This window comes from Odontesthes bonariensis, chromosome 10 (assembly GCF_027942865.1).
Source record: "Odontesthes bonariensis isolate fOdoBon6 chromosome 10, fOdoBon6.hap1, whole genome shotgun sequence".
NCBI classification, from domain to species: Eukaryota; Metazoa; Chordata; class Actinopteri; order Atheriniformes; family Atherinopsidae; genus Odontesthes; species Odontesthes bonariensis.
The window spans coordinates 31,300,062-31,372,150 of NC_134515.1; the positions used below are offsets into that span (position 1 = coordinate 31,300,062).

Below are 72,089 nucleotides of genomic sequence, written 5' to 3' on the forward strand. Positions count from 1 at the left end.
TGTGGTCCTTTACCTGCCGGTAATCACTCTTCAGCTTGTCTCGGCACTGCTGAAAATTCCGGTGATAGCCATGGTTAGCCATCAGCTTGGCTATATCCTGGAACACCTTCTCATTTTGTGTCGCTCCGTCCAGTTCCTTCTGTATGCGGTCCTCAACCACCACACACAGAAAGGTCTGCACCTCGCTCATCGTCCATGGGTTGGCTTTCCTTCTCTGGTCTTCCATCTTCACAATTCTGTTTATTCTCTGTTGCTCTCACAGGTGTGTTTTCATACATGGCGGGTGATTATTTAAAGCTCCTCGAGCTTCGTTGCGTGTATGACGTAATTTCACCTGACCAATCAGTGGACAACACTGATCACGTGATGTTTTAGTATCGGCTAGTACCGACTAGACCCACCTCTGAAGCAGGTACTAGCCGGTACTAAAAAACGTAACGGGTCCCACCTTCAACCCGCGATGGAAAAGCTCCCAATCAGGGTAGAGTCGTACCGTGTAGAGCTGTACCGGTACAAAAATGTTCGGTGGAAAAGGGGCATTAGTGGCCAGATTGCAGAGTCCTTGCTTGTATATTTAGATGACATCATAGTGTACTCTCCAAATTTCAGCACATACCTTCAACATCTGGAAGAAGTTTTTGCTAGACTGCATAAACATGGACTGAAGTTGAAACCAGACAAATGCAATTTACTACAACAACAAGTGAAGTTTCTTGGTCATGTAGTAGATAAGCATGGGGTTCGTCCAGACCCCTCAAAGATTTCTGCTGTGGTTGACTGGCCCACACCAACCACTGTCAGAGAGGTGTCCGAGAGGTGTCAGAGAGGTGTCAGAGAGCGTTCCTTGGGTTAGCTGGGTATTATAGACGTTTTGTCCCAAATTTTGAAAAGGGGACTGGACAGAAGAATGCCAATCTTCCTTTGATCATCTAAAAACTGTACCAACCCAGTCTTCGCTATTAGCAAATGCAGATTTTACTTTGCCATTCATTGTCTATACTGACGCTAGCAACCATGGACTCGGGGCTGAGCTGGCTCAAAAGCAAGACGGACGTGAACGTGTTGTAGCTTATGCTAGCCATGCCCTGCATCCCACTGAACAGAATGATGTTAATTATAGCTCCTTTAAGCTGGAACTTTTGGAATTGAAGTGGGCGTTCACAGACAAATTTAAAGACTATCTTACTGGGACCAAGTTCATTGTCAACAATCCTGTTGCCCATCTACAGACAGCCAAGTTGGGTGCCACTGAGCAGAGGTGGGTTGCACAGTTAAGGCTCTAGCATGGTTGCCGCGTCTGCTAGCGCAAGCGGTGTTGATGACATTACGATATCATGCCCGCCATGTATAGTGGCGCAAGTCGATGCGCCAGTAGTTGCAATTTTCTCCGTCACAGAGGTGGCACTTCTACGTGACGGTTACCTCTACTCTACAACCACGAAAGTGGAGAAGAAAACAATGCCGCTGTCAAGAGCAGGAACACTGTAATTAATGATACTGCTGCAGTTTTCGGATCATTTTAAGTTTTTAATTCAGTTAATAGAGGTGAAGGTTTGAAGCCCCCGGCATCAAGAGAGTCTCTGCCCTCTTCTTTGCCTTCACGTATCTGTCCCGTAGCTTCTTCCACACATTCTTACAGAACTCTCCCTCTTTCACCAAAGTTCTGCCAATCTCTGTGCACGAGTTTTGGGAGTTTACGTGGTCCCTGTGCTGTTTCACTGCAGTTTCGTACAGCTGCCTGTACAAACGCACCTCCTGACTGAGCCGGTCTCACATCGGTCCATCCGGTTTTTCGTTGGTGGCGCCACCAAGTTACAAAAATCGATTGGTGCACGACAACGCGCTGCGCCGTCTGTTCAAGGGAAGCACCATGCCTGAAATGTCATTTTGACGTCACGGTGCGACACTGCCGTGACAGACGCGGCAACCATGCTAGCGCCTTTAGCCTCTTTTGACTTTGAGGTGAAGTATCATACGGGAAATCACCCAGATTTCAACGACATCCGGCCCGCCTAAACAATTGGAGTGGCCCACTTAACAATCCCTCTAAACATGGCCTATTTTTTAAAATGGTATTTTCCTATTATAAAATATCCACACTTAATTATTAAGGTTGGCATTCCAATTAAGATTTACCTTATTTACGAATTTACCACACACACACACAATGGTATATTCTAACTTGACTTTGCTTGTGATCAACGGTCAAGTGCGCGTGGGCGAGCTAACGAAAGAAAAGCAGAAAACAAAATGTCGAAACGGAAAATAGATTCGAAGTGTAGAGTTTTTAAACAGTATCCTAGCTTGCAGGGTCAAGTGAGGAGAGACATGGTGGCTAAGCTAAAAAGTGGATTAGCTGCCCAGCAGAGTACAATGCTATGCCAAACACAGATGAACCTGTCATCCGTTCGGGCCAGCTTCAAGGTAGCTAAACTGATAGCAAGCTGTGGAAAGTCGTTCAGTGATGGGGAGTTCATTAAGAAGTGTTTGAATGCTGTCGCGGAGGAGGAGGTCTGTCCGCATCTAAAGTAACCAGGCGAATAGAAGAAATAGGACATAATGTCAAGCTAAAAGAAAAAACTAAAGATTTTGTGTGTTTTGCATTGGCAATGGATGAGAGCAATGACGTGCAGGACATAGCACAACTGCTGATTTTTATTTGGGGAGTTAATTCAAATTTTGAAGTGTCCGAGGAGCTGGCAGCTCTACAAAGTCTCACAGATACTATGACAGGAGAAGATATTTTTGTAAAGTACGTCAAACGATGGAAGAGTTGGGTTTAGGCTGGTCTACGCTGGATAGCATCACAACGGACGGTGCTCCGAGTATGATTGGTGCGTCGAGGGGGCTAATGGGGCGCATAAAAAGCGAAATGCAGCGACGAGGTCTCACCCCCCCACTACAAGTCCACTGTGTGATTCTGTCACACGGTGAGGTCAGGTTGGGGTTTTTGTCTTGTCTCCATGTTTTGTCATTTTATTTTGAAAAGTAACTCTCCTCTTGTTTCAGGTCACTTGCCCTTCCTCATGTGTCACTTGTTGGAGTGTCTTCCCTGATTCCTGATTGTGTCCACCTGTTTCCCATTACCCTCATTTGTCTCATAGTCTGCGTCTCCCTTTGTCTTGTGCCTGAGTGTTTCATCTTTTCGTTCACCCAAGCCTGCCATAGCCACAGAGATTCCTGCCTTGTTCGTGCGTTTTCCTAGCCTCGATTTCAAGCCTCCTTCCGAGTGATTTTTTTGTTCATAAGTTTGATAATTTAGTCTAAGTTTTTCATAGCCTTTTGATAGCCTCCTTGCGAGTGATTTTTTGTTCATCAAGTTTGATAATCTAGTCTAAGTTTTTCATAGCCTTTTGATTGCCTCCTTGTGAGTGATTTTTTTGTTCATTAAGTTTAATAATCTAGTCTAAGTTTTTCATAGCCTATTGATAGCCTCCTATAGGAGTGATTTTTTTGTTATAGATTACGTTTCTCGATTTTGTTGAGTGCATTTAGTTGTTTTTGTTTTCCTCTTTTATTTTATAAGTTTTATATATCTATATATATATCTATATATATATATATAGAAGTGTATTTTCATAGCTTTTATTTTATCACGTCGTAGTGGTGGTTGAAACATCCTAAATAAACCCTGCCTTATTTGGATTTTCTGCATCTGAGTCCTCCTTTCCAGCCCCGTTCTGACAGATTCACCAGCAAGCACTGTGCTGTAAAGTCCTGAAGTGGGAATCTGTCATGAAGGTAGTTGTGTCCTGCATAAACTTCATCAGAGCAAACGGACTTAAACACAGGCAGTTCCAAGCTTTTCTCTCCGAGCTGGAGTCTACCCATGGAGACTTGCTTTACCACACTGATGTCAGAGTTTTGAAGCGTTTTTACGACTTACTGCCCAAAATCAACGCCTTTGTCCTGACAAAGGGAAAAAACTGTCCCAGAGCTGATCGACGCAGGATGGAAATGGGACCTCGTCTTTTTAACAGATGTGACAGAAAATTTAAACGGCCTCAATTTACAGCTGCAGGGCAAGGGCAAATTAATCTGTGACATGTACTCCCACATCAAAGCATTTGAGGTTAAACTGGTGCTGCTTGTTGGACAAGTGCAAAAACAAGACTTCACCAATCTCTCTGCTACTTGAAGCCTCTCAGCTGAGAAACTAGCGGTTCCGTTCCCAACCGAGAAGTGCAAGGACGCACTGGAAACGCTGAGGGCGGAGTTCAGTGTGCGGTTCCGTGAGCTTCATGACCACGTTTAAGAAATTTGTGTATTCCAGAACCCTTTTGCTGCCGACATTAAAGAAACCCTGCCTTCTCTTCAATTTGAACTGGCTGAGTTGCAGACCTGGGATGTGCTGAAAGACGCATTCAACCCTAGCTGTCTCATAGAGTACTATGCTTCCCTCCCAAACGAGACTCCGGTGTAGGACACCAGTGTATCTTTCAGCAGTCCGTTTACTATATAACCTGTAGCGCACATTACACACACACATAACATCCTGCGAGCAAGGCATGCTGGGACCTGTAGTCCTACTACTACTACAGCTCCCCCTTATTGACCCATCCCACGTGACGTCACAACAAAAGCGTCAGCCATTTTGGACGTGAAAACAAGTAGTCTACCACAGCCAACAACGGAGGAGCGAGGAACATTCAAAGGAAAATATCGATTAGATCAGTAAGGTTTACATCATGCCGGCATATTGTTGCGCGCCTGGGTGTACCAACAGTCAGCAGACGAGGAAAGATTTGTCTTTTTACCGGATCCCCACTGATCTTGAGCGACGGAGAAGATGAGTCGCGGCGATCAATAGGAAAGACTGGCAACCTTCAGTATACCAGCGGTTGTGTAGTGACCACTTTGTTGGAGGTAAGTGTCGAATAAAGATATATAACATATACATATACATGCAAAATAAAGATAAAGCCTGAGAGGGATTTTCCACTGTACACCAGATGATCTCTCACGGCACACTAGTGTTCCCCCGTGCCATTTCAGGGTTGCCTTTCTACTAGATAAAACATAACACAGCGCCTTTAGTAAAGCACTACGACTTGGTCATTGCAATTCTCGTAATAGCAAGATTATAACACTGTGTCAACGGGTTTACATGTCGTTTATCCTGGTGAACAACGTTAAATGAAAAATGTAAACAAACCTTAGCTGTAAAAAGATGGCGCCCACCGGCTCCAGGGACGATCCACTGGTAAAAGGCAGGTCACATAGTCCGACACAAAATATTTGTAGGCATCCAAACTCTTGTATGCCTTTAGATCCTTTCCCGTGTATGGCGATGGGTTTTTTACAACATAAATATAAAGGTCGTGGGGGCCGAAGTTGGGTAAAGACGAGGCGGTGGCATGCTGTCGGACGTCTGTAAACAGCCCTGGTGGAAGCAAGTACACGTCGTTTTCTAAACCTCCAATTTTCAGCTTCTCCAAATACCTCTCCCTCTGCTGGCCCACTAAATGCCCCACCTCGCTGGATAGTGGAGTTTTTTTCTGCATCTTGTTCTTTCTTCTTTTATTCAATTTTCAGTCTGTCTTTATCGTTACTGTTACTATCGTTACTCGCAAATCGTTGTCTTCTATACGTCCAAAATGGCGGTTGCTTTACGAAAGTCACGTGACTGGGAAGGGTCAATAGCTAAGTCTTCCCACATTCAAATAACCTGTTGTGCACCTTCTCTGTGCTTTCTTTGTGAACTAACAATGAAACAAAACTGTAACACAGTATCCTTTTATCACCTTTAACCTTAGCATACTTTTGTGTTTAACTCCAGAACTGTAACATAGACTTATGGATTATAACATCCCAAATCACTTTTCTTTTCCTGGGAACATAACCTTCCATTTTATTCACAGGCGTAGTCTGTCCGGCGGCTTTGTCACCCGACCAACTCTCGTAACAGTCCCTATAGGTCGGAGGTGACTTCTGTTTCTCCTCAGGAGACCTCTATCAGTCTCTACCATATATGACCTTGGAGTGTTGGCTGATCTGACGACTGCTCCTGTAGTCCCTCTCCGTGGTGACCCAGACCTTTTGACCAGCAGACAGCCGAAGTGCTTTTGAGCTGTGCTATCTCAATGTATCTTGAGAAATAGTCTATAATCAACAGATAATCACTCTTGGACCACTCAAATAGATCCATACCCACTTTCTGCCACGGGCGGTCTGGAAGTGGAGTGGACAGCAGTGGTTCTTTGAGCTGTGTTCTGTGTTTTTGACACTGTTCACACCTTTCCACCATTTGACCTATCTGGGTGGAAATGCCAGAAATGCTCTGGCTCTGCATTTTGAGATCCCCTGATGTCCTTCATGCAGTAGCTGTAGCACATCTGTTCTTAAGGAGGGCTGAATGACCAGTCTCTCCCCTTTCATAAGCAGGTCGTGAGTGGTGTGGAGATCAGTTCTGTCCCGCCAGTATGGGCTGATTTGCGGGTTAGCCTCACAGCTCTGTGGCCACCCTTTGAGGCAGTGCTCTATTACTTTTGTGCACACATCATCTTCCTTCTGTGCCTTTTTTATCTCCTCCAGCCTCTTCCCCTTAGCTGGGAGAGAAGACATAATACAGTCCACAAAAACCTCAACTTCCTTCTCCAGCTGTAGATCACCTGCTGTATGTGGACCCTCCAGGGGAGCTCTGGAGAGGGCATCTGCTGTGATGAGTTTCTTCCCTGGAACATGTACAATTGTGTAGGAGAATCGCAGCAGCCACAGACGAAACTTCAGGATCCGTGGCGGGAGGTCGTCTAACACTCATGTGCTCAGCAGTAGAACCAATGGCTTATGATCTGTCTGCAGTGTGAAGTGCAGACCTAAAAGGTATGATGTGAGTCTCTCACATGCCCATGTGGCCGCCAAAGCCTCCTTTTCTATTTGTGCGTAGCGCTTCTCGGTGTCTGTTAATCTTCTAGAAATGTATGACACTGGTCGCCAGGAGCCGTCAGTCTGTTGCTGGGTGAGTTTGGCACCCAGGCCGTATGGCGACGCATCAGCTGCAACCTTTGTCTCAGCAGTGTTGGAATACTGGGCTAGCACCTCTGGAGAGCTCAATATCTCCTTCAACCTTCGAAAAGCTGTTTCCTGGGGCTCTGCCCATATCCATTCGTTCCTCTCCTTCTGCAGATCTTTTAGTGGCATGGTTAGTGTAGCCAGTTGGGGCAGGAATTTGGCAAGGTAATTTGCCATACCCATAAGACGCTGCACGTCCTCCATGCACGTGGGCTGTGGCAGCTGCTGGATAGCCTTGACTTTATTCGGGTCAGGCTCAATGCCTTTTGCAGATACCCTGTGGCTGACAAATGTGACTTCATCTCTTGCAAATTCGCATTTCTCATTCAGAGTGAGACCTTCCTGCCGTATCTTCTGAAGCACACGGTGCAATCTTTGGTCATGCTCCTGCCTGTCCCTGCCATACACAAGAATGTCATCAGCATGACAGAGCAGTCCATCGTAACCCTCCAACATCTGTGAGGCAGTGCCTCAAAAAGGTCAACCCTCGCAAGGCCCCGGGCCCCGATGGCATTTCAGGTAGGGCCCTCTGGGGGTGCGCTGACCAGCTTGCATGGGTCTTCAGTGATATCTTAAACCTCTCCCTCAGCCTATCCGTACTCCCCACCTGCTTCAAGAGGACCACCATCGTCCCTGTGCCTAAGAACACTTAAGCCACCAGCATGAATGACTATCGCCTGATAGCATTGACCTCTGTCATCATGAAGTGCTTCGAGCGGCTGGTCAAATCATTCATCTGCTCCTCACTGCCTCGCACCCTGGACCCGATGCAGTTTGCATACCGGTCCAACAGGTCTACAGATGACGCCATCGCCCTGACAGTGCACACCGCTCTCTCCCGACTGGAAAAGAGGGATTCGTATGTGAGGATGCTGTTCATTGATTACAGCTCAGCGTTCAACACCATCATCCCCTCCAGACTTGTCTCCAAGCTTGCAGACCTGGGACTAAACACCTCCCTCTGCAAATGGATCTATAGCTTCCTGACGGGGAGGCCACAGGTGGTGAGACTCGGTGACCGCACTTCAGCTACAGTGGTCACAAACACTGGCACCCCCCAGGGTTGTGTGCTCAGCCCCCTCCTGTTCTCCTTGTTCACACATGACTGTGCGTCAACGCACAGTTCCAACCTCATCGTGAAGTTTGCTGATGACACAACCATCGTGGGCCTCATCACTAACATTGACGAGTCAGCCTACAGAGAGGAGGTTGACACCCTAACAACATGGTGTCAGGAGAACCCCCTCTCTCTCAACATCAGCAAAACTAAGGAGATGATTGTGGACTTTAGGAGGCGGCAGGGGGTGGAGCATGCACCCCTGCACATTAACGGATCTGAAGTAGAAAAGGTCAGCTGCTTCAAGTTCCTTGGGGTTAACATCAGCCATGATCTCACCTGGTCTGCCCACACAGACAAGGTGGTCAAAGCTGCCCGGAAACGCCTCTTCTTCCTGAGGAGACTCAAGAAGCTTGGCATGAACACAGTCATCCTCACCAACTTTTATAGGTGCTCTATAGAAAGCATCCTGAGTGGTTCGGGAGCTGCACAGCCATGGACCGTAAGGCCCTACGCAGTGTGGTCCGATCTGCTGAGTGTATCATTGGTAGGAAACTCCCAACCCTTCAGGACATCTACCAAACAAGATGTCTTTGTAGAGCTGGCAGAATCCTAAAAGACTGCCATCACCCATCCTTCAGACTGTTCACCATGCTGCCTTCTGGTAGGCGGTACAGAAGCATCCGGTCTCGCATCCGCAGAATGGAGAACAGTTTCTATCCTAAGGCCATCAGACTCCTAAATGGACTATAATGCACTCTCATCACTTACGCACTCGACACTTACACTTATACTTTACACACTTTATACTTTACACATGCCTACCTCCGCTGCTGTTTGCACTGCAACTTGCAATATTGCACAATATTGTATTTTTTATTTTACCTTATGTTATAGGTTAGTATAGGTCTTAGATTAGCATAGGCTATTATGTGTATTATATGTTCAGTACAGCTCTTGTAATTAGCGTTAAAATGTATATTGTAGTATCCACATTGCCTATTTATTGTTACTGTCTTTGTTAGAGTACTGATGACATGACATGTTACGGCATGTTATGTCTTGTTATGGTAGCTGCTGTACGGTGTCCTGTCCTAAGAATTTCAGTGCCCAGTCCGACTCTGTTGTTCTGTGTATCTGACAATAAAAGACTTGACTTGACTTGACTGGTTTGAGTTTCCCTCATTTCAGGGTTAATAAACTCAATAAACCTTCTTTGTGAAACAGACCCCAGGTCTGACCTGACAGGGCTGAGATTTCTGGCTTTGTTTGTGGTTTTTAACATTACAGAATGAACCTGAGCACAGATGATTAACTGTTCTTGTCCAGCTTTAAAGACTGGCCTTTTTTTTGTCTTTGTTTAACGAAAGAAAATTCTGGATGAACCAGTTTTTTTTGTTTGTTTAAGGTGATAATAAGTGTTTGTTAGGGAAAATATACCTCAGGTGATATGGTGATGTAGATTTGTAATATTATTATTTTTTTTTATGTGTTTTTTTTTTTAATGTGTTGATAGTTGTTTTTTTTGGTTTGTTTTTTTATGGTACTGCACTGCTGCCGGAGCCTTAATTTCTCTTTCGACACTGTACATTTACTGATAAATAAAACCACAAACTGTTTTTGCATTATATTCTACTTTGATTGGCGTAACCTGCAATCCAGCCGCTCAGATGCCGCCTTGTCAAAAATGCAGCAAAGAGATCCTGTAAAATGAAGAAAAAAACAAAGCCGCAATATCCAGAATTCAGAGTGAATTCAGATTTGGTTAGTGACATTCACACTAACCAAAACTGATTTAAAACTGATTAATCGAACAGGCCTAGTTTTCAGCGCCACAATCTTCTCAATTCAGTTTCAATTATCAAATCAAAATATGCAGAAGGAGCAGGCTTTCAAAATATGTATGCAGACTTTTGATGTAGTCTTCATATTGTCCGCATATAGCTTCTACTTAGCTTTAGCTAAATGCTACGTTGTATAAATGGCAGCATGCATGCAGCCCCTAAAATGACTGTTATGTCAAAGCAAATTCATCCAGGTCTAAAATTATATATTATACATATTGGTGATTTGCTAATGTATAAAATCATGTGAATCACTTGTGAATCAAATTCAGATTAGACTTTTAGAATTTCTAAGATAGCCTGTTTTTTCCAAAATGGTGGCAATGGGGCAAAGTGAGCCAAAGGCTATGGGTTAAATTGAGCCAATGGTTCAACTTACCCCACCATAAGGCACTGAAATTCAGTTAAGTCTCTGACATATAAAATGGTATTTCAGCTGATTATACACAACTGGTTTATGACTGTTTGTCATACGTGAACCATTGTAGAAAAGGTATCATGTCAAGAACCTACAAGAGAAAAACAAGCTGGGGCTCAACACCCCTTGAAGAGATGGACAGAGCAGCCAATGATGTGAAGGGTGGAAAGTCCATCAGATCAGTGGCAAAAGAGAGAAATATTGACAGGTTAACATTGTGGAGGTACATGAAAAAGAGGGAGGCAAAAGAAGTAAAAACAGTAGGGTACGGGGGAACAGCAGAAGCAAAGAGAGTCTTCTCAGAGGAGTTGGAGAAGGAGTTGGAAGACCAAGCTCATGGAGCAGTTCCATGGCCTTACTCCAAAGAAATGCCGTGAACTGGCATTGGAATTGGCAGAAAGAAACAATATTCCTACCCCCAGCAACTGGAGAGAGAAAGGTTTAGCTGGTAGGATATGCAAGAAATAACATAACTCAGTAGGTTGGCATAGACTCATTTATTTTGTGTAGTTCAATACAGTACAAATACCTTTTTTAGGTAAAGATTGGTTCAAGAATTTTATGGCACGCCACCATCTCTCCTGCCATATGCCTGAAGCGACATCTTTGGGAAGAGCTACAGCCTTGCATAAAACTATAGTTGGGGAGTTCTTTGACAATCTTGCTAACGTGATGGACAGGTTACAGAATTCATATATAAAAAAAACAAAAAAAACTATTTATGACAACTACACACTTAAGTAAATGTACAACAGACTGACATATGTTTACTTACCAGCTATAATTACCATTGCATATTAAGGAATGTGTACTTGCAAATATGTTTTGTATTCCTGAAGGTTTAACTATTCTGATTATCATCATTGCTCTTTTCTTTGTTTTACATTCATAAATTCCCTCCAAACATGATTTATAATGTTGATCAACAGTACAGACACCAAAGCAGGTAGTGACAGAAAAAGGAAAGAAGCAAGTGGGTGCTATCACATCCGCTGAAAAAGGCGAACTTGTCACTGTGGCCTGTGCAGTCAATGCAACTGGTAATGCAGTCCCTCCCATGTTTATCTTCCCAAGGGTTAGATACAAACACCACTTCATTACAGGAGTACCTCCAGGATCAATTGATACCTCCACCAGATCAGGCTGGATCAGTGAAGACACCTTCGTTGAGTTCCTTGAACATCTCGTTCAGCAGAACAAGTGCTCCCCTGACCTGCCACTGCTGCTAATCTTGAAGCACACATTCCACAGAAGGCTTTGGACATAGAAAAAGCAAATGGTATTGTTATGCTCACAATTCCACCCCACACATCCCATCGCTTGCAGCCTCTGGATAAGAGTGTGTATGGCCCATTTAAGTCCTATTACAACAGAGCTCTTGATGGTTGGATGAGATCCAACCCAGGCAAAACAGCCAACATATACCAAATCCCTGGCTGTGTGAATGATACTTTCATGTCAGCAATGACGCCACAGAATATCTTCTCTGGATTCAGATCTACTGGGATTTTCCCTTACAAGAGAGATGTCTTCTGCGATGCAGAGTTTGAGCCACCCATGGTGTCAGAAAGGGCCAACCTGGAGCAGCAGCCTGCAGCTGCAGGTGATGCACCCGTTTCAACCTCCCTTTCTGCTGAGCTACGTTCACCAGACTCTGCACATGCATGTGCTTCACCAAGTGACACAGCTTCACACCCCAGCAATGCCTATGTGTCTCCTACTGAGACAAAACGGAAAGAACCATCAAAGAGCAAGGAAAGCTGAAGAGGAAACAAACCCAAACAAAAATCACAGTGGAAAGCAGCTCTGAGGAGAGGGATGTTGCCATTGATGACACTTCTGAGCATGAGAGCTCCAGCAATGAAAAAAGTGAACCAGATTCATCCATCCATCCATCCATTATCTTCCGCTGGTCCGGGGATCGGGTCGCGGGGACAGCAGCTTGAGCAAAGAGACCCAGACGTCCCTGTCCCCAGCCACTTCCTCCAGCTCTTCTGGGGGGACCCCGAGGCGTTCCCAGGCCAGCCGAGAAACATAGTCTCTCCAACGTGTCCTGGGTCTACCCCGGGGCCTCTTCCCAGTGGGACGGGCCCGGAACACTCACCGGGGAGGCGTCCAGGAGGGATCCTAACCAGATGCCCGAGCCACCTCATCTGACTCCTCTCGATGCGGAGGAGCAGCGGTTCTACTCCGAGCCCCTCCCGGATGACCGAGCTTCTCACCCTATCTCTAAGGGAGAGCCCAGATACCCTGCGGAGGAAACTCATTTCGGCCGCTTGTATTCGCGATCTCGTTCTTTCGGTCACTACCCACAGCTCGTGACCATAGGTGAGGATAGGAACATAGATTGACCGGTAAATCGAGAGCTTCGCCTTTTGGCTCAGCTCCTTCTTCACCACGACGAGCCGGTGCAGAGCCCGCATCACTGCAGACGCCGCACCGATCCGTCTGTCAATCTCCTGCTCCATTCGTCCCTCACTCGTGAACAAGACCCCGAGATACTTGAACTCCTCCACTTGGGGAAGGATCTCATTCCCGACCCGGAGAGAGCATTCCACCCTTTTCCGGCTGAAGACCATGGTCTCGAATTTGGAGGTGCTGATTCTCATCCCAGCTGCTTCACACTCGGCTGCGAACCGCTCCAGTGAGAGCTGAAGGTCACGGCCCGACGACGCCAACAGAACCACATTGTCCGCAAAAAGCAGAGACCCGATTCTGAGGTCGCCAAACCGGACACCCTCAACGCCCTGGCTGCGCCTAGAAATTCTGTCCATAAAAATTATGAACAGAATCGGTGACAAAGGGCAGCCCTGACGGAGTCCAACCCTCACAGGAAACATGTCCGACTTACTGCCGGCAATGCGGACCAAACTCTGACACCGGTCATACAGAGAGCGAACAGCCCATATCAAGGAGTCCGGCACTCCATACTCCCGGAGCACCCCCCACAAGAGTCCCCGAGGGACACGGTCGAACGCCTTCTCCAAGTCCACAAAAAACATGTAGACCGGTTGGGCGAACTCCCATGCACCCTCCAGGATCCTGCGGAAGGTACAGAGCTGGTCCACTGTTCCACGGCCAGGACGAAAACCACACTGCACCTCCTGAATCCGAGATTCGACTATCCGGCGGATCCTCCTCTCCAGTACCCCCGAAAAGACCTTACCAGGGAGGCTGAGGAGTGTGATCCCCCTATAGTTGGAACACACCCTCAGGTCCCCCTTTTTAAAGAGGGGGACCACCACCCCGATCTGCCAGTCCAGAGGTACTGCCCTCGATGTCCACGCGATGCTGCAGAGGCGTGTCAACCAAGACAGCCCTACAACATCCAGAGCTTTGAGGAACTCAGGACAGACCTCATCCACCCCCGGGGCCTTGCCACCGAGGAGTTTTTTAACCACCTCGGCAACCTCAGCCCCAGAAATGGGAGGCCCCACATCCGAGCTCCCCAACTCTGCTTCCTCATCGGAAGGTGTGTCGGTAGGACTGAGGAGGCCCTCGAAGTATTCCCCCCACCAACTCACGACATCCCTAGTTGAAGTCAGCAAAGCCCCGCCCTCACCATACACGGTGTTGACGGTGCACCGCTTTCCCCCCCTGAGCCGCCGGATGGTGGACCAGAAACTCCTCGAGGCCATCCGGAAATCAGTCTCCATGGCCTCCCCGAACTCTTCCCAAGCCCGAGTTTTTGCCTCAGCAACCGCCGAGGCTGCGTTCCGCTTGGCCTGTCGGTACCCATCAGCTGCTTCCAGAGTCCCACTGGCCAAAAAGGCCCAATAGGACTCCTTCTTCAGCTTGACGGCTTCCCTCACCACTGGGGTCCACCAGCGGGTTCGGGGATTGCCGCCACTAGCACCGACCACCTTACGGCCACAGCTCCGCTCGGCCGCCTCAACAATGGAGGCACGGAACATGGCCCATTCCGGCTCAATGTCCCCCACCTCCCCCGGGACATGGTTGAAGCTCTGTCGGAGGTGGGAGTTGAAACTCCTCCTTACAGGGGATTCCGCCAGCCGTTCCCAACAGACCCTCACAATACGTTTGGGCCTGCCAGGTCTGACTGGCTTCCTCCCCCACCAGCGGAGCCAGCTCACTACCAGGTGGTGATCAGTTGACAGCTCCGCCCCTCTCTTCACCCGAGTGTCCAGGACATACGGACGCAACAATACAACCACAAGGTCGATCATCGAGCTGCGGCCTAGGGTGTCCTGGTGCCAAGTGCACATATGGACACCCTTATGCCTGAACATGGTGTTCGTTATAGACAGTCCGTGCGGAGCACAGAAGTCCAACAACAAAACACCACTCTGATTCAGATCGGGGGGGCCGTTCCTCCCAATCACGCCCCTCCAGGTCTCACTGTCATTGCCCACGTGAGCATTGAAGTCCCCCAGCAGGACGAGGGAGTCTCCCGGAGGAGCACTCTCTAGTGCCTCCTCCAGGGACTCCAAAAAGGGTGGGTACTCTGAACTGCCGTTCGGTGCATAAGCATAAACAACAGTCAGGACCCGTCCCCCCACCCTAAGGCGGAGGGAGGCTACCCTCTCGCTCACCGGGGTAAACCCCAATGTACAGGCGCACAGCCGGGGGGCAATAAGTATGTCCACACCTGCTCTACGCCTCTCACCACGGGCAACTCCAGAGTGGAAGAGAGTCCAACCCCTCTCGAGGAGGCTGGTTCCGGAGCCCAAGCCATGTGTCGAGGTGAGTCCGACTATATCTAGCCGGAACCGCTCAACGTTGCGCACCAGCTCAGGCTCCTTCCCCAGCAGAGAGGTGACGTTCCACGTCCCAAGAGCCAGCTTCAGTAGCCGAGGATCAGACCGCCAAGGTCTCCGCCTTCAGCTGCCACCCAGCTCACAATGCACCCGACCCCCTTGGCCCCTCCCACGGGTGGTGAGCCTGTCGGAAGGGGGACCCGCAGGGTCGGACTGGGAAAAGAAATAGGCCCTGGCATTTTCCCTCTGGACCAGCCCCCTATTGGCCCGACGAATCCACCCCCAAACACGCAGTCACCCGTCCATACCGAACACCAAATGAACAAATACTATACACCTAAACACCATGAACACACACCTAAACACACACTTTCACTGGCATTACATCTTGATCATAGTACAAAACAGAAGTAAAAGTACACAGACGGAAAAAAAGCTTTTGTGTCTCCAAAATGTGTGTGTGTGTGTGTGTGTGTGTTTACTTTATCTTACCTTACAGGAGACAGTCTCAGGGATGGCCATGCACATGTTAGGCGATGAGAAGGCGTCTCATTAGGCTGCTCTTTTCGGCCACCAAGTCAACAACTTTGTCTGTGTCCAAGGACATCAAAATGTCTTTTTCACATGACATTAGCATGAATGCCTCCAGGTGGTCCTGGCCTGTGGTGCTCCGTAATCGGTTTTTAATGAATTTCAGTGTGGAGAAGCTCCGTTCTATGGAAGCAAATCGTAATCAAAATTCAAATTCAAATGCATTATCAGAAATGCTTTTTCATTTTAAGAATGTGGCTGCATTATTTGACTCATAAATAAAATTACTAATCAATCATCCTATTTGCATTTCAATTTTCTTCTTCAAGACTGCTCATTCTTTCACTTAATTCAAATGAAAAGGACAAAGACATTTGAAATTTAATTTTCAAAATATGCCTCAGCAAATAGATACCAAAATTCAATTTGAAATGTAAAAGTTGAAAATTCAAATGCATTATCAGAAATGCTTTTTCATTTTAAGAATGTGGCTGCATTATTTGACTCATAAATAAAATTACTAATCAATCATCCTATTGCATTTCAATTTTCTATGCCATAATCAAAAAGAAAACAAAGCGGACATTGCTTTTTCGTTTTCGTGGTCTGCATGCAAAATATTGCCCACAATTCGATAATGAAAAAGCAATCTGAGCGGCGCAGGAGAGTGACGTCACGCCTGCTGACCGTGCTACCCATCATGTAGGCTACGGAAGGGGGCGGTGTGCATATTTGCTGTACAGTTTAGCTGCCCAGGTGGAGTCAAACAATATATCCGATTCTGATGCCCGTGACCGGGTTGAACGGGTCACAGAGAGCTTGGCTGCATACTCTGCCGTCACAGATTCAGAGGTTAGTGCAGCAAGGGCTAGCGCGTCGCGGCTACGACCGGCCATGATTTTCTGGCCGCAGCCATTAATGAGGCTGAGACAGACGTTGCAAACAGGAGTCGGGGGAATACCTTTCACAGGTAGGATTCAACATTATTATTGGTTGTATTTTGTCAATAGAATATTATTGTACTGTATTTGTGTCTGCCGGCGAAATCGTAGCCAGCAAACGTTAAACTAGGATATGTTTATAGCCGGTGTTATGCCGAGAAGTGCACCCCCTGCTGGTCGTACTTTAAGGAGAGTCTGTGATGGAATGATATGATATAACTACATCATAATTTGTTTACCTAATTGAATTAACGGATGCAAATCTCAATAAGTCCAAATTTGTATATAAAATTAAAATAACCAAATTTCATAGTTTCAGGTTCATTTTTATATCATTTCATCTGGGCTATAATGAGTTGAGATTGTTAATAGAAAATGTATCCAACCTTCTTTCGTGTTGACTACAAAAGTATTAGTCACGGCCCTTACTTTTGAATATATGTCCAATAATATAAAAATAGTTAGGAATAGGAATACTCTAAACTCTACAATTGTCGGATTATCATAATTGTACACGTATTATTAATTTACATGAAGAGATGTGAAAAAAAGATGCACGAATGAAACACCATTGTCAGCTCAATATTATTTTTTTTGGATAAATGTAATAATCCACACCTGAAACGGTTTACGCGCGCTCCGTGAATGGGAATGCACTTCTCGGCAGAACACCTCTGTTTACACGGCTATTAGGCCAACGGAGACTTCATAAATCATATATTCCATAACACAGGCTTAGATTACAACTAACACAAGAATGCTACTTTTGAAATAATGCAAATATTACTGTTATAACATTGACCATCAGATTTTACTCAGGTTTATTAATGACGTTTATTATGCCTGTATTATTCACATGTAATTCTTTCATCCTAACAAAAGTATTTACCTCATGTCTCATACCCACCCCTCAGATTGTCCGACTGAGAGTTGGTGTTATTCCCTCCATCTTGGGCTTACAGGTTCACCTAATAAGAGTAGGTGTATCATCATAAGGCTATTAGCATTCATAAATTGAAATATTATCAATAACAGGGCGGAGTGAAATACTTATCCCAGTGTGTGTGTATTTTTATATATTTTAATATTATGTTTCTTCATTTTAGCCAGAAAAGGGCAGGACAACATGTTCTTCCAGAAAAGCTGAAGAGAGCCTGTCTGTGGCCACTCAGGATGACCCAGAAGCTTCAACCTCAAACTCACTAACTCAGCCTAATGATTTGAGTATTTCTTTTTTAAACATCATATCAAAATTACCGTTCTAAATATGTTAAATAGCTACTTCTCGGGCTGCACGGTGGTGTGGTGGTTAGCACCGTCGCCTCACAGCAAGAAGGTTCCAGGTTCAACACCCAGCTGGGGCCTTTCTGTGTGGAGTTTGCATGTTCTCCCCGTGTATGCGTGGGTTCTCTCCGGGTACTCCGGCTTCCTCCCACTGTCCAAAAATCATGCATGTTAGGTTGATTGGCATCTCTAAATTGTCCTTAGGAGTGAGTGTGAGCGTGCATGGTTGTTTGTCCCGTTTGTCTCTATGTGGCCCTGCGATGGACTGGCGGCCTGTCCAGGGTGTACCCCGCCTCTCGCCCATTGACTGCTGGGATAGGCTCCAGCCCGCCCGCGACCCGATCGACGGATTCAGCGGTATAGATAATGGATGGATGGATAGCTACTTCTCAATATTTATACTGGTGGATGTTGTGGACAATGCTTTGTACTACATCGCATGGTTTGTAGTCCTCCAGATTCTGCAAAAGCTGTCCTGTGGTGTGTGCCATGCAAGCTTGGTCAGAGATGCTGTACCTTCATCATTTCATGATAGCTACCACTTTCTAGCCCTGAAAAACAACGGTGTATTAGTGATTCCATCATGTGGCACAGTGAAGGTGCTGAGAGCTGCAGAGTGGGTGATTCGCCAAGCTTCAGCAAAGCTGTAAAGACGACGACAGTCACGTACATCATCCGGGAGGAGAACGGAGGATGTTTTTCAGCTTGGGGAACACATTGAGGAGACAAAGTTTGGCATCAACAACCATTATTCCAACTTGTTGTCATTGTTTGTGTCTGTGTTTCTGAAAATAAGGCTCCACCACATTGGCAAACTGACCTCTCTTGACCTGCATAAAAGGGAGCATGAGACAGAAGCTCTGCAAAACACTCCTCTTTCAGGGCTTTTAGCTCATTTTGTTTTGCTTTAGGTTGATACCATTCAAAATATTAAAACTTGTGTATATACAACTACCTTCTTGTACAGTGTTTTTTATATTCTTTATATTTTATTATAGTATTTCAATTTATGAATGCTAATAGCCTTATGATGATACACCTACTCTTATTAGGTGAACCTGTAAGCCCAAGATGGAGGGAATAACACCAACTCTCAGTCGGACAATCTGAGGGGTGGGTATGAGACATGAGGTAAATACTTTTGTTAGGATGAAAGAATTACATGTGAATAATACAGGCATAATAAACGTCATTAATAAACCTGAGTAAAATCTGATGGTCAATGTTATAACAGTAATATTTGCATTATTTCAAAAGTAGCATTCTTGTGTTAGTTGTAATCTAAGCCTGTGTTATGGAATATATGATTTATGAAGTCTCCGTTGGCCTAATAGCCGTGTAAACAGAGGTGTTCTGCCGAGAAGTGCATTCCCATTCACGGAGCGCGCGTAAACCGTTTCAGGTGTGGATTATTACATTTATCCAAAAAAAATAATATTGAGCTGACAATGGTGTTTCATTCGTGCATCTTTTTTTCACATCTCTTCATGTAAATTAATAATACGTGTACAATTATGATAATCCGACAATTGTAGAGTTTAGAGTATTCCTATTCCTAACTATTTTTATATTATTGGACATATATTCAAAAGTAAGGGCCGTGACTAATACTTTTGTAGTCAACACGAAAGAAGGTTGGATACATTTTCTATTAACAATCTCAACTCATTATAGCCCAGATGAAATGATATAAAAATGAACCTGAAACTATGAAATTTGGTTATTTTAATTTTATATACAAATTTGGACTTATTGAGATTTGCATCCGTTAATTCAATTAGGTAAACAAATTATGATGTAGTTATATCATATCATTCCATCACAGACTCTCCTTAAAGGTCCCATGGCATGAAAATTTCCATTTCAGAGGTTTTTGAGCCTTAAAATGAGTTTCTCTAGCCTCCTTAAGTCACCCCAGTGAGTAGAAATTGCGAAATGTATTCACAGAGCAGTACAGCATTTCCTCCGTGTTTTGAACAGAGCGCCTCGAATTGTCTCGTTGACTCAAGGCTCCTGGCATGACATCATGCCCAGAGTGGTGTAAAAAGAGAGTGGCGACACTCCCATAGACTTCTATTGAAAGAAAGGAATGCGGAAGTCACGTGGGTCACGGAGACGCCACAGTTCCAAACAACGGACGCAGCTCCGTTAACCTCAATTGCTCGTCAAGAACAATTACTGGTAAGTTAATAAAATAACAGCATTTTAAACGTTTTTTTACATTTTTAAGCATTATCTATCAGAAGTATACTCTTAGACATCGTTATTTTTACATTTGGTTAGCATGAAATGTCGATGTTGATGTTAAAAATGGAATGGATTTAGGGACCTAGCTTAAAGCTTGGTAACGGAGGCTAACGTGAGGTAATTAACGTGATCATTTCACTAAAGTCCGTTAACTTTTTATTGTCAGGTGACATTGTGTAAAGTTGTTTTGATTGTTAGGTTTTAAAACATTACCAAAATACTATATATTTAATACATTTTTGGTATTTCTGACGTATTTTCTCCGGTAAATTGATTAAATTACAACATTTTTGGCATAGTGAGGCATTAGCTGACTGTTCTTTAATTAAGTAAGTTTTTTTCAGCATGACTTTGCAGCTGTGATAATAAATTTATTAATTTCTCTGTTGTTGTCAGGGAGGTCAGCAGATGTGGTGCTCGCTGCTGCCATGGATCAACCCTTAGGACTTCAGAACTTTTCTACAATGTCCAAACCCTTGAATTTGATCAAATACAGTTCATTGTTGCAGATTAATCTACCCAACAGTAGAGATAGCAGTAAAATAACTTCTTTATTAAGGCTTGTTTTACATGTTCTATGATGACATTTTATAATAAAATGTTTGGTTTAAATCTGTTTTGTTTATTTTTTTCACAACTGACACATTTATTTTGTCATTAATATGGTTTTAACCAGAAAAATTAAATTCATATTTTAATCCATCCATTCATTATACCCGCTGAATCCGTCGATCGGGTCGCGGGAGGGGGGGGCTCATTGTCCATCTGACACCAGAGAGAACAGACAGACTGAATGACATCTTCTACAGATAGAGTGTTTGGGACAACAGGAGTAAATCCTGGGAACAGACAGTAACATCATGCTCTGTTGAAGGATGTAGATCTGAAGGTAAGCTGGACCTCTGGCATGATTCAGTATAAAGGAGGACGAGGTAGCTGCCCCCTGCTAGCATGCAGGGGTACCCTCTACGATTTAAAATGGTGATAAATGTGTCTCTGTGCTCCAAAAAAGAAAAACGTTGATTAAAATACATAGTCGGTGAAGTGATCAATGCACATTATGGGTCAATATTTACCGAAAATTGCGTCGTAAATGTTAAAGTTATCGTTTTTGTGCTCCGTCCCGCTAAAACCCGTTCAAACTGACTGACAGCGCTGTGATGTTTGGAACTCCGGAGGCTCACATGAACCACGTGACAGCCCTAGCGGCGACTTCAAAGCGTGTCGCAACTCTGTATTACTCTATAGCTCTGATCATGCCAGGATAGAGCTCATCAAAATTTCCCACCCCCTCTCTCCGCCACGCCCTCTGTCTCCACCCACTGCTGGTAAACTACCTGTATCTTACCCGCCCAACTCATGTGGAGTAGACCGAGACTCGCCACGACTGAAGACAGTCACAGAAGATACAGCAATGGCTTCCAAACGACTTTACCATGCGAAATGTACAGTGCCAGGATGTGAAGATGAAGAGAAGAATATGTTTCCGCTTCCATCCTCTGTCCCTTTGAAAACGGAATGGCTAATTTCATTTAGAGGGACAGGTGCCCATGCATGTTCCAAAGAGCGTCAGTGTTTGCGCGACACATTTCAGAGGAATGCTTTCACAACCCTACACCTGAAGTTGAAGCCTGGATCAGTGCCAAGCCTTGCCGGTCCATCAGCTACCCACACCGATCAAGTAAGTCATAATTATTTGCTAGCCGCTAGCTACTTTATGGGTACCAGCTAACTAGCCAACATTAGCTGTGGAGGTATTTATCCATGAAACCTACACTGCGCTGCAAAACCAATACTCTGTTAAACTGGTTAGATTTGGAAAATTGGTTGTAAAACAAGACATTTGTCTTTTGACCAAGTATCTTACGTGTAGGGGACTACATACAGCATGAATACTTAGGTAAGCAAGTCTAGTTATGTTCTGCGGCTAGACGTCTGTTACACGGAAAATGACGCCCGACGATAACAATTCATATTTTGTAAGCCTTTCTTTAGATTGGTGACTTTATATTTTGTAAGCATTTGTTACGGTTTGGTGACTTTTTTTTAACGTCGAGTCGTTTCTGCTATTTCATGTGTGATATGCGATCGGGTGTTGTGGCTAGGTGAAGGGTGTTTAGCAAACGTTTGCTGACTACCCTCGAACATACACCATTACGTATCTGTCAATTCGAACACAGTTTTGACTTCAAATCTGTCGTGACACGTCAGTTTATCACGAGTGTAATGCTCGGCTTTCGAACCATGAGATGTGTGCTCTCTGTCTGCATCAGGTTCACTCTTCACTGGCCAGCACATCAAGTGCTCACGTCCAGACATCCCGGAGCAGGGATGCTGCCTGCCAGACTGACCCCATTGTCAATAGGACTGCAGCCACACCGAAGAATGTTGTCTTTCTCTATACTGGAATGCTTTGCAGGTGAGATGTTTTACCTTGTAGTTGTTGAAAGTTTTTTTTGTCTGAAATGTCATAATTGAGCCGGGTTTCTCCCGCACTATAAGGCACAAAACACCTAGACCAGGTCCCCTGAAAAGATTGTCTTGTGAATGTAATTTATATTTGATTTACCAAAAAATGTATACTTTTAGGGGGTTTTCAGATCATAGTTCCTATGAAACTTCACAATATATGAAAAGCTTTTTCCAAAATGTTTTATACCTACTTTCAAAAATATTGTTTTTTTTTGTTACTACCATTAAAAGCAGCATTTAAATGTTTCAAATGCTATCTCAGCTGATATCACTTTCCTGATGCTTGAAATCAGATTTTTTAAAAAAAGTAATAAGAACAGCTTCTATAGCATTTTGGAAAAGAGCTTTTCATATGCTCTCCCATGATGATGCATGTGTCTCTACCAGCTAACCCCCACCACCATGACAAATGAAAATTCTGTGAGAAACACCGTTTACACATTGTTTCTTGTTCTTTCAGACTGTACTTGGCGGCGATCCACTTTAATGAAAATGCGAACCGACCACAGGCCCAGACAGCAGACGGTGTACCTCTCTTCAAAATCTCCTTTCCCAAATCCAAGAAGGGGGAGTGCACAGTCAAACGTCAAAAGACTAAGCCAACCTTTGGTAAGACCTCAAAAGTTCAAGAATTCAAGTCCAACTACTTTTGCCTTTATCAAATTTACTGAGGTTAATTCCAACAAATAGGAATACAAAAAATGTGAGAAATAGAAATCTAAACAAACATAAATATATATATATAGAACAAATATAAATATATAAATAAACATTGAAATGTACAAATGACTCACTGAAATATACAAATGTTGTGTGTGTACAGTGTGTATGAATGTTCTGTGTGAAAAGGGTATGTGGATGTCCTGATGGACCTAATTTTTCACACGCGAGGCAGTCTAAACCCGGTGCAGTGTCCTTCATCATCGGGGTACTCGGCACGGATACGCAGGACCACACAGGCAGGAATGACCACTCTGATCCGGCGACCCAAAAAGCCCCAGCACCACGCCACGAACTGCCTGTAGGCCAAATACCTGAAGCGCCTGGAAGAACAGATAGAAAAAATTACACTTGAAGAGAATGTTGTTGTTCTTCTGTTATTGCTATGTTGTACATATTTACATATTCCTATGGATTATTCTTCATTGTGTTTTAATAATGTCTTGTAAATAAATATACAAACACTCTTCATACTGTCTGCATAGTTGGATTATCAGGCTCTGTTGGGTGGGTGTACTGTAAACTCTTATGTATGTGGCTATGAGTGATTATTTTACAACGCTTACCGATGGGTTCTTCTCAGGCGTAAACTGCCAAACAGGTAGATCCAAATGTTTACAGTGTTACCTGAGGGATCTCCATGCAGCATCTATTCTCCCTTTCTGTGGGCATTATCTCGCAAATTCCACATTGACACCTATTATTTAAAAAAAAAAAGGCAGTGTAATGATATTCTGTTTTCAGGTAATGCCGGCAAATATAACAATGAAACATCTTTAGTGGCAAGTAAATGAGTTAACATGTGAGCATGGAGAATAATTACATGCTGGTCATAATACTATCATGTTTTTTGCATGCCATATTCTACTGTATAACTACATGGGCAACGAACAGCTGGCTGTTCCCAGTGAAGACAGGCTACTAAAAAAGGTGTACACAGAAATATGTGGCATAAGTTTCATTCCGTGTAGTTACACTTTGGATCCAGCACTTGGTCAGGATATGATGAGGTATGTTTTTTTTTTTTGTATATTACAGCATGTAAACCTTTTTGTCTAGCAAACTTGGTCCCCTTATGTCAACACTGGGTGGAGAATCATTTGCATGTTGGCAATGTGTACTATGGGAAATACTTTGGCAGTGTTACTGTTGTACAATGCAAGGCGACATTGAGAAAGTTACTTGGTGTAGAGACTGGAGATGCCAGCAGCCATACTCACTAATGTTAGCACTGCAAATACGTGCCCACATTACAAAATAAGTTGGGAACTTATACGTTTTGTAAGCAAAAATAATATTTTAGGTAGTCCTGATGTAGTGACTACAATTTCTGCTCTAATTAGGCTACCGTAGGCTAAGCCACTGCTAGTATCTGCGCACCTCAGTGGTTCGAACCGACCCAACTATAAACGTTTCCAGACATAACATTTCAAACTCACCATTCTGAGACGTTTTGCTGAAGGCGCTGCTGATCTGCAGTTTGTTGCTGAACTGCCTGCGCCTCGCTTCAGGGTCCGATTCCGGGTCGAAGGCGAACAGTACGATGGTTTGCTCACCTGCCATTTCTATTTTTTTTTCCTACTAGCAGGCAGCTAACATGCGCGGAGCCAAAACAGAGAATCAGACACGCCCCCATTCAGCCATGACACACCCCTCGCGCTCCTCCTTGCTTCTCATTAGGAAAACAGGGCACTGGAGAGAGCTCTGAAATGCGGCTTTCTTCTAAGTGGCCAAATCTGCGTTTTTCGGGTGAATTTTGAGAACGCCTGGGGGTATAACATCCTGAAGCCTCCGAAAGCCCATTTAAAGTGCCGCTACTATACCATGCCATGGGAACTTTAAAGTACGACCAGCAGGGGGTGCACTTCTCGGCATAACACCGGCTATAAACATATCCTAGTTTAACGTTTGCTGGCTACGATTTCGCCGGCAGACACAAATACAGTACAATAATATTCTATTGACAAAATGCAACCAATAATAATGTTGAATCCTACCTGTGAAAGGTATTCCCCCGACTCCTGTTTGCAACGTCTGTCTCAGCCTCATTAATGGCTGCGGCCAGAAAGTCATGGCCGGTCGTAGCCGCGACGCGCTAGCCCTTGCTGCACTAACCTCTGAATCTGTGACGGCAGAGTATGCAGCCAAGCTCTCTGTGACCCGTTCAACCCGGTCACGGGCATCAGAATCGGATATATTGTTTGACTCCACCTGGGCAGCTAAACTGTACAGCAAATATGCACACCGCCCCCTACCGTAGCCTACATGATGGGTAGCACGGTCAGCAGGCGTGACGTCACTCTCCTGCGCCGCTCAGATTGCTTTTTCATTATCGAATTGTGGGCAGTATTTTGCATGCAGACCACGAAAACGAAAAAGCAATGTCCGCTTTGTTTTCTTTTTGATTATGGCATAGAATGTGCAGTCTTGAAGAAGAAAATTGAAATGCAATAGGATGATTGATTAGTAATTTTATTTATGAGTCAAATAATGCAGCCACATTCTTAAATTGAAAAAGCATTTCTGATAATGCATTTGAATGTTCAACTTTTACATTTCAAATTGAATTTTGGTATCTATTTGCTGAGGCATATTTTGAAAATTAAATTTCAAATGTCTTTGTCCTTTTCATTTGAATTAAGTGAAAGAATGAGCAGTCTTGAAGAAGAAAATTGAAATGCAAATAGGATGATTGATTAGTAATTTTATTTATGAGTCAAATAATGCAGCCACATTCTTAAAATGAAAAAGCATTTCTGATAATGCATTTGAATTTGAATTTTGATTACGATTTGCTTCCATACCGTTCACATGCCACTTGGGTAACAGACAGGGTGAGAAGGAATTTATATCCCAGTCCAATAAGGTGGTAGGCATCCGTTAACAAATTGTAACGAGAGAGGATGTGGTGGCAGCACACTGGACAGTTTTTGCATGATGTGCAGGCCTTAGTCAACACTTCAAATTCCCCTTCAGATTTGTCCTGTCCATAGTCATCATCATTCTCAGTGCTGGTTCTCACCATATATTCCTCAGAAACAGACAACTTCAGTCTGTCCCAATGAGAAGCCAGACTTTCCAGCTCCACCTTGAGGGCATCTGCTGTAGCACAGCTGTCATATCTGAGAAGTTGTTTACTCAGCTCCTGGAGCTGAGATGCCTGCACACCTTTACTCTGTATTTCAGCAAAGGAGCGTGGGTCAAGAAGGCACAATTCAGCATAAAGTTTACCATTTTTTCAAAACGCCGGCTAATGCTCTCAGTTACGGTGTCCAGGATGACATTATGGACTTTGTTTTGGTAGTTTGTGTTGCTGTCAGTAGTGGTCTCATCCTCAGCCCTCTCATCAAACATCCTCTTCTTCTTTCTTGGTCTTTTCCATGGCAGTGCATTTTCAACCTCCACTTCACAGTCCTCCTCATTTTGCAGCTTGTCATTTGCCCATGCAACGAAGGCATCTGCTGACCTCTGAACAGATTCAAAATCCCTTGCATACTTTCTGAGGTTCTCCTGGGTGCCAGTGACGAGGCGATGAGCTGTGACTAGATTCATTCTGTAGGTATTTCGACAAAGCAGATGTCTGTTCAAAGATGCGTAGGAAGATGTGAGCTGTCAATATTGTTTCATATTTCAGCAAACTCTCCACATAGCCTTTTGCCTTTGTGCGCACAGTGGATGCCATGTGGGTGTTGTCTCTGATGGCAGTGAGAGTTAACACAACACTGACATGCACAATTATCAGGGACACCATACGCTCCAAATATTTTGGTTAGGGCAACGTCCTTGGCCCACCACCTTGTCTGCCCGATGACTGTGAGGCGCTTCAGGTGAGTATTAGCTACCTCTTCCCAAACACCCATTCTTTGGTGGGATTCTCTGAGGAACACTGCAATTTCATTTAATAGAGAGAACAGGGAAGCACTCTCTATGACCACACCTGTTGTGTCTGCAAGCACCAGGTTCAGTATAAGGGCATAGCACCAAACGTGCACTTGCCCTGGGGCATGAGATGAAAGCAGAGTTGAAAATCCTCTATATTCCCCTTGCATATTTGCTGCCCCATCTGTCGCGTTACCTGCACACAGCTTCAGGTCAATGCCCATTTGGCCGAGGAGATTTTGGATTAATTCAACGAAGTACTGACCAGTGGATGCCTTGCAATTAATCACACCTATCAGTCTCTCATGAATAGCATCAGTTACATATCTGATGACGACAGAGCACTGGTCATGTGAGGATATGTCCTGTGTTGTGTCAATCTGAATGGAAAACATCTCTGCTTGTCTGACCTCAGCAGCAACCTTATCTTGAATGAGGCGGCCAATAACCTCTATCACTGTGTTGACAGTTGACTTGGACAGGAAAGTGACCTGTGACCCTCTACCCCTCACAGTACTGCCTGAGCCATGTAGCTTTTTGCTTGCCTCAATGCATTCATGTACATGTTTATGCAAACAGGGGTCAAACTTACTCAGCAACAGTACAAGTTCCAGAAACGTTCCGTGATCCATTGTGGCATCGTCAAGGCTGTATGCTGCCTCGGATATCGCTCCTCCTCGAAAGCTGAGCCCACGCTTCCCAATGACTTTGACAATCTCAACGACTCGTTCCATCACTTGTCGGCGCTGTTTCACTTGCTCACGCCTTGTGGACATCTGCTGCTCACACAACAAGGATGCGATGTCCTTCTTACTGGCCCATAGAAGATACGCATCAGCGCATTCTCGGTGCTGCTCACTTCTCTCATGCTCCTCGATGCGCTGTTTTATATGACGCCAGTCCTCCATACCTTTTGTGAACGAATTCTCGTGAGAAGAAAAGGCTAAGCAGAGTGAACAAAATGCAGTCCGTGTGATGTCGTTATAAGTTAGCCACGAACGTTCAGTACCATTCCTGCAACACAACCACTTATTCAGGGTCTTTTTTGTGTTCGGTGTTGGGTGTTTTTCAAAAAATAAAGACTGCTCGTTTCGGCCAGGGCGGGTGAAATAATCCATAGCAGGCTCGGCCTCGGACGTATCTGACGGGACGTTGACAGTAGAAGCACTACTACTAGCGTGATGGAATTCAGGTTCTGTGCATCCTTTCCCATGACCTGCTCTCTGGACACGGAATCCTCCGATTCCAAGTCAACATGGACATCAATTGGCTTTGAACCTGGACTAACCTCTCCAGTAAAGTTGTCCTCATTTTCGCTCGTAGTCGTAGAAGTTGCATTTTCGCCCGTTGTAGAAGGCACTTTGGGAGCACTAGCAGCAACGGTAGACGGAGCACTGCCGGAGATAAACAAATTATCTATTTTAAAACACCCGGACGCGTTAGCTTGTAGAGCTTTCTGCTTTTTGTCCCGAATCTTCTCCGCTCCCCCCTTCTTCCTCTTTTTGCCAGCTCTTTCCATGATTTATCCAGTGAAAATATAAACGCAGCAACATGCATCCTAGTTCCCATGGACCAGCGCACCACATTAGCAAGGTCAGACTCATTTCAAGCGATGCCATTGGTTACCAGATGCATACCCCCATCATACACGGCAACACATTTTTTCGCTAAATATTCATTATAAATTCGCCAAACACAATAGGAACATCGTAGTTTGGTTTAAACAAAGTATTTTTTATTATAATGTAGTTTGTTGCACTTTCAAGGATGTAAGGCTACAGTTTTAATAAAAAGAAAATTATACCATCTGCCAACCGTCAGGAAGATGTGTACTACAACAAGATATATACCCATGAAAGCGACATGGACTGAATTTTATTTAAAAGTTAAAGTTGAATTTCTCCTATCGCTTTTTGAGTCATCACTAGTGACGCTCATTCGCCTCATAAATGGGGCCGGTGTAAACTTGATATGATCGGCCCTCGCACGGCCCACCGGGCAAATGCCCGAAATCACAGATTACCAGTCCGAGCCTGGGGACCCGTGTCGTTTCTTCGGGCTGTGCCCGACCGAGCCCCACGGGCACAGACCCGGCCACCAGGCGCTCGCCGGCGGGCCCCACCCCTGGGCCTGGCTCCAGGGGGAGGCCCCGGTAACCCACGCCCGGGCGAAGGAACACTGTGTCCAATAGTTTCATCCATCATAGAGGGTCTTGTGAGCTGTTCTTTGTCTGGTCCCTCATGTAGGATCTGTTTGCCATGGGTGACCCTACCAGGGGCTTAAAGCCCCAGACAACATAGCTCCCAGACTCATTGGGGCACACAACCCCCCCCACCAGGGTAAGGTGACAGCTCATGTGGGGGAACCAGATTCAATTCAATTCAATTCATTTTTATTTATATACCGCCAAATACAACAAATGTCATCTCAAGGCACTTAGATAATAAAGTCCAATTCAAACCAATTGGAATTCAATTAATTGTAATCATAAATATTCATAAAATAATCCAATTCGTTTATATAGAGCCGATTCAAAAACAATTTCCTAGCTAAGGAAACCAACAGATTGCACTGAAACTTTTTTTTTTTCGGTCCAATCTCCCGTCCTGAGCGTGCCTGAGGCGACTGTGGAGACAAACGACTCCCTTTTAACAGGAAGAAAGGAAGAAAGAAGTGACTTTGTCATTGTAAAATTTGTGCAGGAGCCACCATTACATTGACTTGGTTGCCGGCGAGTGCCAGAAAAATCCGAGGGATCACTGGCAGTAAGAAAGCCACCTTTGCCTTCGAGGAAAAGGATGAGGCATCTTTCCCACGGAGTGATGTGCTGAAGAAGCTACCTCAACCTCAAAAGGCTGGAGGAACTGCAAGGAGGGAGCAACAGTTCATATTCCCCTGCAACTTTGACAGTTGGAATATTGAATAGTTGTTTTGATTAAATGGTAATGTGGTTTTGAAACTAACTGGTGGTTTGTCCTCACAAGTTCAAAACTGTTAAAACGGTTTGTTAGCACAATATGCTCAGGTTTACATTTTAAAACTCAGATGGACACTTTACCCCCAGATGTCTCAACTTACACACTGACTTGATTCAAGTTACCCCTAACCCGGGGCAAGTTGAGCCTCAGGAGCACTTTTTTTTGAGAAGTCATTATTTTGGGCAGCTTTGTCAGAGACACATTCTGATCATTTCATTTGATAGGAGACATCCTGAAATAAATGTATATGTTATATGTATATGTAAAAAGTGTCTGATCTTACCCCACTCTCCCCTACTGCAAAAATCCTATAGTGGTTGAGTCAGATTTTTAGCAGGTTTTGTCTCAAACTAGAGTATATCAAGATGGACTATTTAGAAATTTTTTTCAGTACCACTCATTGTTAACCCTAACCCTACACAATAAATCTAAATACCCATGGTGACATTCATGCTGCTTGACTGTAGAACTGTCGCATGTGTTTTGCTTCTGAGACTGAGCTGTGATGTAACTTGATGTGACTCTGGTTAGTAACCAAATAATTTCAAACTATTAACATTCACATCAATTTCAGTCGAACTCCACTATTTAGCAAACCATAAGGTATCATAGTAATATGCCAAATCAAGGTCCAGAAACACAGCACTGTCAAGAAATCCACTGTGCCCTGCTTATTGTGTGAATGCTGTCAGAAGTCACACTATTGTTTTCCTCCATGCATACACGTTTGACATTTGTTTCTTCTGTATGTTTTTTGAAAGCCTACTCTTTTTGCATAGTTTATGCTATTTAGACCAGACATCAAAATGTTCAGTCAATTCCAGGGACTTATGCTATGACTTTTGGTATTACTGCCATTTGCACTGCGAGTGAGTATATATGCAGTGACATCCAGACTAAATACATTTACTGCGATAGAAAATTTGATTCAGGAGCTAAGCGTAGCCTAACTGACATATATGGTGCCCCACGTGCAGGGATTAAAGATCCTCCATGCAGTGCGTTCTTTTTTCAGTCCCGGCTTGGACCCTTTACAGCATTCTTGTAAAAGGTAGAAATTTCAAAAGTCATAGCACATATCTCTACTATGAGCTTAATGGTTTGATATTTAAATAATCAAAATTAATTATGCCAAAGGAGCAGACTTTCAAATAATGTATAGAATAAACCAGAAAAGCAAATTCCTGTTTAACAATGAATAAAGCATTGTTTTTACTGTGAATGTCACCAACATGCATGAATACTCATGGTGCAACAAAGTCTCTGCCCACAATACATTCCCCCCCCCCAATCAATTTACTGCTTTGTACATGCATGTCTAGTGGCCTTCACAGTAAGCACAATGTTTGTTGTTGAAAAGCAAATTAAAAAAACTTTAAGAACTTGAAACACTTCTCAGCAGATTTAAGTGCATTTATTCAGCAATCACACTGCTGTTTCACAAGATCGGCATCTTCTTGTGTTAACATTTGCCTTAATATACACCTTGGTATCCTTTACCAGAACCTCCAGCTGTCATGGTTTTACCAGTTTGTCCGGCCCACATGCAGATACTCTCAGGGAAGTTTTAAAAGGTTTAATTTACAGGTTGGAGTGAAAATATGACAAGATAATAGTCCCGGAACTCGGGTTGGGGTTCCACACAGGAACGGGTCCTTTGGAGAGAGCACAGAACAGGGTGAGTTTGGAGATGGTTAATCAGATCCAGTATTTCTTTGAAGTGCGGCTTACTGGGAGTTTTAGGGTGATCCTCCAAGGGGGCTGCTGGGGTTTCTTTTTCCGGTGGTCCGTGGATTCTTAGGTGGTGTTGCGCCATACTTGGGAGCACGGTGGAGAGCGGACAGGATTCAATCTTGACCAAGAAGCGAGGAAAGGGAGTCTGAAGCTGCCAGTCAGGAACTTGGGCTGGGGGTTGACGGGACCTTGGAGGTTAGGTTTCAGAACTCTGTGAACCAGGCAGGAACTACGCATGGAACTGAGGCAACCTTGGAAAACAAGCACAAAGGTAAGAATTTGCAAGAGACTCTCAAGACAAATGTAGGTGCTTGAAGTTACCAGATATGGCAAACACTCGGGCACTGGAGGTCTGGCAGCATGCTCCTTAAATGCTCCTTCCTGATGAGGTGTAATAGATCGCAGGTGTGCCTAGTTGGAAGGAAAAACTCACCGATTCCCTGGCGCCATCTGCTGGATAAAGAAACCACAACACCTTCCGGAGAACCCCCAACACAAGCTGCACTTGATTTGATGTGTTTAGGATATTTGCAACATTTGTATGTATGATTTGATTGTTTTTTTCTTGTTTATATGATTTGTAAACTGGTGAAATTATTTAAACATTTCACTAAATAGCCATTCCATTTTAATCCAATATATTGAAATAGTGATGGTACTATTTGTCAATATGCATGAATGAATAGAAATATTAATAGAAATGATCATGATTTAATTTCACAGTTTACAGAAGAGTAACTGTGTGGTGTATATAATCATCTGGAAGCATTGAAGATGAGCTAATCGGGACTTTTTAAACAGTTGCTCTGATCAAAGTACAAAATGTGTAATGTTTTATGAGATGAGCAAAAAAATGTCTTCATGATCAATCTGCCTTACAACTAATTCACATGTGTGGAGGCAAGACGGTATCTCTACTATTTATGTAGTGACACAAGTATCTTAAAAATGCACTTAAGTACATTATTTGAGTAAATACGCTTAAAAAAAACTGTCATTTTGTAATATTTTGGCATAAAACCACTTGAAAAATAATCTCATGAAGATTTATTAGTAAAAGGTTTTTGTTGTCTCAAAAGGAACACAGTCCACAATACATTTTATAGTAATAAATGTTTCATTATTCTCCATTTTTCATAATCATTATATTTCTTTATTTTCATACTTGCAAATGTCTTACAGGTCCTTGCCGCATGGACCTATTGCTATGGCACACACATTGGCACAACAAGATTGGTCAGAAATTGATAAATTTTGTCATTATTTCATTAGCACAAGATTTTATGATATTTGCAAGGACTCAGGAGAGAAATACCATAACAATAACTAACTGAATCTTCTTTTTCCTTAATTAAGAAACAATTTTAAACTAGTATATGACAAAATAAAACATAATTGAGCATGGAATTTCTGAACCATGAAATAAACAAAGCAGAAATAAAAAGGAAACAAAAACATGAGCTATAGCTATTACATGTACAGCAGTTGAATGGCGGTCTCATGAATATGATTAGTTTTGCCATAAAGGTGCCTTTGCAGCACAACACTTCCCCTATCATGAAATAAAATAATCTCTGTCTTTAAATAAGAAACTGCTGGCAATATAAAAATACATGACATTGTACAGTAGTTCATTAAATAAACCAACAATTTATATATAAAATATCATACTGACATGTACAAAAATAGGCCTTTTTTTTTAAAAGGTTAATAGCCACAAGCTTTTTGTCTGCCACACCAGAACAGTTGATCACAAAATTTCAATACATGTACAAACAATCAACTGATAAGCAGTTAGAAAGCAATTTCGATAAATGAAATTAAAAGAGGCATCATAGATCATACTTACATCTATCTATCTATCTATCTATCTATCTATCTATCTATCTATCTATCTATCTATCTATCTATCTATCTATCTATAAATATACAGATAGATATATATATCAATATATAGATAGATAGATCTATATCTATCTATCTATCTATATATATATACATATATATGTATATGCATATGCACATATAATGATACTGTGAGATTTAAGCAGTACTTGATGGAAATCATACAAAATAAATTAATAGAAAATACATTTTCTGTCAATCTCTAATGGTGATATCAGTATATCTTTGGAGAGAGGGAGAGAGGACGGTGAGGGGGACACTTTTTTCAAACTTTTGTGTCACATCACCTGCGTAACAGTATTTCAGCCCACTGAGATTAGAACAAACACAGGCAGTGTTAGCTATCCTAAAATGAAAAAGAAAAGAGAATCTACGAGAAATACCAATACCAGAAAGCCAAGACAAGAGCCAGGGAATAAATAAATCATTTGGAGTAACACTGCTTGGATCACAGAGGCAGTTCATGGAGTATTAATGTGAGCACACACCATGTCAATAGACAACGCAGAGACAGCTGCTGCAACTGTTGAACATTCAGGCAGATGTTATTGTTGCTGATGCTGAACTGTAAGAGTGTGTGTCTTACTTCTAGAGAGGACATGAGTGTTAACCTTGTGTGTCTGTTCCATGGAAGTGGTTTATCCCTGCAACCTCCTGTCCAGGCAGTGTCTAGCACATGCTAAAGCCACCCCCTCTCCCTGTGCTCCTTCTCCTCCAACACCTCCTCCTCTTTCTCCTGGTCTGGGCTCAGAGCTGTAGGACAGATTCATGCCTTACTCTCCATCACATGGTAAAGAACCATCTTCGCTGGCATGTGAAAGCAAGGGTGCACCAAGCTCATCTACGCACCAACAATGGCCACGCTGCATGCCCTTGGAGGAGTGACACTGTGAATTGAAAGAGAAAAGGATTTTGAAAGGGAAAGAAAATGGAGATCAATAGTAAGAAAGGTCAAGAGAAAAGAGGAGTGAAAGAATTATATTCATCACAGTGCAATACTGACTCTCTGTGACCACAGCTGAGAAGCTCAGAGATGGGTGTCAGTTACTCTCAGCACCTGTGGTCATAGAAGAATCTCTGGATGCACCAAACGGAAAGCTCAAGTTCCACATCATGTTTCGAGTTGACTAAAGTTAATATTCTACCTGCTTTTTCCTGTAAAAGCCACGGGTGTCACAGTTGGGTATATAGATGTCGCGATCGGACTGAAAGATTGTTGGCTCGAGACCCCTCAGGACACTATTGAGCAGCTTACGACAGGGAGCCTGAAACCAGCAATTCAGAGTATGACTTCGAACATCATCAGAAACAAAGACAGAGAACCTGAGTTGCAGTGGCAAGCTGGTATCTCCACTCAAATAACAGATGACAATGTTGATGTGAATCCTTAAGGATTTGTTAAAGCAATGCAGCATACAGTGGCATATATCATGTATGTATCATGTATGTATGTATGTACGTACGTACATACATATGTACGTACAAAATTTAAAAGAATATATATATATACATATATATGTATATAAACAGACTGGATTGAGATGACTTTCATTTTGTGAAATTAGATTGTGTCGTCTTGGTAATTTAAGTGACTATTGTTGTAACCACAGTAGCATACAAGCTAATTTTAACAATACAGCCCAATCACCTTTTGGAGAGAAAAATCTCCTGCTGCAGTGGCTGACTCAAAACTTTCCTGATTCACATCATGCTCAATTACTTCTGCCGCATAGCAGCACACACATCATGCACCATAATGCATAGATTCAGAGCGGTGTGTCTACATGCCACTGCAACACCCCAAACAGCAGATCTGTGTTAACAGCAGTCTGTAGTGCAGAGCAGTGCAATATAAAACCCTTTACATCTTCTACAGGATTACACCATTGATCTTTTTTAAATTCATCTAAGGATTTATTGTTTTAATTCATTAAAGACTGTTAAATGAGAGCTTGAACTTACTTTTTCAATGTCATCACTGTGTGAAGGATGAGGACCTGAGAAAAAGATAAATTCTGTCATGAGAATGTAAAAATGAAGTATTTAAGCCAATAAACAACATCCAGTGTCAAATTATACAATACAAACTGAAAATAATATGGCTACACTGTGTTATACATACTGTTTGCACAAGAAATTACCAAGAAGGTGACCAGAAGACATCTTTCCATGGCTGGTCATTCAATGAGAGACCTAATTTCCATCAGTACTTTTCCTTTTCATACATTTAATCGCAGTATCTAAGTTTGAACAGTAGATGGAGATCACTGCATAGAACCTCCTGATCAGAATGTAGGTGTTACTGTTATAATTTCACATTCATTCTAATTTCTCCACTGAGAGGCTGATTTGCAAGACAGGTCATTGTCACGCGTCCTGTCATTGAAATCAATGAAATGCATTACTGCACAATTCATGAAAATGCAGGGCGACTAATGCAAAAGGCTAAACAAAGAGGGTTGTTGAATACAATTCTGAACCATAATTTCTGCTTAACAGCAGTACTATAAAGACATTTTTTAGAATCTATAGTAACTCCAGAGGTGCTCCAGGGCAGTACTGAATTTTGGAGATTAGCAAATTTCTGCTCTATCTATCTACATACACACGCATATTCATTACAGACTGTAAAATAAGACATATGTATATTAAATATATATATGTATATATATATATATATATATATATATATATATACATAATATATATACATTAGATAGATAGATAGATAGATAGATAGATAGATAGATAGATAGATAGATAGATAGATAGATAGATGCATACTTACATATGGTGTAGCATCTTACCTGTAGGGTGGGGCCTCTCAGCGGGACTACTCTTGCTGTGCTTGGCGCATATGCCCCTTCCCTGCAACAGAGCCTGCAGGGGGCTATGCTCCCTGGGAGGGGGGACGCAGCGGAATCCCTTGGCACAGCTCAGGGTGTACACACCACATGGCTCTCCTTGGGCCAACACTGATGTGCTGCTGGCATCATTATGGTCCCTTGGGGGCCGATCTGCCCCCAGTGGATCCTTACAGGAGGGACAGACTTTAAAGGGGCCCAAACGTTGTGCACTGGTCCTTGATCCGCAGTGAGTGATCAGCAACAAAACAATAGCTGTTAAGTTAGAAAGGATTAGCATTTTCAATTCAGGTCTCAGGTTCTGCACAATCTCACTCTCTATCAGCTAAATGTAGCTGATGCTATTTCTAGATGTATATAACTCTCTCCCTTTCTCTACCGTTTGCTCAGTCCTCTTCCTGCTCCTTTACAGTAGCTTTCCTTGGTGCTTTGCCGGTTGAGTCCCCTGCAGTGCCTGAGGACACAAATGGAGATTGAGAGAGACACAGCAAAGCACCAGCTTTTAAAGGTCTGGAAGGCAGTGAGTGAGAGAGGGAGAGAGAGCACAGCTATGACACCTTCAGGGGCTGGGACTCAGTGAGACACACATGGAGAGAGAGAGAGAGAGAGAGAAAGAGAGAGAGGTGGCAGGGAGGGGTTGAGCAAGTGGGGGTGGATTATGTTCTCAGAAATTATCAAAATCTCTCCACCCATTCCTGTTCCATTTTCCCCATCTTTTTCTACTTACACTCAACATTGCATGTACATAGACAATTGTAATCATTTTCAACTAATACTCTTTCTTTCAAAGACCTTTACCATGGTAACAAATACAAGTACAGTATATGTGCTTCCATCAGCGTCACCATTGCAATGCTATTTGCTATAGAAAATGCACAGCTGTGTGTCTCCTTCTTGAATCCTGCAAGAGATTATGACTATTATGAATATTTCCTGTTCAAACATGTAACCCTGAAGCTCGGTTCCACACCTAAAACAGTCTACCTTCATTTCATTCATATTAAACTTAACTAAATGAGCTATATGCAGAAGTAATCCATCATGAAACATACTGGCATAAGTTAAGTGAAACTAAACTTGGATCACCTTGATAAAATGATAGTTGGGTGAGGTAGAGCACTAAATTTCATATAATCCATTCTCAACAGGCTAGTTAACTTCTGGATTACAAAAATAGCTTGTGAGCAACTGTCATTTTATTTTGTGGTGGCTGCAATTCTGACTGAGCAAAACTATTTCACTAACTTTTTTGCTTTTACCAAAGATGCTCCTCTATCAATACTACACGTTACTGTGTTAAGAATATTTAAGACAATGCTTATCTCAAGAGAAAGTGAGAGTAAAAGGTCTGTACAAAAAGATCACTGGTAGAGGTTAGGCAAGTTCTGTGTAGTGTGCCACTCCCAGCCCTGTACACAGATGCAACTTAAAAGTTTAGACGATTTAAACTGCCAAATTACATCTGACTACCTTTAAAATAGCTTTGTGTCAAGTACAAAAGGAAAAATGGAGCCTGGCACTTGGTCCCCAGCTCCTGCAATAGTAGTATAGACTCTACAGACATAGCCAGACATACCACTGGCCTGTACTTACTGGAATTCAGGGTTACTTGAGGCTAAAATCGGCTTTGTCATCAGCCACCTGTTGTTCTGATTAATCTTGGCAAAGGAGTGCAGAAATCACCTACCGTTTTGTGTTCCCATCACCTGGCAAGCTATAGCGTTTGTCTGTTTCCACATATCAAGAGAATGTTCCAAGACACTTGCCAGACCAACAGGGGCTTTGTCACTTTTCCACACTGCCCTGAATTATTCGGAGTTCTTCCATCAGTTTCACTTTCCTCTCTGCATCTCTGCTACCCGCCTCCAGCTCCTTGCCTTTTTTTTAAGTTCTTCCAACAGACCTCTTGTTATAATGACCTGCTAATTCACGACTTTGACTAAGTCAATACAATCAAGGATAATAAAACACTCAGCTATTGAGTAAAAATTTAAAGTTGTAATGTGATACTTAGCAGAGTCACTGTCAGTGAAACAGTTTGGTACATACAGAATTTGTTGAATGATTCCTGAGTACAACCCCATGATGAATTATGAGACATTTTTATGAACTGAAATGGGTAAAAGTTAACGGCCTCTAACAGATCAGGAAGACAAGGTTGGACACTTGTCACCATTTGTTACACCATACTTTTGTTGCCAATTAAATGAACAGAATTGTGATGTCAATGGGTAGTGCCGAACTCTACTTTCCAAAGTTCTGTGTAAAGCTATGGAGAGAGAATCGCAAAAAAGTAAGTGTCATTCCTATTAACTGCTCAGGTAACTGATTAAATAATCAATAAACATTCTTATAATGGAGCAAAGTACTACTCTCTGGTATAGCACATAATCATTTGTGGTGTTGACCCTTGTTTTGCAGCAGACCTTAAGCAACTATAACATTTGCCACTAACATTGTTAACCCAGGTTTAGCTTCCTGATTAAGTCTCCCCCTTGTCTATAAGTGTGTGCAAATAGTTATTATCAAAAGGTGTTATCAAATAAATACAAACCTATTAGCCTACTTTTGTTAAAAAAGCTGTCCATAAATGTTTGAATAGAAATGTCTCACTGTCATGGTAGCTAGTAGTGAATGTTAGTTTGAAATGAATAAGATTACAATCAACTAAAAAGTATTTTATCCCAAAAAGGATTTTCTCTCATTTTTTTCATTTAAAATTTTCTTTTTCAATCATTACAAGCTTTCATTTATACTGTACTGTTATTGTTGCTGGCAGGAGTGATCTTCTGTATCTCTGTGTTACATCGTAGGTGAAGCCTCATTCTGATCACTCTCTGTTGTTTCAATATTATGTTATTTAGAGGGTGGTCAACGTTGTTCTTTATGTTCATCAGAGCAGTAATCAGCACACACACACACACACACCACGTCTTTATTAGTTTGCTAAGTTTCTATGAGTCTCTGGTTCTGATGCTGCTGCCCAAACGGCTGGCAGGGAAACAAATTGAGCTCTCCATCACAGACTTGTAGAAGGTATGCAACATTATAGTGCAGAGATTTAAGGACCAAAGGCTCCTTAAGAAATACAGTCTATTGTGTCCTTTCTTGAAGACAGCCTCAGAGTTGCATTTCCGTTCCAGTCTGCTGTCTCACAGGTATCTGTATTCCTCAACCATTCTCACCTCTTCATCTCAGATAGAGACCATGTCTGGCTTACTCCTGGTCCTAAATTCCACTCTGATCTATTTTATTTTTATTTTTTTGTCCAAGGTCAGGTGATTGGTCCCACATCATGCCATCAAGTGATTGATAAGTTCCCTGCACTCAGCCTCTTGGTCTTCACTGATACAACCAGCCACTGCAGAGTCATCTGAGTATTTTTTGAAGATAACAGGTCTCTGAGTTGTACTGGAAGTCTGGGATGTACGGAGTGAAAAGAAGCAATGAGAGTACAGTCCCCTGTGGTGTGCTGCTGACCACTTTCTTTGACACACAACCCTTCAGTCTCACAAATTGTGTGCTCTGTTTTTCAAGTACTCAATAATCCAGGATGATAAGCCAACTGTAGTGGGCCTTGAAAGGTGTTCACTTGCTTGTTTGGGTGAGCCAGTAACAGTCTTACCAGGACTTTCATGGTCCTTCAAGACAAGATGTTCAGATAACTTGTCTGTAGTCATTGAGGGCAGTTGCAGGAGACTTTTTAGGTCTTGGAACAAGACAGGATGTCTTCCACAGTACTGGAACTTTCTCTTGACTCAGGCTAAGGTTGAATAGGTGCTGTAGAATCCTACGTAGCTGTTTTGCAAAAATCCTCAGGAACCTGGGGCTGACACCATCTGTACCTGCAGTCTTGCTTTGGTTCCGTTTCTCAAGCTGCCTCTTCACCTGACTGCTGGAGACACACAGACCAGAGAAGGTAGCAGAGGAGGTTTCAGAGTGTCCTCTTAGGAGAGAGATGTTGGTCAGGCTGTGCTAAGATCCATGACTGACGTGGAGGATGATATAATGGAGGTGTACATGCTCATAGCTGATCTGAGCTCAACTTATTGAAACACATGTTAAGCTCATTGGCACTGTCTTTTACCTTAAAAGCCTGTGATCTTTTTCACCCCTGACCACACATCTCTCATGTTGTATTGCCCGTTTTATACTTTACAACACCAAAGTACATTGATCCCACTTCCACATTTTCACTACTGACTCGCTGCTTACTGCTTTACATGCTTAATAATGTCATACACAGTTTATATTTTTGTAAAATAAATTTGCGTCTCCTTACCTATTTTTTTCATGGCCTACTAAGCAGGGTCATCATAAATTGGGAGACGATCCACTTGATTTAATATTAGGAGTTAGCCTGGCTGACGCATCCACATCTCGATGAGATGGTGGTCTGGGAACTAGGTCTGCATTTTCTCGTATTTGAGGTGTGGTTTACGAATGCCTAGAGCCGTTTATTGGGCGCTACGAATGTCTATCAAATGGCATCTGGTTCTTCCCATGCTGCTTTGCGCGCGATTCTTGGCAATGAAATCTTTCAACGCCAAACGTTGCTCTTTTTTAAAAGTAAACTTGCGTTCTAAGCTACTTAAAACACTTTCTAAGGCTGCATCGAACGGTAACGTTGTGTCCGCTGCCATGTTGGATTAACACTCTACAAGCTTCGGTGTCGCGCATAGACGTCATCATCGTCTTGCTGCCCCCACCCCCATTCTGTGATTGGTTCCCTAACTCAGGCAAAAATAAGGGCGGTGGTTTCCAGGCTGCCTTTGCAGTGTGAATGAAATCGCACGCAAAGCAGCATGGGAATTCCCAGGCTAATTAGGAGTAGGAATTAGTAGGAATTTTTACTTTGATGATACTAAATCTTATTTATCGATAATGTTTTTCATATTATGTGTGGATAGACAGGGTGTGCATCAAGTTGGTTGATGTACCTCATGTCCTTTATTCTGTATGTGTGGCCTTAAACAGTTGTTTGTTCATGCTCAACAGTGTGCAGAGGAACAGATTCCATGTGATTTTGGTGGTTGTGCTTAAAAGTTCCTCACGGTCTGTGGTCGTGGAGTGTGTAATTTGAAAATAATGTGGAGCATCCCTGGTAGGAATAGCAGTGTTGCCCTTTGGGTTCATCGCTGGTTGGGGGGTAGTGTTGAGAAAAAGTGGGTAAAACCTCTGCTTGGGGGTACATCCTTTGTTTCAGAGGAAGTCTCTAGCATGCTAGTTCTCTTTTCCCATTCATCAGGCTTCAGTGTGTAAATACCTCTCATAGTGCAGTAGGAACACTAGGGGGAACTTAGCTACTGTGTATGGTTGAGTTACTTTGTGGCGATGGCTTCGTACCGATCAACGTTTCTGTACTCTTTGTGTGTGCTCACCATCGTCTGGTCCAGTTCTTTTTTATATTTGTTGTTTGCTTATGTGATTCTGTTGTTGCTTGAAATAGTGATTACATTTTGTGATGCCTTTATTGATAACTGTATTGCTGCTCCATCAGAAGAAGCTTTGGAAAAGTTTAAGAAAAAAGCTGTTGCTCTTGCTGGCTGAACATTATACTGAGGATGTGACTGATCAAAACTTTAAAGAAAAATATTAAAGCTGCTTTGAAACTGAAGTTGATTGATTCAGGACTGATAGACATTCATGAAGAACAGGTTGAAGTACTTGTCATAGAATCTGTTAATTTTTTTCATCTCTTTACAAGGTTTGTCTTTTGAGCAACAGAGAGAACTGATTTTTCTGTAAAAGGAACATGACAGAGTGAAACAAACTGAAGTGCAAAAAATTTGCCAGCACATAGATTAGGATGAGTAGGAGGTGGAAGCATATTGTATGTCTTTGAATCTAAATAACAGCTTTGAGGAGTAGGCTGTTTGTAGGATACCAATTTTGATGCACCATTTTGATGTAAATAATCTGTGGTGGTTGCCACAATTCAATAAGTGGTACCCAGACTTATTTTTCACATTATTTGAGAAGGTAAGTAAAATAAAGAAGTGATCTGGGAATTCCCAGGAAGCATATTCATCACTGAGGGAGGAGGACAGTTTTAGCTGCAAGTGAATAAAATCTGCAGTGTTGAAGGCCTATGAGTTGGTGCCGGAGCCTTATAGACAGTGTTTTAAATCATGGGAAAAGAGCAATGGCATTTGTAGAATTGGCCAGAGATCCCACCATGCATTCTAAATGCTGGTTAACCACGACAAACCTTATCTCTTTATTTCAAGCTCTTTATCTTAAGGGACTTGACTGCAACTGAAAAAAGTACTGGAAACAGGGGCAGCCTTGCCTTTAGCCACTGTAAAGAAGGAATTAGCTTGTTATATCCCTGTTAGTTTGCACTTGTGCCATAGGGGATGAGTATTGTAACTTGATCCATGATATGTATCAAGTACTTAACCAAGTTAGGTGAGGTTATATTATAAATAGTCCGACTCCATCCAGTCAAATGCTTTTTCCGCATCAAGGGATAAAAGAATCTCCAGCTGAGAGGAGGAGGGTGTGTATAAAACTTGAAGCAATCTGTGTATTGTAAAAAAAAAAAAAAGCCATGCTTTTTTTTAGTACACCTAGTGGGATCTTTAGATCTTTAGGGTAGCATATTCAAATTCTTTTTTACTGCAACAAAAGCAGAATTTCTGAATCTCAGGTGCCTTGTCTTAGTGTATGTAGGTTTAAACACGACTGAAATGAAAAGGATGTACACCATAATCAAATTTACACCAACTGAGCTTTACATGCTATTTTACTTAAATAGCAACTGTTTTGCACAGCTTCTTGCGTATGCTGGCACTCTGTAACTCCAGGGTAGTTAATTTTGCGATGTTTTGCAGCCTTACTTTGTGAAATACAGACACCACAAATGACACAAGCATCATATCTAAGCCTGACAATCTCACCCGTACTGGCAAAATCATCAGGCTTGAAGTGCTCACTACAGAGCTTCGACGACTCAGTCGCAACAAAACCCTCCCGTTTTATAGCAACTTCCCATTGCCTCCTCAAGCCTGTATCACTGGGAAACCTTCAAAATATGAAGAAAAAAACAGCAAGAGACAATGAGAGTACCAGTCCCTGCTGTAATAACGTTACATGTAAGTAATGTTAGTTACGATGACATAATATTATGTATGGTAAAATAACCAAAATTATTGTTTAATCTTACTTGTGAAAGGTAATCCCACGCGATTTGGTATCAATACTGCGCCGGTTATTGCAACCGTAAACTGCACAAAATACGTGCATAGCTGCTCAGTCTCTGTCGACTCCAATTGATTCTGGTGCTCTTCTAGAGTGAGGAGACCCAGCCAATATGGCGGCGACGCTGTTACGTTCCAACACGCCATGAGGCGTCTACGTATATTATGTCTATGGTTTCTGATGCTGCAACAATGTGAATTCCCCCACTGTGGAACTTATAAAGGTTTATCTTATCTTGTCTTATCTTATAAGACATAGAGACACAGGTGGTGACCATTAAGTAAAGATTAAGAGTTATAAAGATGGTGGGCCAAGAGATAAAGAGCTAGTACGTATTGTGGCTTCTACTAGAGCCTGTAGTGAGCTGAAGGAAAGGTAAGTGTTCTTACACTAATGAAAAAAGAGATGTGTTCAAAAATATGTTTACTTAAAGAATCATCCAACACCCGTTCATCAGGTAGAAAAACTATGTGCTCCCTTTCTCATCTCAGCTGTCATCAAAACTAATTTAGCTGCCAGTGACATAATTTTAAAGGGGATAGAGAATCAAAATCATCTTTTTCACGTTTTTGGTGTTAGTTCTGAGTCTCCCCGCTGTGGGGAGTACACACGAAGTGCCAGCAAGTGTCAGAACCTCTGTTTCAAGTACTCCCCCTTTTTTGAATTGCCCCCAGAAAAAGTGCCAATCCGTTTTTGAGCAAAAGTGACGTCACTTTTGCCACAATCGCCCCCCCCCCCACACCCAAATCCACAGCCACCCCCTTTCAGACACGCCCCTTCGGCGAGAAACAGGAACAGGTATGCCTTCCAAGGCTGTGAAAGCGGACTACGATCCCGGAAAGCAATGTTCGCGATCAATGGCTTTTATTTATTTTTAACAGCATCCCCAGTACATACAATGTGGGAGAGAAATGTCATGACATGGCCTAATTACATCGTGTGCTTTGTTGACTGGTTCATATGAATATTGTTGATAGTTAGAATGAGCTTGTTTACGATAATGGCAAAAGCTAGGCGCCTCCAAAGAAGATTGGGGCCTGGCCACGTACGCTTGTTATGATCCAGGACCAGTATAAAGCCATGTCATAAAATGAGGTCGTTGGAGGTGTTCGGACATTCTGTACGCACATTTGCTGTGACGGCTTGTTCAAATAAACTTCCCCAATGAAAGGCTGACCGACGCGGATTCGACTCCTTTTTCTTCACAACATAATGGTGACCCCGAATTCGTGAGATTTCTACATCTGGAGCCCGGCAGAGCGTGTCCTCTGTGCCCCGACAACCGACATAAGCTGTGAAAGCCGGCAGGTGGGATTTTTTCCTAACCATTAAACAGCGGATTTCTGTTGGTGGTGTACAGCTGACGGTTCTTTCCGGTTTCCCCAAATTAAAAGAACACAGGAGAGAGTACGGATTCTGCATTCGGTAAGCATTTCATTGTTTACCTCTGCGCAAGGGGCTGCTGAGATTATAAGAAATTTTGGGCCAAGAGGAGCCAAATGTTTGAATTGAGATAAGAATTGGGCGAACAGCAGCTTATGTGAGATGTGTTTAGCAGACGGCTGTGAACAGCTGGTCGGGCTATTGTGTTGATATATTTTTTGTGGTGATTAAAGAAGGACTGGTCGCTATTGCCCTGGCAGGTAATGAATCGGATGAGTTCGAACTGGATTGATGAATACGCTTTAAAGAAGCGAACAGGTTGTTGAGCAATCGTTCATGGTGTCTCTTGCAACCAACAGCCATCCTTCAATGCATTGGGGGGGGAATACTCGCGGAAGTACGGGGCACATTAGTCATTAAATATATGTGGAAATCATTTTCACTAGTCAAGGAGTAGACGAATACTGATAATTGATTGACTTGCGAACAGAAAAAGTTTGAAGGTGGAATCAATAAGACTTTCAAGAAAACTCTGAAAAGTAAAATCCAGTTCTATAAGGGCACATTTTAAATATATGTTTATATCATTTTATATCTGCTTAGAACTCTTTGGAGTTATCCGAGATCTCAGTATAAAGACATTTTGAGAAGAAAATTCAAATTCGTTCATGAATTGGCCACATGAGATATCATAAAGAGGTCACAGCGAGGCTGATAAAGTAGCCACATGTCAGCGTCTGTTGCTTTGGTCCTTAGAGACCATATCACAAGGCTTATAGAGAAAACACATTTTGTATTTCATATATTGCCTACACCAATATCTCCTGAAAAATTAAAAGTCTAAATGAAAGAAATTGAGAATTTAAAACTGTGAAAATTTGAATGGTGACTGACACAAAACTCTGACCGACTGACTTGGGGTGTGTGTGTGACCGTTCTTTGTCTTTGTCAATGTGTGTGAAATCCGGCTGTTTTATGTGAATCTAAAAAAAGAAGAAAAGAAAAAGTTATTTTGTGTGAGAAATCAAGGTTCCAACTCATCTCATCCCTTGACTTTTGAGTATTTTTAGTCATTTTGAGTATTTAGGATTAAGAACACACACGTAGTTTTGGTGAATTCAATTCAATTCAATTCAATTCAATTCATTCACGGCGGCGGCACTGTAACACCATTCAAAGGATATCTGTTGGAACAGGGAAACACGAGTTAATGACCACAATAATATCACATATACATAAAGAGAGTAAAGTGAGGAAAGGTGTGACAGATGAGGCCCCCCAGCAGTCTAGGCCTATAGCAGCTTAACTATGGGATGTTTCAGGATTACCTGAGCCATCCCTATTCAAGGTAAACACAAGAAACTTGTGCTAACGAAAAAATAAATAAATAATAAAATAAAGGACCAGACTCAGTGAGTAATTCCCTATACTCCCTATATAGATCTGCTCCTCACACCACAACAACCATCTTTTTACAGCCACAAGCTACCTCGATGGAATATAATCGAAGTTCCATACACATTCGCACATAGAGTTAACACAACGTCTTACATATATAATCTTAGGCTAAATAAAAGATTAAGTGAGTGCAGAGCCACTCAGATTTGCTTCATTGTTATAATTGCCGCATTGATAGTGTGTTGAAATAAGGTTGATTTCTTTAATATTGTGAATTTTTGTTGAGTGCATCCTATTATTATTGAATTATTGAATACCACTGTGATTTGTTTTAGGTTTCTAAGTTCTATTTTCAACAATAAGAATAATCCCAGGTTTCTTTTCAGCACTGTAGCCAGTCTGACTAAGAGTCCGAGCTCTGCTGAGCCAGTTATTCCTTTAACTCTCAGCAGTGATGATTTCATGAGCTTCTTTATTAATAAAATTGTTTCTATCAGAGAGAAGATTGATGGAGTCCTTCCCACTATTATCAGTGATGTATCATCAAGTACAGCAGCTTTAGAAGTATCTTTAGAACCTGATTTGTATTTAGACGGCTTCTGCCCAGTTGATCTCTCTGAACTAACAACAGCAATAGTCTCTTCTAAACCATCAACTTGTGTTTTAGACCCAATCCCAACCAGACTGTTCAAGGAGGTTTTCCCATTAATTGACACTTCCATATTGGATTTGATCAATCTGTCTTTGTTGACAGGATATGTACCTCAGACTTTTAAGGTTGCTGTAATTAAACCTTTACTTAAAAAACCTACTCTTGATTCAGAAGTGTTGGCTCATTATAGACCTATATCCAATCTCCCTTTTATGTCTAAAGTTCTTGAAAAAATAGTTGCAGCTCAGCTTTGTGATCATTTACACAGAAATAATTTGTTTGAAGAGTTTCAGTCAGGATTCAGAGTGCATCATAGCACAGAAACAGCACTGCTGAAAGTTACCAATGATCTCCTCTTAGCCTCTGATAGCGGACTTGTGTCTGTGCTTGTCCTGTTGGATCTCAGTGCTGCATTTGATACGGTCGATCACAGTATCTTATTACACAGACTTGAACATGTTATTGGGATTAAAGGAACTGCATTAGGCTGGTTTAAATCATATTTATCTGATAGATTTCAGTTTGTTCTTGTAAACGAAGAATCTTCCTCACACACCAGAGTAAGTCATGGAGTTCCCCAGGGTTCTGTGCTTGGACCAATTCTTTTTACTTTATACATGCTTCCATTAGGTAACATTATTAGACAGCATGGCATAAATTTCCATTGCTATGCTGATGATACTCAGCTGTACTTATCTATAAAACCAGATGAAACCAATAGGTTGGTCAGACTACAAGCATGTCTTAAAGACATAAAGACCTGGATGAGTCAGAACTGTCTGCTGCTAAATTCAGACAAAACTGAAGTCGTTATCTTTGGACCTGAGCGTTTCAGGGAGAAATTGTCTAGCTATATAGTTACTCTAGATGGTATTTCCTTGGCTTCTAGTTCTACAGTGAGGAACCTTGGAGTTATTTTTGACCAGAACTTATCATTTGACTCGCATATAAAACAGGTTTCTAGGACTGCCTTCTTTCACCTTCGTAATATTGTTAAAATCAGGAACATCTTGTCTCAGAGTGATGCAGAAAAACTAATTCATGCATTTGTTACTTCAAGATTGGACTACTGTAATTCTTTATTATTGGGCTGTCCTACATATTCTCTGAAAAGCCTTCAGTTGATCCAAAATGCTGCAGCCAGAGTTTTGACGAGAACTAACAGCAGAGATCATATTTCTCCAGTTTTAGCTTCTCTTCATTGGCTCCCTGTTAAATTCAGAATAGAATTTAAGATTCTTCTCCTCACATATAAAGCTCTTAATGACCGAGCTCCATCATATCTTAAAGATCTCATTGTAAGATATTTTCCTAACAGAGCACTTCGTTCCCAAACTGCAGGTTTACTTGAGGTTCCCAGAGTTTCTAAAAGTAGAATGGGAGGCAGAGCCTTCAGTTATCAGGCCCCTCAATTGTGGAATAAGCTGCCAGTAAATGTCCGGGAAGCAGACACCCTTTCCACTTTTAAGACCAGGCTTAAAACTTTCCTTTTTGATAAAGCTTATAGTTAGGGATGGCTCAGGTGATCCTGAAACATCCCATAGTTAAGCTGCTATAGGCCTAGACTGCTGGGGGGCCTCATCTGACACACCTTTCCTCACTTTACTCTCTTTATGTATATGTGACATTATTGTGGTCATTAACTCGTGTTTCCCTGTTCCAACAGATATCCTTTGAATGGTGTTACAGTGCCGCCGTCGCGGTGGCCCCCTGCCCCCCTCCCCCCCCCTTTTTCTGTCTTCTCAAACCCCAGCTGGTCGAGGCGGATGGCCACCCTTCCTGAGTCTGGTTCTGCCAGAGGTTTCTTCCTGTTAAAAGGGAGTCGTTTCTCTCCACAGTCGCCTCAGGCACGCTGCTCAGGCCGGGAGATTGGACCGAAAAACTAAAAGTTTTCAGTGCAATCTGTTGGTTTTCTTAGCTAGGAAATTGTTTTTGAATTGGCTCTATATGAACGAATTGGATTATTTTATGAATTATGATTATTATTAATTAATTGAATTCCAATTGGCTTGAATTGGACTTACTATCTAAGTGCCTTGAGATGACATTTGTTGTATTTGGCGCTATATAAATAAAAATGAATTGAATTGAATTGAATTGAACAGGCTTGTTGAAGGTGTTTGGGTTTCAGGGGGGAGAGCGAGGTGCTGCGCGTGCACGCTGTTTGTGCGAGTGCACGCGTTTGTCCTTGACATTCTTATGCTGTTTCCACACTCACAGATGTTCGTGTGTAATCACATTTTCTTTCCTGTTTGTTTTCCAGAGCACTTTATGGTTGAACTGTAACAATTATTAGTTTTCTTTAGGTAATGTGCTAATTGCAGAGTTGTTATCAGTCGAGTAAATGAGGGTTTCGCAAACTTAGAGGAGAGTTTCTGTCTCTAAGCCATTGTTTGTCACGCCATTCGACGTGATTTTTGGCATTCCCGATAAGAAAGTTTTTCGCTTATGCATAGTGTCTGTATCCTTTGGTCTGTACTTCTCCCTGTCCACAGCGTGTTAAAGTGTATTTCTTTCTCTTTCTTAAATTGTTACAGAAGTGTGACAAACGCCATTTTGAGTTGAAGAATAGTGCAATTGTTATTTCTGTATTGTTTGGTTTGTATTTTTCCTTGTCCACGGCTGGACAAATTGAATTCTTTCTCTTTCTTAATTTGTTACAAAAGTGTGACAAACGCCATTTTGAGTTAGGGTGTGTTTCAATTGTTATGTCTTGTTCATAAGATTACAGATTGGGAGGAGTTAATAAGAGCCTGGGAGGCAGGCTTAGAGGTGTGTTCATATTTTATTGGTCAGAATTTACGTGTCCCCGACGTGTTTCATTGGAGGTAGGTTTAGAGGTGTGTTCAGATTTCATTGGTCAAAAAATGTTCATATGTCATTGGTCAGAATTTATGTAGCTGTGACGTGCATTGTATCATCTGGATTGGTGGAGAGACATTGTGTATGGATCCGATCAGAAGCATCCAGATGTGAGCAAAAGTTGAGCTGAGTGAAGCTGACACCCCACCCACGTGAAAAATTCAAGGAAACAGATTGATCGGTTAGTGCTCCGTTTGTGCTGGTTTGTGCCGTTAAAATTTTCGTTTGTGCTGCTTTGGTTTCTGAGATATTAAAGATTATTTTTTAGGTCATCCAAAGGTCACCATCCCCCCATCTTGCTCCAAAACAAACCAGAGTGGTCTACTTTTTTAGTGCTCCGTTTGTGCAGGTTTGTGCCGTTAAAACTGGCGTTTGTGCTGCTTTCGTCTCTGAGATATTATGAATTATAATTTCGGCCGATGACGTCACCATCCCCCCATCTTGCTCCAAAACAAACCAGAGTGGTCTACTTTTTTAGTGCTCCGTTTGTGCAGGTTTGTGCCGTTAAAACTGGCGTTTGTGCTGCTTTCGTCTCCAAGTTACATTTTACTTTCAGTTGATCACATGAACCTCATTTAACTCCGTCTGAGTTATATAACCCTCTATGGTACCGTGTTGCCTTGAGGCAACATGGACTTTTTGACCTTGTAAGAAAAAAAGGAGGCATTTTTGGGGGTGGTCTATACCACCTTAAGAATCTCCTAACCCTTGAGAAACCAATGAAAATGCAGATTGGTGGTCACATGCTCTACAGGACGAGATTTTGAATCCTCTTACAGCCCATGCGGCCACATTTCAGATCACCACATTTCCTCTCTCTGAAAGTGTGTTTTTCACCATTTTTCGTCATTCAAATCCCCTCCAAAAATTCTGAACTTCATTCACTGGTGAGTAGAGAAGTATTTTCAATCATTTCAGGAAAACTATAAACATACATTATTTAGTAAATAACAAAAAAGTGTATGTTGCCCTGAGGCAACACTGTACCGTTACGGAATCATTTTTGACCCTGGTGGCCATAATGGTTCAAGTAAATAGTGCATGAAATCTGTAAGAAAGAATGAAAGATGAAAGATGATTTAAATTAATTATATTAAATAACCCATGTATATATTAATTCAAAATGCATTTGTGTAATATTTGATTCACTTAAAATAAATGTTTTAATACAGGGAATGAATCCGAATGTCTTTTATGGGAAGGCAAAGACATACAAGGCACGGGTTGCTATGCCACCAGATGACAGTGAGGATGAGGATGGTGAGATAAATAGTGATGCTGAGGAAGAGGTGGTGGTGGAATCCCTGCAGGGAGAGAGTGAGGATGAGATTGAGGATGAGGTTGAAGGTGAAGATGAGGAGACTTCAGGAGTAGACATTTATAAAACTTTAATAAAATTATTATTTTTTAAAAACTTCGTTGATTTTGTTATAAGAGTCCATTTTAAGCTAGAAAAACCATACAAACATTTTTATTGCCATCGGGATCATAATAGGTGATTCCGATCAGTCCCGTGCTTTTCTGACCCAGTGTGAGATTCATTTCGAACTTAAGCCTTCGTCCTATCCGACTGATCGCTCACGAGTTTGTTATCTCTCTTCTGTCGGGCAAAGCTAAGCAGTGGGGAATAGAGCCTGGCTCGGGCCGGATTTTTCTGTCCGAGCCCGGCCCTCAACCGACAGAAAAGTTCTCAAATCCGACCCGAGCCCGAGATTAATTAAAATATTTGTGTCCGAGCCCGCCGGAAGCCCGAGACCAGTGACCAACGCAAGACGGCGCACCCTAATCAGTAAATACACATTGGTGACAGCGCACCATTATCCATCATAATCCATTATAGCTTAAAGCGTTTCCACACAGTGGATTTCCCCCTCTCATTTTCCACGACTTTCAGTTCTCCAGAAGCTATTTTTGTTTTAAAGCAATACAATGTAACTTCTCAAAAAGCCCACTATGGAGCTCCCCCTACAGGCTTGGAGGTAATGTACGGTTACACTGTCGTAAATACAACACCCTTTCACTTTCACTTTTCACGTTTGTTGACGAACCGGCGAGGAGTCGGAAGGTGCAAGCTATGTCGACCGAGAAGTAAGAGTAATCAAATGTACCTGGGAGCGTGAGAGGGGTCTATTTGTTTTTGCGGTAGGTGTGCCAGAAAGCAAGTCGAAGTACTTCCGCTCAGCTCCCGGGCCGGTCCAGCAAAGTTACATGGCGCAGTTTTTCCAACTCAGACCCCCGAAGGGCATAGGAGACAGGCCAATCGTAATATTAAAACTCATTCTAGCCGCACAATTTTTTTCAAGCTGTTATTTTAAGGTAGAAATGTTACATAGTATTGCTTTAATGTCCTCCATAGCGCTTCCAGCCAACTGAGCTCGGCTGCACTGATCGCACGTGTTTAATGTAAAGTTGTTCGAATGTTCGATATGCGTGCGTGCGCACCGAGCATGCACAGACCACAGATGCACACAGATGCATGCTGCACGGCATGAGGCACGAATAGCCTACCAACATTTTCATTGATGCATATTCAATTATTTATGTTTATCACAAAAACTGACGTTTGCAATGAACTGAAACCTGTCCTCTGGCTGTTTATAATTTTCACGATGTCTGCTTGCTTTCGAGCCCGACCCGAGTCCGACAAGACATTCTAATTTTTTGTCCGAGTCCGGCCCGGCCCGTCGGGTTCCGACCAGGCCCGTCGGGCTTCGGTCGGGTTGCCATACTCTAGTGGGGAACAGCTGAATGGCAAAATAATTCTGCTTCCTGTTTGTCCTACGCTGCTTTCTCCAGTGAGCTCATTAGAGCAGAGGTCTTCAAAAGGGGAGCTGCGGAGGTACTGCAGGGGGGTCGCGAAATCTTTGGTTGATTATACGATTTTTTTTTTTTTTTACCCCTTGTCCTGTCCAGTATTATGGCAGCAGAATTGTAATCTGAATACCATTTATGCTAAACACATTTGCTATGCCAAGGGAAGCTTTATGAATGTAAAGCTCCCATTGATGCCCATCAACTCCTCATTTTTATTTATTTATTTTTGTTACAATATTTAACATGATGTGATAGTGTGATAGTGCCGAACCGGACCGGGGGACAGAGAGAGTGAGAGCGAAGAAGGGGAAAAAAAAGGAACAGAAACATGAAGAGACAAACATGAAAAACAATGAAAAATCAGACAACCAGCTGCTACACCTGTAAAAACAAAACTGAAGACGATTCACGGCTTTTGTGGGGAATCCAGCCTTAGAAGCACCAGGATTGATTAGACGATTTTTAACATTTCTTTTTTTTTTTTTTTTCAAACAGTTTTTTCTCACAAATTGTGTGCAAACGTTTGCCATCCACAGATGGTTTGAGGATTCATTGTCCCATCTACATGCATGTTTAAAGTTAAAATCTGTGGATTATTTGAATAGCTCAGTGTTGTATGCAAGATGTTTGTTTATAAATGGCAGTGGCACGGCCACCCTGTACCTTGCACATGTTTAAAATAAAAACATAAATATTTTAACCTGTGTATTATTTGAATAGCTTAGTATTGAATGTACAATAACAGAGTAGCTATATTTATACACGGCACTAGGCCCCGTTAAATGTAAAACACAATTGTATGCTATATAAATAGTAGGGGGGTCCCTGCTCCAACTCTCCATCAGTTTGGGGGTCCCTGGCCTGAAAAATATTGAAGACCCTGCATTAGAGTGTTTGATCCTGTTCTCCCAAGTCGAGAGGCCGCCAGGGGTTTGTTATCATTAAAGCAGGCAGAGAGAAGTGTGACATCTGATGCTGCGTGTACACCAAGGGCGACCTACGCTGCCTGGTACTGGAGGTAGCTGGAGAAGCTTCGCTTGAGAATTCACTTTGGTAGCTTTGTTCGCTCGTGACGTCACATTTAGAATGTTCAATTTTTAAAGGCCCCGCGGCTGTTCAGCACCCCCGCTCTTTTGAGAGGAACACAATCTTGCTCTTGTCTCGGAAAAGCAAGAGTCTAATATGAAGTATTACTACCACCTGGTGGAGGCACTTAACACGTAAAAAAACACCATCAGCGTCAGTGTTGGTCAAGTTACTTTTAAAAAGTAATTAGTTATAGTTACTAGTTACTGCTCCCAAAAAGTAATTGAGTTAGTAACTCAGTTACCATATTGTAAAAGTAAGTAGTTACTCAGCAAAGTAACTGTGGCGTTATTTGTTGTGTTCTATAACGCTGTTATGTTTTATAACATCTTTAACATCAAAGATGTTTATATTAACTGATTCAATTCATTCAAGGTAAACACAAGAAACTTGTGCTAAAGGGAAAAAAAAAATGGACCAAAATCAGTGAATATTTCCCTATACTCCCTATATAGAAGATATAAAAACACTAAATACAGTAATTTAGAACATTCGGTATTTATTTGAACTCAATAGATTGCAGCCTGCCATATGATGCATAGAAATAAATTAATAAATAAATTCTGACCCGAAAAATCGAGTGTTGTTTGTTTTCGAGTGGCTCCGTCTCCTTTGCTGGGGCTCACGCTAGCTGCATTTGGGCTTGGGGTTGGGTTAGCAGCTGCCTGCAGAAGCAACAAGTGCTTCATATCCGCATGGGTTGATGTGAGGTGCTTCATTAGATTTGAGTTACTTGAGGCAGACGTGGATAAAGTTTTTTTCCCTGGGCATAGCGTGCATGTTACATACACATTCTTGCCTTTTATCTCCACGGGTGAGAAGTAGTTCCGGTACTTCCAGTTAGAGAACGCTACCTTTGAACTTCCCTGGCTTGTCACTGCTGTCTTGTGTGTGTATAGCGCGTGCAGTGAGACAGCGTGAGCAGGTCATTCGCCCACACAGCCAATCATCATCACATTTGCAACGGTGTCATCATCCCTACCCCTGCTCTCTCCAGGCAGCATGCAGCTGATGTGTAGCCGAAAGCCTACAACCAAATTGTAGTAACGCGCCACTTTATATTCTCAGTAACGATAACGGCGTTGTAACGATGGGGAAAGTAATTAATTAAATTACTCCGTTACTGGAAAAATAACGCCGTTATACTTAAACGCCGTTACTCCCAACACTGATCAGCGTTATGTCCATCTAAGGGTAGGACTCTTTTGGAGAAGAGAGTCCTCTTAAGTCATGTTTTGACGCCCGGATCCTTGTCCCCAGTTTCTTTTCCTGCTAACATTATGTTCTCCTCAATCTCTCACCAGGTGTGAGTCTTCACGATAATTCACAGTAAGAAGTGGAAAGTCTCGCCGGTATCTGTGCCTGTCTCTAGCACGTTTGAGTCTTTTGTCTGTGAGCTATCTGGTCCCACTCCAACCATCATTGCTGCTGTCTACCGTTCCCCAAAACCGAATAGTGACTTTTTAACTGACTTTGCTGATTTTCTCACCCATCTATCATCTCTCTCACCAAACATAATACTGCTTGGTAATTTAAATATCCACATGGACAATACCAATCTGCCTCTCACCAAAGACTTCACCTCCTGCCTAGAGAGTTTTGGATGTCAGCAATATACCACTATTCCCACACACTCCAAAGGACACCCTCTAGATTTAATCTGCTGCTCTGGCGTCACCCCTCTCAACATAACAGCTGATGAACTCCCCATAAGTGACCATTTTCTCCTCTCATTTGCAGTGAAACTCAATCCCTCCACTCTCACTTCAAGTATCCACTCTTCCTGCCTCCTTGACATTAATAATCTGTCCACCCCCGATGACCTGGTCTCTCATTACAACACTGGTCTCCATAAAATTTTTGATTCCCTGGCTCCACTAAAGAAAAGAGCTGTCTCCTTCACCGTCTCCGCCCCCTGGCTCAACCCCAATCTCCGACTCATGAAAGCCAAAGGACGACAACTTGAACGACTATAGAAAAACCGGTCTCACTATACACAAAGAAATGTACAATAACCACACTATAAGGACTCCATTGCCAGCACCAAAACTCACTACTACTCCAGCTTAATCACTGCCAATCAAGGTAACTCTAAGTCACTTTTCTCTCTACTCAACAATACCATCAAACCCCAGCACTCTCTCCCCCCTCACCTCTACACAACCTCCTTCTGCAATGCCATCATGTCATTTTTCTCAGGAAAGATCAAGAACATCCATCAGAACCTTGGATCAATGCCTCACCTCAGCACCTCAGCTGACCTTCCCCCACCTACACACTCATTCTCCTCCTTCCATCTCCCCACTCTCTCAGAAATCACAGAGCTCATCCGGAAATCCAAACCATACACCTGTCAATTGGACCCCCTACCGACCCAACTTGTCATGAACAGTGAACAGTCCGGCTTCCGCCCACTCCATAGCACTGAAACAGCACTCATCAAAATTACCAATGACCTCCTAATGGTATCTGACTCTGGACTACTCACCATCCTCATCCTCCTTGACCTGAGTGCAGCTTTTGATACCATCTGTCACACCACCCTCCTCAGCAGGCTTTCTTCCATTGGCATCACCCACACTCCCCTGGACTGGTTTACATCGTACTTTTCTGGCCGCACTCAGTTCATACAACTCAAGTCCCTCAAATCCACCCCCTCCCCCGTCACCTCAGGTGTGCCCCAGGGCTCTGTCCTGTGGCCCCTCCTCTTCATCATCTACCTCCTTCCCCTTGGCAATATCTTACGCAAATTCAACATCCACTTCCACTGCTATGCCGATGACACCCAGCTCTACCTCATCACTAAACCTTCATCCTCTCTCCCGCCCACCTCCCTCACAGATTGCATCTCTGAAATAAAAGCCTGGTTCACTCAAAAGTTCCTTCAATTAAGCAGTAGTAAAACAGAGGTTCTCCTCTTTGGCACAAAATCCACTCTATCAAAAACCAACAGCTTCCCACTCCTTATTGACAGCTCCTCCGTCTTGCCCTCCCCCCAGGTTAAGAGTCTGCGTGTCATCCTCGACAGCACACTATCCTTTCAATCCCATATCAATAACATTACCCGGTCCGCCTACTTCCACTTAAGAAGCATCAACCGCCTCCGTCCCTCCCTTACCGCCCACACTGCCGCCATCCTTGTCCACAGCCTCGTCACCTCCTGCCTGGACTATTGCAACTCTCTCCTCTTTGGCCTCCCTCAAAAATCACTCCACAAACTTCAACTGGTCCAGAATTCAGCTGCCCGCATTATAACAAAAAACCCCTCTATCCACCACATCACCCCTATCCTTCAACAGCTCCACTAGCTCCCGGTTCAGTTTCGCATTAATTACAAAGTCATCCTGGTAACATTCAAGGCTCTTCACAATCTCGCCCCCTTCATATCTGTCAGACCTCCTCCATGTTCCCATCCCCTCTCGCTCTCTCAGATCCTCCTCTGCCATACACCTGTCTGTCCCCTCCGCCCGTCTCACCACCATGGGGAGCAGAGCATTCAGCCTCTGGAACTCTCTACCACCCCTACTTAGAAACACTGACTCACTCCCCCATTTCAAATCACAACTAAAAACCCATCTGTTCAAAATTGCTTATTCTGTTTAACATCAACTTAACAATCCATATTCTGTCTATTTGTGATATTGTTATGTTTTTGTTTTTTTACTATTTGTGATATTAATGTGTTTTTATCTATTTTATGTACAGTGACCTTGAGTGTCCAGAAAGTCGCCTTCTAAAATTAAATGTATTATTATTATTTATTATCGAGCTCCTTCCAGGTCATCACCCCCTAGGGGGCGTCTCTCTTCTGTCTGCCCCTGAATGCCAAGCTATGAAGAAGTATGTGGAAGACTCCCTCACGGCCGGGATAATCCGGTCATCTTCTTCTCCAGCTGGAGCTGGGTTCTTCTTTGTGGGCTACAAGGATGGGTCCCTGAGACCTTGTATCGATTACCGAGGTCTGAATGACATTACAGTCAAGAATCGTTATCCCCTTCCCCTTATGAACTCAGCGTTTGACCAAATCCAGGGAGCAAAGATCTTTACTAAGTTGGACCTGCGTAATGCTTATCATTTAGTCATTTAGAACCATGCGCTACAACCCAGCGTGTCACAGTTTTTCACGGGGGGCACACACATATCTCAAGAGCGGTTTGGTCATCTAATTCTGAACTTCATCGTTCAAGGAATCCACCCCCTCCACACAGTAGACAGACCTGAATATAGGGAATTATTTGGGGAAATTCTGCCCTCAAGGCATCTGATATCAAGAAGAACATTGGGAAGACTTCTTGACAAGGAATACCTCAACATGAAGACTACTTTAGTTGATTTATTGGCGAAACAAAATTATCTCTGCACCACCACAGATGCCTGGTCATCAAACAATAGGAGCTTTCTGGGTGTGAGCATCCATTGGATCGATGAGGAGTCGCTGCAGATCCGCTCTGGGGCAATAGCGTGCCGAAGGATTGTAGGGAGGCACACATTTGATGTTCTTGCCGAAATGCTGGACGTTGTTCACAGGGATTTCAACATCAGCAAAAAGTTGACTCTGACGACAACAGATAATGGCTCCAATTTTCTGAAGGCATTCAGTGTGTTTGCAGATGTCCAGAAGAGCATGCAAGATAACACAGAAGAGGATGAGGATGAACAGGGAGGCGACGAGGAAGAGGAAGACAGGCCTGTCTTCATCAACGTCACAGACCTCCTAGATGAGACGCAGGAAGACGCAGAGTACAGCCTCCCTCCACACCAGCGGTGCGCCTGCCACAGTCTTATCAGGATAAGGCCTACTCTCCATATAGTGCAGGACTTTTTTTCAATCAAATCAGTTCAGTTCAGTTATCAGCTGATACTACATGTTTTTTAAATGTTTCATATATGTATGTACAGCACCGCAGAGAAAGGGAAAGCTTTTGTGCCTGTTTGTTTGTTTATTTGTGTGTGTGTGCGCTTATGTGTTTGTTGTATGAAAAGATTGTCTGGCCTGTGGCCTATAATGAAATTTAAAATATACTGAATGTACTGTATAATGAATTTGCCTGAGCTCAATAAAGTTTTATTTAATGAAGATATCTGTTATTTTAAATCAATCTGATATTATGTCGGTACAATGTAGCTTCTGATGTAGTGAACTACTTTTCCCCACATTTTTGTAGCTTAGCTCACTACATTTCTAGTGGTGGTAGCTTTAGTGTAGTGAAACTTAATTTATGGTTGAGTAGCTGATAGCTTAGCTCACTACATTTTACAAGTAGCTTGCCCAACACTGTCTATTCCCCGGATCTTGTGACCCATCGACACCATGTTTGTTCTGTTCTCCTCCGTCTACTTCAGAACCATCTCTTTGTCAAAGCTGAGAAGTGTGAGTTTCACACAACAACCACTTCTTTCCTGGGCTTCATCATTTCTCCCAATAGGGTTTTCATGGATCCCTCTAAGGTCAGTGGTAGTGGGTCTGAATGGCCCACTACCACTGACCGCAAGCAGTTACAGAGATTTCTTGGTTTCGCTAACTTCTATCGCTGATTTATCCGTAACTACAGTTAGATTGCTGCCCCTCTTCACGCCATCACGTCTTCCAAGGATCGGTTTGTGTGGCATGATCAAGCCGAGGAGGCCTTTACCAAACTCAAGACCCTGTTCACCACAGCTCCTGTTCTCCATTCCCCAGATACTGAGAAACAGTTCATTGTTGAGGTTGATGCCTCTAGCTCCGTAGTAGTAAATCAAATCAAATCAAAAATCTAATTTATTTGTATAGCACATTTCATGTACAAAACAATTCAAAGTGCTTCACATGAAATAAAAGCATTGCAGCAGGGAGTGGAAAAAGCATTAAAAATACATAAAAGAATATAAAGAGAAACAAATAAAATAATTTAAATTAATTTAAAAAACAAGCAACAGTCCAGATAAATTAAAAGATATCGTGCAGATTTCATGCATAGACACATGAGAAAATAAATGTTTTTAACCTGGATTTAAAAACGTCTACATTTGGTGAAAGTTTAATTTCCTCTGGCATTTTGTTCCACTTGTTAGCAGCATAACAGCTAAATGCTGCTTCTCCATGTTTAGTCTGGATTCTGGACTGGACCAGCTGATCTGAGTCCTTGGATCTAAGAGCTCTGCTGGCTTTATATTCTCTGAACATATCACAGATGTATTTTGGGCCTAAACCGTTCTGGGATTTGTAAACCATCAGCAGGCTTTTAAAATCTATTCTGTGACTGACTGGAAGCCAGTGTAAAGATTTTAAAACTGGTGTGATGTGTTCAGATCTCTTAGTCCTGGTTAAAACTCTAGCAGCAGCGTTGTGGATGAGCTGCAATGTTTAATGCTCTTTTTGGGAAGTCCAGTTAAAAGAGCATTACAGTAATCGAGTCTACTGGAGATCAATGCATGGATGAGTTTCTCCTGGTCTTTTTGGGAGAGGAAACCTTTAATTCTGTTGATGTTTCTGAAATGGTAAAAAGCTGCCTTGGTGACAGCTTTGATGTGGCTGCTGAAAGTCAGATCTGAGTCTACCAACACTCCGAGGTTACGAACTTGGTCAGTGATTGTAAGGGCCCGAGTCTCAAGATATTTACCAACGCTGACCCTCTCCTCTTTGCTACCAAACAGAATGATCTCAGTTTTGTCTTCATTTAATTGCAGAAAATTCTGTCTCATCCAGGTGTTTACTTCCTCCAGACACTGACACAGTACATCTGCTGGGCTGCAGTCGTCTAGTGACAGAGACACATAAAGTTGTGTATCGTCTGCATAACTGTGATAATTGATGTTAAAGTTCTGCAATATCTGACCAAAAGGGAGCATATACAAGTTAAACAGAAGAGGTCCAAGAATTAACCCCTGGGGGACTCCACATGTCATGGCCACTCGCTCAGATTCATAGCTGCCAATTGTAACAAAATAACTCCGGCCTTCTAAGTAGGACCTGAACCAGTTAAGGACCGCTCCAGAAAGTCCAACCCAGTTTTCCAGCCTGTGCAACAGGATTCTGTGATCTACAGTATCAAACGCAGTGCTGAGGTCCAACAGAACCAGGACTGAAACATTACCATAATCAGTATTCAACCTAATGTCGTTGAACACTTTTACCAGAGCTGTTTCAGTGCTGTGATGACGTCTGAAGCCTGATGGAAAGTTATCAAGACTTCCACTTTCATTCAGAAAGTCGTTGAGCTGGTTAAATACAACTTTCTCAATAATCTTCTTTAGGAGTGGCTTGATGGCAGCTGTCTTTAGTGACTTGCCTGATGCCAGTGAGCTGTTAACTATTTGTAGGAGATCACTTTCTACTTAAGTGAAAACAGTTTTTAAAAAGTCGGATGGTATTATGTCCAGAGTGCAAGTTGTTGATTTCAGATGCCGAACTGTTTCCTCTAGGATTTTTAAATCAACAATATTAAATTGTGACATAACGTCAGAGTTATTTCTAGGTTTTAGACACAGATTAGTTTTCTTGTTTGTCTGTGTTGCGTGAATGTTTTGTCTAATTGTTTTGATTTTCTGGCTAAAAAAGTTGGCAAATTCGTTGCATTTCTCTGTGGAGAGGAGGTCTGGGTCTGGAGGTAGCCATCCTTAGCCAGAGAACCTCTGATGGTCGTATTCACCCTTGTGCATTCTATTCCAGGATACTGTCTAGTGTGGAACGCAATTACGATGTGGGGGACCGAGAGCTGTTGGCAGTCAAGTTGGCCCTTGAGGAATGGAGACACTGGCTGGAGGGGGCCAAGGAGCCTTTTCTCGTCTGGACGGATCATAAAAATCTGTAATATTTGAAGTCAGCCAAGCGCCTCAACCCTAGGCAAGCCAGGTGGGCCCTGTTCTTTGGGAGGTTTAACCTTACTCTCTCTTTCAGACCCGGAATCAGAAAAGTCAAGCCGGATGCATTATCCAGAATCCATGAGACCTCAGATTCATTAACCAGTGATGCTGTTGCCTTTATCCTTCCTGAATCTGTAAGGCTGTTCATGACCATGCTGAGTCTGGAGAGAGAGGTGAGGGGTGCCACCCGGGATCTTCCAACCCCTGCCTCCTGCCCCTCAAACCGATTTGTTTATTCTGGACCAGCTGGTTCCCAAGGTACTCAATGTCTGTCATAAGTCATGTCTGTTTTGTCATCCTGGAATCAGTAAAACTCTGCAGGTGGTCCAGTCTCAGTTCTGGTGGCCTTCCCTGATTAAGGACGTCGAGGACTTTGTCACTGCCTGTCGTCAATACTGCCAAGCCAAGTCGTCTCGTCGCCCACCTGCAGGGTTGCTGCGTCCACTTCCCATTCCGTCACGTCCCTGGTCGCACATCGCCATGGACTTCATCACAGGTTTGCCCTCTTCCAATGGATTCACAGTCATTTTGACCATTGTCGACAGGTTTTCCAAAATGGTTCATCTGGTCCCACTCAAAAAACTGCCATCTACCAAAGAGATGGGGCAGACTCTGGCACAGGAGGTTTTCCGCCTCCACAGACTCCCCACAGACATTGTCTCAGACAGGGGTCCTCAGTTTGTCTACTGTTTCTGGAGGGAGTTCTGCTCCCTGCTGGGTATTTCCCTCAGTCTGTCTTCTGGGTTTCATCCTCAAACTGATGGACAGACTGAGAGGGAAAACCAAGAGATCAAAACCAAGCTTCGTATCCTGTGTGATTCTGACCCAGCTAGGTGGTCACACAACTTGCCGTGGGTGGAGCATGGTATTAATGCAATCCCGTCTAGTACCACTGGGCTTTTATGTGGTCCATGGTTTTCAGCCCCCAGTGTTCACGATTCAAGAAAGGGAGGGCAAAGTTCTCTCTGCTCACGCTGCTGCCATGAGGTGCCATCGTGTCTGGAGAAAGGCCAGAAGAGCCATGATCAAGATGTCAGGTCTGCTAACCGCCGGCGTATCCCAGCACCTAACTATCAGATGGGCCAGAGGGTATGGCTTTCATCCAAGGACCTTCCCTTAAGGATGGAGAGCCGAAAGTTGGCACCTCGGTTTATTGGCCCATTCCCCATTTCCAAGGTGGTTAATCCTGTGGCTGTCTGCCTGCAGTTGCCCCGAACTATGAGGGTTCATCCCACTTTCCATGTGTCTCGAGTCAAGCCCTACATCATGCCTCGTTTCGAATCCACCTCGAGGCCCTCTCCTCCCACCCGGTTCCTTGATGGGGACCCTATCTTCACAGTTCGGCGCATCCTCCGTTCCAGGAGAAGGGGACGTGGTGTCCATTACCTGGTGGACTGGGAAGGATATGGTCCAGAGGAACGGACTTGGATCCCTGGTCGTTGACCAAGACTTCCACCGTCTCCATCCCGATCAACCGAAGGGTCCGTCATGAGCCGGACCTTGAGAGGGGGGTACTGTTATGATCCTGATTTGTCTGCCTGCCCTGCTCTCCCTGTTTGCCATTAGTTCATCTCATCCACCTGCCTGCTGCTGCTCTGCGGAGCAATCAGACTCATGACTCACACCTGTTCATCAGCCCTTATATTCAGCCTTCTGACAGGCAGACGACGCCAGAATTTTGAAAGCCTTGTGTTAATAGATATCCAGCGTTCTCTCTCTGCCTGACCTTGTTCATAATCACGTTCTGCCCCACGAATTTCCCTGTTCTGCCTTGCCCTCGTTGGATATCTCTGTTCTGGACACCGACCCCGTTTCTGCCTCTCGACCATCGTCTCCTGCTTAGCCCCATGAAAGGATTGTTTGCTTCTGCCTCCCTGGTTCTGACCTGATTTTTGCCTCCCGGATTCCGAGCTCTGTTCTGCCCCTCAACTGAACCCCAAAGGTTTTGTAGACCTCGCCTCTGGTTCACGCCTAACCATCCCACGAAGGAACGGAACCTCTGCCCACAGCCACGAACGGAAAAGGTTAGTGGCAACCCTTCAGAGCTCTCGATCATTGTTCTGGATCTTTGCAAGCCACTAACCTGTTTCTCCGTCCCCAGTGGTTCCAGTCCTGCTGCTGGTGGTTCCTGTCCTGAACTCTTTTGTTGCTATAAACCTGTTAACCCTTTATTTGCTGTCTGGCTGAAATTCTGGGTCCTCTGTCCCGTCCCTTACACCGGTTTACACACACCAAGTCAACAGTCCAATTATTCCCAATTTTAAATTGTTTGGTTCCTTTTATTTATTCTTTTACTTTTCAGAAGATATTGTCATTAACAAAATATTAAATTTTAAATGTTTATTTTTATAAACCTTATGGTTTATGCATGAAATTAGAGGAAGTGAGCTTCAGAGGTGAGGCACCTGTGACCCCTTTTAATATCTCCTGTGGCCAATTAAAATATAATATTTTCTATACCGAGGTCTAAGATAACTCCAAAGATTTCTAAGCAGACATAATAATAATAAGAATGATAATATTAACACATATATTATTACACAAACTGGAATGGATTTTCTGTGATTTCTTGAGATACTTTACTAATTCCACTTTCAAGCTTTTTTGCTCTCAGGTTAAATCAATTGTCAATATTGATCTGCCGCTTGACGAGTGAAAATAATTCCCATATATAATTAAAAAGTGTGTGCCTTGGTTTGTGGGTTATCGCACTTCTGTGCACGAAAGGTTGACCTTAGGCACCAAGACATCACCATGAGCGGATGATTTACGTTCTCTGACTAAACCCTACTCTGGCAATTTGTTTAAGAGGTGGAATTCCCTCTGGGCTCTCAGCCCTCCTCAGTGGTTAACGTCTCTGAAGTTGACAATCACTCAGCTGTCTTCAGTCAACAATCATCCACTTGCTACTTAAGGCTGAGGAAGTGGGGTTTGGACTCCAGTTTATGATATGTGACAAAGTGGGGAGTGACACCATTTGTCACCAAAGACATTATACCTAATTCTCTCTCGATTTAAGTATTTTAGCGTTATTTTGTCAGTGGTCAGTGGACAGATTTGTGGTTTGAGTCTAGTTATATTTAGTTAACCAAATTAAGCTTTCAGTTTGGATGTTTGTTTGCAAGTTTTTTTTTGCAACATGCATCTGAAAATAAACACCTTGGGTCAAGGAAGACATCTGACTGTGCCGCTTGATTTACCACTCCGGCTTCACAACTATCTTACACGATACCTTGATGTTTGTGTTTTGTGAGGATTTTGCAACTGTGGACTGACCCCTTGTTACTTCTGTGCAGATGCTCAGTCTAGTGGATGTTAGTGCTGGCTTTCCAGGTGACTACCCATGAACTCACCCGTATTGTGGCTCACTTCATCCTAGCCATTGGCTTGCTAACCCATACCTGTGGAAATAAACTTGTTGAACTTTATCCTCGAGTCCTGTGTTTGAGTCCAACCCTGTGTGAGCCCCAACACTCAGTTTTATTATAGTTTACAATACAGGTTTTCTATTCTCCTTTTTTGTATCTCTTTTATTTTTACTTGGTCAAAGAATCAGAAGCGTATTGGATTTTGTGTGGTACCACAGATAAATGTGAGGGCCCTCGGAGAGGTGTGATGCACATTGCAGATCAGATTGTAACGTGAAAATGGTGTGTGGAACAAACATAACATTCTGCCTTCTGCAATAATGAGTGTGAGACTAGAGCTGGCCAAATGACACTGATATGCATTTGGCAAAAGAAAATAAGCATATCAAACCACTTGGGTGAGCTAATATGGTTGGTTTTGACTATTTTTAGATCAACTGAAGTTGACCGTATAGAATTCTGCCCAGAGATGTTAAAAATCAAATCCTGCTCCAAAGACTAACTGGACGATGCAGAGGGACCTATACAATAGGTGAAGTGAACAGATTTGGCGGTATATAAATAAAACTGAAAAAAAAAACTTAATTGAGTTGAACACGGTGAGAGTGGCTTGGCGCAGCTCAGCAGCTCGTTTCTCCTCAGTGTTTTGTCTTCTGTATTAGCTTAGGTTGACCAGCCGAGAAACAGAGTAGCCAATACATGATGCACAGCAACAGAAACTTCAGGTTTCAGTCCACCAAAGTGTAGCAAAGATGCGCTTCCCAGATGCTTCAATCATTATCAACCTGGGCTGAGTGTTGTTTGCCACTGCTTTCATCAAATACCTCAATGAGGTGGGAAAATAGTCATCTCAGGTTTCACAGTCTTTTTGAGCTCATCAGAAAAACATCACAAATATTGAGAAGTGTAACAGCTTCCTATCTGCAACTTTATTGTAGCGGATCTCATTTTGAGAAAAACTACAGAATTACGTGACAGTTTGTGGGTTTCATTCTTTAAGGTCAAAGCTCTTAGTTCAGTCGCAGGGAGGAGTCTGGTTTATCAGTGGCTGGACGGGCTAACATCAGATTGACATATCAACCAATGCTGATCTTTAGGAGGTTAAAGGGATAGTTTGCCTATTTTGGCATGAAGCTGTATACCATCCCATATTAGCAATATCATTTATTAAATTTGACTTACCCCTGTTGCGTCCAGTGAGCCGAGTTCCAGCCTTGTTTTGGCATTGACGAAGGTAGTCCGACTAGTTGGCTGGGGCCACAAAAATTCAGCTGAGAGCTGTCACCCTCCTCAGAACCTGTCAGTCAATTCATCTCTTTTGTCTCTGGTCAGACTGGTGAAGGTAGTGTTGTGCAGAAAAAAAAAAAGTCAAACTCATTGTTGTAGCCTCTTAAGAGAAAATGTATTAACATATTTTGCAGAGATTGATGTTACAACAGCAGTATACAAGGATTCCCAAAGATAGATTGAACACTTTTATATCTTTCAATGACATTCTGTGCATAAATGGCCAAAACACCCTTTATCTGGTGCCTCCATCTCCTCCTGAAACGTTATTTATTTTACCAGAGAACACCCTGAACTCAGTCTCAAGCATGACACAAGGATGGTATAGGGTGTGAATAAGAGTTTTACTCCCATAGTGGCAAGCAGAAGTACAAGTCAGGGTCTACAGTCCACACAAACTGCAACACCAGAGGATAAAGAAGATTTCTGAGAAGATTAGTCTGTTCTTCTTTTATTTCTATTCACACTTTACTTTCACTTTTTTGCAATTATTTACCGATTTCTTTTATCTCTGCTTCGTTTCCCCAAAAATAAAGATTTCATTCCTTGCTGGAAACTCCATTTCCAAATACTAAAAAGGAAAATGTAAGTGTGTGATCCTTATGTTTTATTCATAACATTTGGCTCTTTTGGTTCATATTCCTTGAAGTTATAGGACCCCGTTCTGTCTGCTGTATGGATTTCCCCACTGACTGACATTCGCTTATAGTGCAACCAGGCAAGAGAAAAAAAAATCCTTCCACACAAGCTAGCACTAGCTCTTGCAACTACGTGCAAGTTTCCCAAACTTGCATTTCTTTAACTACAAAATTGGCAAGTTCCAGACCTTAAACTGTTCCCAGAACAGCTCAAGTTAAATGCGAGAAACTCATTTAACCTCCAAGTGCAAGCTGCCAGAACTGCATGCCACACTTGGATTTCCTTAATCTCTAGTAGTCCCATACCTTCAACTGCTCTCATAACAGCCGGAGTCAAGTTGGATGCATGCTGCAAGTTCCCTTAACTTATCTTAACTAACCTCCCAGGGAATAGTTGTCTTGGACCTAGCACTGGTCTCAGAACAGTAGATGTGCGGTCATAATCTGAGGCGAGTCAACCAAAAGAATCACCAACTTTATGATTTATAACTATCATTGATAGGATTTAAAAAAAAAAAAAAGGCTTATTCAGTAAATTAATTAGAATGACTAATATTCAGACTGTTGGAAGTAAATTCTGAATAAACTTCAGTAGTGTGGCGTGACTGCGTATAACTTACCTGGGCCATTCTTCCACAGCGGAGACTGATGATGGACAGGTGTACGCAATTAGAGGGGGAACAGGGAAGGGACTATGGGTTGTTTCGTTGGTTGTAAAACCCAAATATTTCTTACAGTAGGTTACTTTGGATCCCAGTGGTGATGGTACCCCACCTGAGGTACATCAGCTCTCCCATCTCTTAATACCTACAGCAGGGTTCACTTCGGGATGATCAATCTGATGATCCCATGGCGGCAGATAAAGCACTCATGTAATCTCACTTCTGACACCTGTTGTTGGTAAGAAGTCTGTATTTATGAGGTATTTATTTCTTTGTTTCAGCGGGTAGTCAGACAGGTAAGGCTTCAGGTTGTTAGAGTTCTTCACAGAGAAGGCAGACCAGCATACACTCTAGAAGGTAAGGCGTTCCAGGACCAGAGGTTGAAGACATATGAGGTGAGTGTTTCTCACGAGGCACATCCATGCTGATCTGTGCGGGTGTGGCTCAGTATGAGCAAAAGCTCAGAGGTTTGAGGCAACAGCTTTCCAGACAAGCTTTCTCTAGGGAACAAAGAGATGAGAGTGAAAGACAAAGGGCTGCAGCTGTGGGGAATGATTTACACTTATCGGTTGGGCAAGATTGCACAGTGGTGCCAGCAAAAGACCTTGACTGTTAGCGTGAGAAGGTGCTTTGATCATCCATTGTTTTTTCTTGAGCTGAGATAATCACAAAATAACACACAAACGCACAGCAACAAAACAAGCTGATCCAATTTACAGCATAAGATACATGTATAAATCCCCCTATCTATTGAGGTCAGCCAGTGAGTATCCTGGGTGGAGATCCCTCATAAAGTGAGCAAAACGACTATTCTAAGTAGTCACTATCCTTTTGCATTTAGTCTTATGACAATATCATGCTAGTCAATTGCAAAAACAAATATAAGTGATATGGATGAGGTGAACCAAAAACATGCTTCTGTTTCAATACCACTACTTAGGAGATTATTTCCATTAGGCTGAGACAAATGAATTAATCCCCTACACACCACCACCAGGACAGCTTTAATTTTTTATTCAATCAGACACAACTTTTTTATCTTTTAAAAGGAATGTAATGGGGTATACTGGACAATACATCATATTGGATAATGAATCTGTACATATTCATTTGCACCCAAATACACAAGGCCTTGGTTTAAAAAAACATTTGATTTCCCTTTCCACTATAAAATCTTAAGTGAAAACTTACCTGATCCTTTCACATTTGTAATCTGGCTGTAAAACATACACAGAAAATGTTAGATGTAATGCTGCAGAGCAGCAGCATCTTCTGTTTAGATGATCTTCTACTCCCTGATACATTAACTGCATACACCATGACTGTTGGCCTTATTCCACTTTGTTTGGGGTTGTGAACAATCTAATAAACTAAGTGTACCGGACTTCCATCCATCTATTTTCAATACCCACTTAATCCAGTTAAGGTGAAACAACCGTGCATGTTCATACACACTCCTCCATTCAATTTAGAACCTTCAATCAATCTAAGATGCATGCTTTTGGACACTGTGAGGAAGCCTGAAGAGAGCCCACACATTCTCTAGGAGAACATGCAAAGGCTCCAATTGGGTTTTGAACTAAAACCACCTCTTGCAACAGTGCTGACCACCACACCACAGTGCAGCCCTGTGCCAGAGTTGAGAAGAGCAATTGAACAACTCAGTATTTCAGAGGCTTAGCGCATGTAAAAGAGGGTTAAATGAGTGGATTATAGCAGTGACAGCTGGATAGAATTAAACATTTAATGTCTCAAGAGTTTTTAAATTTGTGGTGCTCCTGGAGCATGTGCACTCTAAACTACACAGCCCACATAGGAGCTCTCTTTACAGTGAGGAAGCTGGCTGTCCTGGCTGTGTTGCTGTCATGACACTGAAATATACAAGTCTTATGAATGAAATCTGGGACAGTGTGGATCAAGAGGACAGCAACACATGCATGAACAGCTGGAGCGAGTGTATTCTGGCCAGTGTGCAACATGGCTGTCACGTATGAAAGTTTTTCTGTGCCATCAGAGTTTGAATACGAATTTCTAATGTCGAATTTTTACAGCATCAAAATCAGATTTTGAATTTGAAAAACCAACAGTGGAAAAAAAAAAATTCAGTGGAAAAAAATTCAACTTCAAAAAATTCTGTGGAAAAAGAACCAGAATTAACATCCGGGTAAACAGAGAAAAGCAATCGATCCCTGTCTCAATTCATCCAACGGCAGCCAATCAAGTTACGCTCCATTGGACAGATCAGCCATGTCCACCAATGCGGGTGATGGTGCTTCTGTGAGTGAGTTTACTTTATTTGCCTTTGTTTTAATAAAATTGAGTAATAGATATTACTCAATATCTATTGAGCTGATCTGATGAATTGAGACAGGGATCGATTGCTTTTCTCTGTTTACCCGGATGTTGAGTCTGGTTCTTTTTCCACTGAATTTTTTGAAGTTGAATTTTTCTCCACTGAATTTTTTTTTACACTGTTGGTTTTTCAAATTCAAAGTCTGATTTTGATGCTGTAAAAATTCAATATTAGATATTCGTATTCAAACTCTGATGGCACAGAAAAACTTCCATAGTCACGGCCCTTCAGGTGTCTTTCAGGGCCTTGTGTGTGTCTTTCTCTCTCTCTCCTCAGATCCTGAGCTGACTGGAGCACTGGGCTCTGATTAGTCAGAGTCAACTCAGTACACCTGGCCAGTATTCTGTGAAGCGGTGATTAGAGCTCTGTCTCTATTCCATTTGCTTTCTTGTTCTCTGAGGATTACAGCGTATTTTGGTTCTGTTGGCATTACCTTTTGGTTCTTAAGATTCGCACCACACAACACACTTGCAGCGCATTTTCCACTTACAACAATACTGCACTACTGACAACTGATTACCACTCCTCACATTTATTCTTTTGTTGCACATTAAGTTTAGTTCTTGGATTACTTTAATAAATTAAATACTTGTTTTGTAAACCATTGAACCGTCTGCTTCGTCCTTTTTGACATGGCCTTAGATCCTGGTCGTGTCAATAGTCCTAAGGAGAGTCCAGTCCAGGCTCTCAGCTCATCCACTGAAAGAATGCAAATCCACCTTCACCTTCTCATGGCCTCTCAGCATTTCATGGTGGGGTAGAGTACCCCTGACCATCTCCCTTTGACCCATAAACTTCCAAATCCTTGTGTAAAAACACCTGCAGAACCACAAGGATGCAATAGCAAGTCAAAATATAATTATGGGGCGCTGGAATACATCACTGTGAAAGGAAAAATCTCTCAAATACAGTTTAATAAGAATACATCGTCATTTGAGAGCACTTGGTTGGAATTTTAAACAGGATATATGTGCAATTAAGAAATATGGTTAAACAAGTAGATGATTGTGTAATGTATGTCTTCTCAAAGGGAGTGGGGGTCAGTGTTTACAGATGACATCTCGCATACATTCCACTCTTCTCAAAAGAACATCAACAAGCTTTTCAAGGCTAATACTTAGGCCTTCTTTCCAAGTCTGAAAACAAACATTGGCACATTAAAACAACAAGAGAAGTACTCTTGAGTGTGTCTCTTTGATAAATGAGGTTGAGTCATATATCAAATATTTACTGTACCACCCACTTGAAAGACACAAGTTTAACCTATGTAATTACAGGTGAATGATGAGAGATGCATATTTCATTAGTTTGAACAAGTGTTGGTGTGGCGGTACAGTTTGTGGTATAATGTGAAGGAGCGGTTTAGTGAGACTAATGTGTCCTGCTAAATAAACAATGACAAATCGCTGGATTACATCCCAGCATGTTCTACTCTCACCCTCTTAGGTTTCAGTGCTGTGCTTTCTCACTCCCTCTGAGTGACCCTCTTGGCCTCTGTCTCGACTTGTAGCTGATAGTTGTGCAAGCAAAGAACTAACGACAACATTTAACACAATAAGAGCAAAAAATTAAAAAAAACAAACAAAAAAAAAACTAGTGGAACACTGGGCAATTAGAGGGTGTATAGTACAGTGGGACTAAGAGAAATGTGCATGATTGTGGATTGTATTGTCATGTTCCATGTTTTTTAGTGTTTTGGATTTTTTTGTACTTTGAGTTTTTTGTCTTTTTGTGTTCCGATTATTTCTTGGTTCATTTTTTTACTCAGTTTTCCGTTTCTAGTCGGCAATTTGATTAAGCTTATAGTTTGTGTTTTGGAGTTATTGGTTTTTATCAGGATTCCCTCTGTTTGTATTAGTCTAGTCTTTGGTTGTCTTTTATGATTACACTCATGGGTTGTCTTTGTCATTTTGGGTCACTTAGTCTTGCCTCAGTTAT

The 72,089-nt window shown here is 42.6% G+C and overlaps 2 protein-coding genes and 2 long non-coding RNA genes across 5 annotated transcripts; 2 read left to right on the top strand and 2 right to left on the bottom strand.

Annotated features, from left to right (window-relative positions):
• Window positions 1-10,410: 10,410 nt before the first annotated feature.
• Window positions 10,411-12,094, top strand: LOC142390078 (uncharacterized). Its single transcript, XM_075475447.1, is given in 4 exon segments — window positions 10,411-10,661; window positions 10,663-10,778; window positions 10,869-11,010; window positions 11,827-12,094. Coding segments are annotated over 4 exon segments (777 nt in total).
• Window positions 12,095-21,315: 9,221 nt separating this feature from the next.
• LOC142389983 (uncharacterized) lies at window positions 21,316-24,038 on the top strand. 2 transcript variants are annotated; one of them, XR_012770422.1, is made up of 4 exons: window positions 21,316-21,732; window positions 22,325-22,470; window positions 22,984-23,132; window positions 23,347-24,038. It is a non-coding gene; the product is annotated as an uncharacterized LOC142389983 (long non-coding RNA). The 2 variants fall into 2 exon arrangements; XR_012770421.1 differs by lacking the exon at window positions 21,316-21,732 and having other exon boundaries at window positions 22,158-22,470.
• Window positions 23,328-25,051, bottom strand: LOC142389982 (uncharacterized). The gene is made up of 3 exons (XR_012770420.1): window positions 24,683-25,051; window positions 23,810-23,940; window positions 23,328-23,566 (listed from the first exon to the last, which is right to left on the bottom strand). It is a non-coding gene; the product is annotated as an uncharacterized LOC142389982 (long non-coding RNA).
• Window positions 25,052-32,964: 7,913 nt separating this feature from the next.
• Window positions 32,965-37,065, bottom strand: igfbp6b (insulin-like growth factor binding protein 6b). The gene is made up of 4 exons (XM_075475793.1): window positions 36,547-37,065; window positions 35,702-35,736; window positions 34,885-35,004; window positions 32,965-34,626 (listed from the first exon to the last, which is right to left on the bottom strand). Exons 1-4 carry the CDS (start codon window positions 36,881-36,883, stop codon window positions 34,513-34,515), a joined length of 606 nt encoding a protein of 201 aa, XP_075331908.1. The 5' UTR covers window positions 36,884-37,065; the 3' UTR covers window positions 32,965-34,512.
• Window positions 37,066-72,089: the final 35,024 nt, after the last annotated feature.

Excerpts from the sequence above, each read along its gene's own strand:
- igfbp6b (XM_075475793.1), bottom strand. The coding sequence starts at position 36,883 with ATGCTAATCCTTTCTAACTTAACAGCTATTGTTTTGTTGCTGATCACT. Across the intron at positions 35,737-36,546 it reads TGAGAGGCCCCACCCTACAG|GTCCTCATCCTTCACACAGT; the intron begins GTAAGATGCTAC and ends TCTTTTTCTCAG. Across the intron at positions 34,627-34,884 it reads GCTTTTACAGGAAAAAGCAG|TGTCACTCCTCCAAGGGCAT; the intron begins GTAGAATATTAA and ends TTCAATTCACAG.